Source organism: Uloborus diversus, chromosome 9 (genome assembly GCF_026930045.1).
Source record: "Uloborus diversus isolate 005 chromosome 9, Udiv.v.3.1, whole genome shotgun sequence".
Lineage (NCBI taxonomy): Eukaryota > Metazoa > Arthropoda > Arachnida > Araneae > Uloboridae > Uloborus > Uloborus diversus.
The window spans coordinates 130,087,089-130,159,177 of record NC_072739.1 but is presented as its reverse complement, the minus strand read 5'-3'; the positions used below and the strand labels follow the sequence as shown (position 1 = coordinate 130,159,177).

Genomic DNA, 72,089 nt, shown 5'->3' with positions numbered 1-72,089 from the left:
ACAACTTGAAGTTGTGACCGCTCGTTCCTTGTTAACCTCGGAAAACGTGTCTAAAATTCATTTACAAATTTAACTTTTTTAAGTTGATTTTTGTAAATACAAAAAGGTGAACTTTATACTTATCAACATCATATCATATTTTGAAGATATAATTCAATATGTTCATATGTATTTAAATGCATGGGGAATGGGGATGCTTGCACAGATTTGGATTAGCCAGACCAACTAGTTGCAATAACTAACTGTAATACGCGGGGCCTACGACTTGGGAGGGCCCCGAAAAAGGGACTCCAAAAAATTGAAGAAAATTGTTGTGGATTTCTTTCTTCAAAAATTTGGCAGGATGTCCTCCAAGCTATTATTGCCGCCGGCCGCCACGGTTCACAAAATTATTCAAAACGTTTAAAATAGTCGAGGAGAAATATCAGTGCTCTATTTAATAGTTGAGATTGAACAACAATGCAGATAGTACTATTAATCACTTCATACTCCAACCTGTTCTGAAAAATATCCCTATAGAAGCATTTCAAAATATCTAATACTATTTCAGGTACTTACTGTGATAGCTGTTGAGAGGGGGGATGTTAACATCAATACTAGGTCGACTAGTTAGCTCAACATTCTATCGCGTACATTTTGCTCAAATAAAACACGGCAACGTTGTCAGCCGATTCAAATTGATATTTACGAATTCAATGGAAACTAACTATAGTTGCTTACTGCATTACACTTTTATGCAGCGCTCTCTATGCGTAAAATAAACTTAAGAAGCTATAATTTAATCTATGGAACGGGAGACAGCCATTTTGTGATTTCTAAAATTTTTCAGCACATAAAAACGTTGAAAATAGTAAGAGGAACAAGAAGAAAAAAAATCAATGATAGTGTTACGCGTTCGGTGCAATTTCACACTTTCTTTGAATAATGACACAGTTCTTGAGAAAAACACTGGAGATTTAGTAAGTTACCGCCCTAATCCAGGGCTAAGGCAGAAGTACTTTAAATACACTTTCAGCTCAGTTATTCCATCCGAGGACTGCAGTTTCGTGCTTTCTAGCACTCATCAGCCCGGAATAGGAATCACATGAGCTGGAGCCGAAAAACCTCTTAAGGGAGCCAAGAGAGTCAAACAAATTGGTACCTAATACAGAATTAGCAAACCGGATGAGCGACCGCAGCAATGGTGCGGTTCAACTCAAAGATTGATGGCAAAGCATGGTATTTTGTAGTAAGTAACCGCCCTAAACCAGGGCTAAGGCAGAAGTACTTTAATTTAAAGTACTTCTGCGTTTTATTTCTCCCCCCCCCCAGCATAAAACTCAGCTTTTAATTTAGTTTTTCAAAAGTTAACAGTTCTGAGTTTATATTATATGTTTATGGAAGTTGATTGTTATATATATGAATGCGAAGTTCTGGATCAGCAAAGTTTTAGACACGCGAAGTTTTGTCCAAGCGAAATTTTGTGCACGTGACGTTTTGACCGCTCGAAGTTTTTTGTCCAAGCGAAGTTTTGACTGCGCGAGTTTTGACCACGCGATGTTTTGACCGCACGAAGTTTTGTCCACGCGATATTTTGACCGCGCGAAGTTTTGACCACGCGAAGTTTTGACCCCAAACCATTTATACAACTCTAGCACTTGGAAATTCGGAGTTGTTTTCAGGCTATCTGAAATTAGCTCCATCTTCCACTTTTAATGGTGTTTCATCAAATCTTGCTTTAGTAGAAGTCCCACATCACAAAAACTTTTTAAATGACGGCTTTTGTGTGAGATCCACTTGGGACCGCATTGAAGAGGCTTTATCCTGCATGTAACTCTATCTAATAATACTATTATAATCTTATGTATTTTTCCTTCTGAAAAGAAATGTACAACCGATAGGTTGCCAAAAATTATGATTATGCGACAGGTTTTTCTCCAACTTGCATTCTAAAATTAGATTCCCAAACGATTCATTTAATCTGATCACGCACCTTAATTAAAACATATTTCCCCATTTTTCCTCTCATTAATTCTTATTTTTTCTTTAATGAAATGCGCTGATTTTTGCCTTAGGGGCCGTTCAGAAATGCTGTCGCGCTTCGAGGGGGAAGTGATTCGTGAAATGTGACAGTTTGTGACAAGAAGGAGGGAGCGGGCATCTAGAAATGTGACATAACAGTTTTTTATAACAATATGTGTATGAAAAAAAAAACATGACATGGGACAAAGTGGGAAGGGGATAAGGTGAAGTGGAACACTTTGTGGCCAAGGGGGAAGAGCCGTGGCGTACATAGCACCTCCACAACAATCACGGCATGGCTGGGGGAGGGGGGCGCAAGAGGTATGAGGGAGCATGCTTTGAAAAAATAACACATTTTAGAATTATATTTAAAAAATTCTAATGGGCCGCACTTAAAATCTTTGCGAGGAGGCGCACCAAAGTCTATGTTCGCTGCTGGGGAAGAAGGTAAGATGAAGGGTGACACTTTGTGACACAGGAGAAGGTGAAGTGTGACACTTTGTGACAAAGGGGGAAGTTGAAGTGTGACACTTTGTGACAAAGGAGGAAAGGTAGGGTGGTTCAAAAATACATGTAAAAAAGTTTCTCCTAGATAACAGGACACCAATCAATATTTTTAGACTTGTAGATAGTAATATACTGGAAGAATTTTGCTCAGCCCCCTCCCCTAAATTTTATAAGTATGGGGAGGGGGGGGTTAAAAAATACATTGAACTGAAAAAACAATGTTGCATTTTATAATACGTGCATATGGTAGACCGGCCAGTGAATGAACACTTAAGCACAATTTCATTTTTAAAAAATCGTAGTAATTCTAAATACTATACTATTCAGATCGTGATAGATAAAACATTTTAATTGATCTAAATATCTAAAAAAAAAAATTGCGGGAACTAAATGGTACCTCTTCCGACTTTTTTGGGTGTTTAAAGAAAAAGTGGCACAATGGCGTAGTGAATGAACACAGATTGGTCCAGTGAATGAACATGATAAATTTTGATTTAAAAAGAAACTAAGAGTTTTTAAATCTATCTAACTATCTATATATATCTATACCTCTATCTATATCCATTCATCTATATCTATCTATATCCATTTATCTATATCTATCTATATCTCTATCTATCTATCAATATATCTATCTACATGTCTAACTATATTTCTATATGTCTATCCATCTATTTATCCATCTGTCTATCCATATCTCTATCTGTCTACCTACATATCTATCGGTCTATCTATACATCTACAGATTTGTCTATTCTACGCATCTGCATATTTGTCTATCTACACATTTATCCGTCTATTTATCTATCTATGTACTAAACTATTTTTCTAGCTATCTATCTGTCTATATAGCTACCTAACTATTTATCTATATCTATATATATATATATATAGCTGTTTGTCTAATTAACTACCTATCTATCTTTTTACCTAATCTACTAGCTACGAGTACCTATATATCCATTTTTCTACCTGTCTATGTATATATCTAGTTATCTATTTAATTATCTACCCATTTATATCTATATCTACCTGTCTATATACATTAGGGTGGGTCGAAAAAAGGAAATTTTCGAGAAGCAACTTCTAATAGCAAAAAAAAAAAAAAAATGTGTATTGCCATCCTAAACATGAGAAAAATAATAAAAAAAAATAATATTTCTGTCTTCAGATCGCGCATTGGCAGTAAAGTCTGAAAAAAAAGGTAAAAAAATTTAAACTTTTAAATATTTTTATAAAAATTCAAATGTTCAAAATTTTTGTTCTAATACCTACATGCTTCCTTTTAATACTTTCTTCATATATCTTTGAAAATATTTACATTCCTTTATAGTTTTTAGTTTGATTTGAAGCTTCGAAATATAATTGATCAATTTATTTATTTTCCTCCAATTCAGTGATGATGTGTAAAACAAGGATATTTTATCACTTCTAGAAACTATAAATTTGCTTAAGCATGCATTTTTAAAATTTCCATATCACACTCGGGCAGGTAAAAGGATTGTAGAACCTGGTCAGTGAACCTGTAGAAATTCATTTGATGTATTAGACGCTAGAGATGGATTTATCTGAAAAACTTTTTATTCGGAAAGCTCAATGCCAAAATTTAGTCGTAAGTTCAAGTTCAAATCTTGCTCAAAACATAGAAAATGTTTAAAATCATATATAGTTCTTGTCAATGTAAGTTACTTTACAAATATATAACTCCTGCACAAAACTACTCTTGGGAAAAGCAGGATGAAACACAAAGTGCAACCATCTACTTGTGGTGGGTTCTGGGTTGTTAAGGCAATAAAATACAACTGCATTTCCAGCCAAGAGCTGTTTAATGCACATTTATTGTTATATAAAAAAAAAAACATAACAGGGATCTAAAAGAAGAAATACTGCAATATGCAAAATAAGCTAAAAACATAAATGTTTGGTTAATTTTACGTAACTTTGCAGCTTATGCGCGAACTAAAACTATAAAGGCATGTAAATATTTTCAAAGATATATAAAGAAAGTATTAAAAGGAAGCATGTAAACGGTATTAGACATTGTAAGAACACTCAGTCCATGGGTACACATGGTTATGTGTCCTTGGGTACAAAGGGACGCCATTTTGGTTTTGCAAGCCAGTCACAGCGACAGGACCAGATTAAAACTCAGAAACAACATCTTCAAAGCACAGGGAATGGAAACATGATACCTACAACAAAAATGAATAATGCAATCCACGACGTACAAAAAAAAAGAAATTGTACATGCTTTTTTTAAAACTTAGATCCTACTAAAACCGGAAAATTGCGATAGAATTTTACACTTCCGTTTGATGGCGTTCAAACCTCCTGAGATACTGAAGAGGGCTGAGACACATACGTTGAACCTCTATCCGATTTTTTGCGACAATACCCGGAATTTCCCGACCAACATTCGTAGGTACAACCAGCCGTGGGTACAGCAAACTTCCCCTAACCGTCGAAAACAGTCCTTTCTAAGCGGAAAATCAAAATTGTCCTTCAGTCAAAGAGCAAGGCCCTTCCAATAAAGCTCTTTCTCATGCGAAAATAATACAATAATTTAAATATTCGATAGCAAAACTGCATCAAATCAAAAAGTTTAGCAAAATTTGGAAAGTTTTGGTTGAACTCAACTAAATGGTGGCGAGGATTTGAGAATGTCAATAAATTCGGTGTTACTCAAAACGCTTCTTAAAAGTTTCCTTTTTACCCTACTTTCTTGTAAAAGAAATGAATAAAGACATGAAAAATGCCTTGATGCATCGTTAAAAAAAAAAAAAAATCAAGCAAATATTGAAAAATTAAAAATTGGAAAATAGGGTTTTGAGATGGTTAAAATGTTTCTGTCAGTCTGTCTGTCCCCCCACCCTCCTAATAACTTTTGAGGGAATAGTCAGAGTCGAACAAACTTTCTTTTTTGTTCAAACGGTCTCAGCAAGACATCTTATTCCCATATCTCATTTTTTGATTTAAACATTTTCGTTCAATTTTAACTGTTCAAAAAAAAAAAAAACTTAACATTAGCGTCTACGGAGACATTTAATTCAAATGTGGATCCCGAACTTAAAAGCAGGTTTGCTTCTACAAAAAAAAAAAAAAAAAAAAAAAAAAAAAAAAGCTCTTCACGAAATACCTTTTCAAAAATGAACGTCCAAAATGAGCAATTCAAAAATTTTAACATTAACGTCAACAGGTAATTTTTTGGCAAATATAGATAAGTAACTTAAAGATGGAATTAATTAAAACAAACTTTGTTGAAAAAGAATTTGACGAGGAATATGTTCATAAAAGAACGTTAAAAATGAACATTTGAACGAACAATAATATAAGTGTCTGTAGGATATTCAAGTCAAATATAGGTCCAGAACCTCAAAGGCGGATTTGCTTCAAACAAACTTTGTTTTAAAAAGCAATTGACGAAAAACGTGTTCAAAAAAAAAAAAAAAAGTTCAAAACGAGCAATTAATTTTTTTTACATTTATATATTAGCTGCCTTTGATTGTATTGTGCGTTTATGAGGAGAAGAAACTTCGGAACGCCTTCCCGAAAGCAAAGCTAAGTTTAGCGCGGGGGTGATCGCTACCGCTTTCAATTGAGACAACCCTAAATTTGGCGGGCATTTAAATTTGTCTAAAATTTTAAAAATGTCTTTGTGTTCTTTCCTTTCGTTTCTAGCTTCGCATAATTGTCATCTACGGGGAATCTATACTTTTTAAACTGAAAATTTCAGAACAAAAATATTGTATTTACAAAAAAAAGTAAGGTATTTTGTTTTCCGAATGAAACATTTCTATTAAGGATAGGCTTTCTGAATTTTGAACGATATGCTTTTAAACACTAACGTCCTATATTCGAAATTGCAAGTGCGCTGATGAAAAAAAAGGGGGGGGGGGGACAGGAAAACTTCATTGCCACACAGACTGTGGCATGGAAATGCTTAAGGATTGCGTTCGTTTTGAAGACTTAATATCTCTCTCCATCTCCCTTTCCCTTTTCTTGATGGGGGGGGGGGGGGGTGACTCAGTAGCTCTTACGGGTTAGGTCTTTTTGATGCATCTGTATGGATTGTACAAAATTTCAGATTATATAGAGCGGATATACAGTCAGTAGATCTACAGTAGCAGTTATTTTTGAAAAATGATGAAAACATTATTCGAACAAAAGTTGCCCCCCTCTCCCCCCCCCCAAAAAAAAAAAAACTTGGTTGAACCAAAGGCGGGAACTGGGCAATTGTTCCAGAAAGGATTTACATGTGAGAAATAAAAGTAAATGAGAAAACAATAAAAAATCAATCTGAAATATTTAAAGCAATTGACTATTAAAATCAAGGCTATTTCTCTAAGTATTGCATGAATATTAATGTTTAGAAATATGTAATAACTTGCGATGCGTTATAAAAAGTGTCTTTGGTTTGAATACTGTTTTAAAATTATAGGTTCATCGGTTGGGTCCGGCTTAAGAGATGACGACTACCCCCAGGACGAGTATTTGCAAGGCGGGGGCGGGGGAGGTAACTAACTTCGTTTCTGGGGGGGGGAGGCAGAAACGAAGTTAGTTATAACACTTCAGTACACAGTAGCCTAACGTAAACACGGATTGTCCATAAAGGACGTTACACTTCACCTTAGCCTCTCCCCTCGTCACATCTCACACAATGTTCGATGAACATATTGCTATAACGAACGCTTTTATTTGGACCAAAATATGTGAAGTCATATTTCTTATTATCCCCTCCTTCCCCCTTGAGACTAACTGTCCGAAGTTCATAAACCCCGAACCCTCTCTCCCTACCCCTTTCAAGCGTCATTTGTGAACGACTCCTTAGGTTTGCTCTAAGTCACCAAAATCGCAGTAACAATTGTTTTAAGGGAAAAGACCGGCTCCCCCCCTCTTTCCTGGATAGCTCTAGTCACAATTTGTTTATGATCAGGTATGTTTTTAATAAAGAATCATATCGCACTCCGGCAAGGAAAGTGACACAATTCAAAATCTGGGAAAACCGTACCGGCTATTGATTTAAAATCTAAATTTAGCGCTTTTTCTCGACACAAAAACCGCAAAGTTAGCTCACCTAAATGGTGCGGGGGGGGGGGGGCGTAGAAACGATTTCATCAATAATGACACATCATTAAAATTTCATAATTTGGAAGAATATTTTTCGAGCTTAAAGTATGCATTATGTATCTATACTTCAAAAACTAATTAATAAACATCACATAATAAGTTGACTGCGCATATTGTAATGTTTGAGACTAAATCACTTAAAATTACTATTGCGTCAAACCTTAATTTTCTCCATTGCTGTTTTTTTTTTCTTGTGGTTGAGTCAGTTTCCTTGCCAGTGTGGGATATGTTGAACAACTGAATAAATAGGTTGACTATAGCAACGTTTCTTGATAAAAATAACGCATTTTACATTCAGAGCCAAGGACGGATCCAGAGACTATTGAAGGAGGGGGCGATTGATTTCACACCCTTACCCTTTTATAAATTTGCAAACCTCCCCCCCCCCTCGAAACACCATGAAAGATCGTCTCATTTCAGTTATTTTGGGAAGGGGAGGGACTTCCTTTTCTACAAAATTGCGGAGGAGTGTACCAAACCCCATCCCTTATCTTAACGCCATCAAAGGTGTCCCATTAAAGTTCCTCTTTTTTTTGGGGGGGGGACTTCAATTTTCCAAACTTTCCTGAGAAGAGCCCTTGAACTCTATAACCCTATTTAATATCATCTAAAATCTTCTAAAATTGAGTTTTTGGAACTTTGAAATACTTCCTATACAAAGTTCAGATCTCTAACAGTAATGTGTTAAGAATAAGATATGTGCTACACTTTCATTTTCCAGACAGCAAGAGTTTCGTCATACTATTGAAGATAGGCTAAAACAATTTTCAACTTCAGTATCAAAGACAGGCCGTGGAAGAGTTCTGCATCTCGATTCAAAGAAGGGGCGGTCGCCCCATCGCCCCTTCCTTGTGTCCGTCCTTGTTCGGATCTGTATTAGAATACGGGCAACAAACTTTTGCCTATTTTATGATCCCCACACGTAACGCTGTTCCGTAAAAGTACTGGAAGAACTGAATTACTTTTAGAGTAATCGAAAAAACTTGAATAAAAAAAGCATGTATATTTTTTCGTATTTATAAAAATAAATAGGTTAAAACAGTAACATAAAACGTTGTTTCAGGCACTTATTCAATTATTCTGTAGATAACCATATTGGCATGTGAAAAGCTTTAATTTTTGTTTTGTTCCTTTTTTCATTTCTGAAGAATAAAAGCCATATTGGAAAAAAAAATAATAGTACTAAAGTATTGAAATGCGTCACACAGAGTGCAACTTACCTACTGAGGCTTCCAAAATTGTTTGCAGGCATTAAATGTGTATGGTTAAAAATGAAGTGCCTAGGAATCGAAATAGTAGTTCAATACTTTTTCATACTGTCTCTACATGATTACATCAATTCAACATTTTTTTAACCGACTTCAAAAAATGAGGCGGTTATCAGTTCATACCGTATGTATGTTTTTTTTTTTTTTTGTCCGCTCACAGTGTCTCACCTAGTGAACCGATTTTGATGATTCTTTTTTTAATGGATAGGGGATGGCTCATCTTAGGTCCCATTACTTTGCTTGACCATATTTGTCCTTTAGAAAAAAAGTTATGGGCAAAAAACAACAAATTTCATGCAATTTCCCTGTTAAATGATTAAATATAAAACCCATTGTTATGAAAGTTTGGTGCCATACGACAGTAACATTAATAGTAATTGTAGTGATAATTTTGAATGAAGGCTTCTCTGAAGCAAGCATCAAATTTCTTCAGGGGGATATTTCGATAATTGGGAATCTGGCGCTGACGTCTCATTTTTGGCATAAATAACTTGATTTTGGTAATCCTGCTGATTTATAGTAAGCCTATGTGAATTATCGAAATCTTCCCTTCTTCAGTGCTATTGCGCCATAGTGGGGGTAAACCTAACCTGGAAGCGAGGTGATGCAGTGATTAGGATCTGCTTAGCCTTCACAATGCTACCATTTGGTTTGCCTCAACTACTCTGCAGTATTTTTATCGTTATCATCTACGCCAATAACAGATGATCAGGGATAAGTAAGAAAATACAGGATTGCATAACAAGCAACTTGTATGCTGTGAAATGGAAACTAGTTAGGGAAAACGTAATACTTAAATGGTTATAATTAAATTAACTACACATGAATTCCAGAGAGGAACAAAGATAAGTTTTTAGTGCCAATCGCCTAAAGTTTAATGCGTGTTTATAGTTTTTTTTTTAGTATGGAATTTTTATGAAAGAAATAAGGCGAAGTTTCGTGATGATAACTTCTTACTATTTCTGAAATACCTACATTTACACTAAAAAGAATGAAATAAAAAAATTTTGAAAAAAAATAGAACCGACCTCAAAATTTCTCTAAAGAGTGAAAAATAATTTTATTCTTTAAACACCATCGATAATGCTTTTAAACATAATTTTTGAATTCCTTTCTGGAGAATTTTGGGGGAAGAAAAAAAAAATTATTTTCCTCAAGATTCAAATTCTACATAGCAATTCAATTGATTAAATTTAATCACATTTTAAAATTTTAAATACATATTGATCGTAAATTTTTTAGAAGACAAACCAATAATGATGATTTATGATTTTTTTTTTTTGTAAAAACATTGATCTCTAATACAGTGTTGAAGAAACAAATAAAATTAAAAAACAAAGTTACCTATGTCGTACTATAAAGTTAAGAGCTGTACCAGGGTTTGGTAATAATCGTGGTGCGAGAAGTATAGATTGTGCTGGCTGAATAAGAAACAAAACGAGCTGATGTGTACCTCACATGACTTCCTTTTTACACCAATTTAATGATAATAGCACCTTAGAGTAAGCAAGGAAACACTTTAAATTCCAAACAAACTAGCCAGTTTGTTTGCCAAGAGTGCCAAACAAACTGGTAGCTAGTACAAGAATTAGCACTGACCAGACGAGTGACCGAAGCAATGGTTCGGTTCAACTCGAAGATTGAAGGCAAGGAAGGTATATTCAGTAAGTTACAGCCCTATAGCCAGGGAAAGAACCTCTCTCTATCATCCTTAAGAGGTTTTCCACCTCCAGCTCAGTCACTTTCCTATAACGGGCTGATGAGTGCTAATAAGCACGAAACTGCAGTCCTCGGCTGCAATTGACTGAGTTGGCGGTGTATTTCATGTATTTCTGCCTTAGCCCTGGCTATAGGGCTGTAACTTACTGAAAATAAACATTTGTTTGTTCCCACGAAATCTTTAAAATATAATATTAGTATAATGTTTATGAGATAGGTAAACAACAAACACAATATTAATAGTTAAACTCAAATTTGCGTAACACCTCGTAATTAAAAAAAAAAAAGTTTGAAAAATTGCAAGACACGTGGAAGTTCTGCTTTTTTCTTTTATTATTTTTATTGTACTCCGGGTAGTATTATTATAAATCATTGTTATCTTTTGAAATTCAATTGCTACAACAATAACATTTTTGCAATGTTACAATATTGACAACCCTCAAACGTAACAATGAATTTTTATTAGCCACAACAATTGAAGTCTTCTCATTATTGACAAATTCGTTTCATTTGTTTTAAAGCTGTATAGATTAAAGCTTAAAAAGATTGCTTTCTTTTGAATTGCTGTTTGAATTGTGATTTATTTTAGAACTATTAAAGTCTAGCTACCTCTAAGATGACGAGGATGGTTAGTCTATTTCTTACTCTTGCTCTTTATATCTATTTCGGAGCTAAACTCACCGACTACATTGGTTACCACGATGTGTCGGGATTCTTATACGGCGTCTCGGCCTTACTATTACTTCATGCATTGGATTGCTTGAGGAAACACCTCAACGTGCTTCTCACGAAGCCTATCATCAACAAAACAAATGTGGCTACGCAAATAAGTAGACACAAACTCCACGTTATATTTATAATTTGCAAACCCATTTACAACAAAAATACTGTGGCTACTCAAACTCCGCCACCAAAACCGCCAAGAAAACCTGCGGTTAACAAAAAAATACCTTAAAATGGATGGATATTAACTTATTGTGACTGTATATAGTGTAAATAGAATTTTGTACATATTTATTTTTAAATTAGTTGACGCCTTTGCTTATGAATTTCTTGAAAAGTGATTATTTTGAAAAATCTATGTAATTATTAATGTTGATTTGAAAAAGATGAAATGTTTGCTTACTATGAAGATAGTGACACTGTGACTGTTATGTAAATGTTTGATCGATCACCAAACTATTGACTATATGAATATTTGATTACCAAATTATTGACTATGTTCAAGTTCGATAGAGTTCAAAACTGTTTTCTATGTGAATATTTGATTGATCACCAAACTATTGACTATGTGAATGTTTGATCAATCGCAGAAACTACTGACTATGTGAATGTTTGATCCATCACCAAACTATTGACTGTGTGAATACTTGATCAATCACCAGAGGTCCAATGGGCCGTGAATACTAACAATGACTTATTACGGAACCGAATTGATGACTTTACTGACTGATAGCGACAAGGCAACTACGACGACTATTCTCTGATGTTGATAACTTCCAAGTGACGAAAATGACGATTATTCACTTGTAGTGCCTGGTGATGTTTATTCATGATGATGATTACTGCTGACTACCGGTCGAATGACTCGGAATTTGCTGCTTCTTCGCCTCTTCAAAGCTCGTTCTCTTGTCTAGTTTTCCATTTCTTGCTGCCTTTTCCACAATAAACACACGTTTCGACGACAAAAATAGATCAATTAAAATCAAGATAGACTTTTTTTTAGAACGATTTGTAGTGCATCCTATCAGAAATGTGATTGCATAACCGATAAAACTCAAAAAATGTAATACAACAAATTGCTCCAAATAAATTAGTTTTTGGTCTAAGATTTGTCTCTGTTTTTGTTATAATGTTGTAATATGTGACTTAATAACGATGAAATAAAGTTAATAACTCTGTTTTAGTGTAGAATTAGAAAGGTACATAAGAATTTCTCTTGATAATTTCGTGAAGGTTTTCAGTTCTTCAGCATGAACAGGTTAATTAATCAAGTCTCTTTTTAAACACTTGTTTTACATTTCTTTTTAATCACAAAACATTTCATATTCAAAAGTGGTTTACTTTGTTTAACTTTTATTCTGCAGAATAAACATTAACACTAATACAGTAATAAACCAGAAGTTCTTGCAAAATGCGAAGAGGCTTCTTTCCCATTCACCAACATTGAATGTGTAAAAATAGCCTTTACATGGCTCTAGTCAGTGGCCAGGAGGGGAGGGCACACGGACACGTGTCCCCCTGTTATAATTTCGCTTACAGACAAAATCACATACTTCAGCCAAAACACACACACACATACAAATTCTTGCTTTCGAGATTCTAAGTTCTCGATTTCAAGTCGATCTATCTGTTTTGGAACATTACTTTTTATCTCAAACATGTTTTGACTGCAGAACCCTATACTATTTAAGAATAGGATATGTGAATGCATTTTCTAACATCTATTCTAATGCATATTCTAGAAAATGCTATGTCTAGCATTTTCTAGTTTATTCTCATTGTGGTCAACTACAGGCAGAGCGTAAACCAATACTGTGATTCTCCAAATTACAAAAATTGAAGAAGGTTTACTGGTAGAAAAAGCTTCAAAAAATGAAAATGAAATGACAAAACTATAGTATGTTCCAAGATAAGTAACAGTAGAGGGAAGCAATGCAGTATTGACATCAATTGGCACAAAAATAAAAAAGAAAAAAGCCAAAAAATGAAAAACAGTATGTAACGTGTGAACCGATAACAATAAGAAGCAGTACCGAACAGTTTATTTACAGCATCTAATTCGCTCTTAGTTTGGGCTCATCAGTCTAGACTAGTTATATTGGAGCTGCAGGAAATAAGCTCTTATAAACGCTGAGTATGTTTTCACTAGTGTAGCTGAAATTACTTTAGAAAACCAGCGGAGGTGTCTAGGTTCGACTTCACCTCGAAAAAATAAGGATCAAAGCTACGGTTTAGACAGAAATTTGTATGACTTCTGCTAAAAGTATGAAGATGCATTCAGCGTTTATATGAGGTTAATTGCCTTCATCAAGGTTATGGCTATTGTTCCACAATGATGAGCCCCAAATAAGAACGAAACTGCAGTCTCTGGATGCTGTAACTTTAGTCGGGAAAACCTAACCTTGCTGCGCTGTGAAGGCTACGCAGATCCTGATTACACTATTACGACGTTGCAAGATTAGGTTTGCCCCCACTTTCCGCAGTTCGTAGTTGCTTCCAATTATATCTTAGCTCTGACAACGGGACAATAATTTGTAGCTTTACATAACAATAAGCATCAACTAAAATGACAATGGGGTTGTTTCCTTCAGTCAAAAGTAGTACTTTTTGTCACTGAAATTGATAGAATAAGCAAAAAAAAAAAAAAATAATAACATGGACTCAGAAAATACTTTCATTTTCCCAACAGTTATTTTTTAATTAATTTTTTAAAATGTCCGATTCTTCAAACAAGGCGTGGTCTTTATGACGTCACAAATGATGCACTAAGGCGCATCTTTCTACCGCATTTCCATGTTATGATAATCAAAAAGGGAATTATAATTGCGCTCTACGCTTGCTATCAACCATATCGTGCCAATAGACGTGAGTAGAGATGCGAATTAAATATTTTGGATCGTGAATGGCAACACTGAGTGGCATTTCATCGTTTGTGATGTCATCGGCCGAAGCGTTAAACGATGAAAGAGCGCCGATTTAAGTAATTTTTTTTAAATATTAAACTTAAAGAAATTATTTAAAAATGGTCAGATTCTGTGTTTTTAAGCATGCTCGTCCAGAAAAAAATACCTTTAAAATTTTGGAAACGACCCCATTAATAGAAAACATTTTGTGACACGTTATTCAAAACATTACGCTCCAATTTGCAATAGAAAAAAGAATGAAATAAAAAAATTTTGAAAAAAAATAGAACCGACTTCAAAATTGCTCTAAAAAGTGAAAAATAATTTTATTCTTTAAACACCAGCGATAATACTTTTAAACATAATTTTTGAAGTTGGCGCAAAAACTGATAGTGAAATCCAATGTAACCATGCTTCGTTCATATTTTTATCAGAAAATCATCCAAAGTTAGGAACGAAGCATTTATATAGTTACTCACATATGCATAATGTATGTGGTAGTGAAGAAACTGAGCCCGGTTAAATTTATAGTTGAGTTATATGGCTCGCTTTTGCGCCAACTTCAAAAATTATGTTTAAAAGTATTATCGCTGGTGTTTAAAGAATAAAATTATTTTTCACTTTTTAGAGCAATTTTGAAGTCGGTTCTATTTTTTTCCAAAATTTTTTTTTACAAAATATTGACTGTTTGAAATGGGCCAAAAATGAGGTGACAGAGAAATATTTTCAGAAAAATTCGAAATTAAAGTTATCGTCTGTCGTTTTCTTTCTTTCTTTCTTTTTTTTTTTTTTTTTGTTATTTTTTCAATGCGGTGATAGTTAAAAAATCTTTTGGCACTAATTTTTGCTTGTTCACTTTACAAATCTACGTATTATTTTAAAAATGACTCGTATTCGCAAAGTAACAACAAACACAATTCGAAAACGCATTAATTCTTCATTATATTCGAAGTAAAACAGTTCGAAATATTGCAAAAGTAGTTCATTTATCCCTAAGCACTGTGTAATATTTAATAAACGCTTTAAAGAAGAAAATCGGATCGAAAATAAGGTGAGAAATGGTTGACCAGCAAAGTTAACAATATGCGATTAGAGATTTATAATTAGAATACCTATGAAAAACCCACGTTTGAGAGCTGTGAAAGTTTCAGCAGAATAGAAGGAAAAATTTTCCTTCCAATTTCACCTGCAACTGTTCACCGTGTTTTTAGAAATTGTTTAATTAGCGTGAAAGACAGAAAGTTTATGATTTCCTTCGCAAAATCAATGATAAATTAACCCAAAACGTATAGAAATACACTGCAAATCTTAAAATACTTTTAAGTCGAACAATTGTCTTAGTAGCACACCTTTTTTTCGGGAAAGAAGGTGGGAGGTAATTTCTTAGAAAATTATAAAACACTCGTCTTCTTACAGCGCGATAACGATGGCCAATTGCAACCTTTCTCAGTGTTGGTCTGAAGCCTCATCCCCAAATGACGCATATAGAATCTTCCGATACCACGTGTTGGGGGCGCGGCCAAGTCTCAACTAGTGAAAAACGGACAATAGCTGTTGCTTTATTTATATATTTATTAATTTTTTACATATTCAGCTTTGAAATTATATCACACACTTAGTACAATACTGCCACATCTGCAAAAACTACTTTTCGAGAAAATTCAATTTAAATGTAATGCGCCCTAGCTTAAATTCTTAAAGTAACATACTGACACATGTCAAAAGGTTAAATTCTTTTTTTTCGTTTGTAGCTGTTTTGCATGTTAATAGAACTAATAAAAATGCACCAGGACATGTAAAGTATAAAGCAAAATCGACAATTTTTGACTTTTGATGGTGTTGCATTATGTGTACAATATGTTGGGATTTTTTTTTTTTTTTTTGTAATGGGATGGTTTCCTTCAGTCAAAAGTACTACTTTTAGTCATTGAAATAGATAGAATGAGCAAAAAAATAAAATAAAATAATAATAATAATAACATGGACCCAGAAAATACTTTCATTTTCCCAACAGTGTTTTTTTAATTAATTTTTTTTAGATGTCCGATTTTTCAAACAAGGCGTGGTCTTTATGACATCACAAGTGATGCACTTTGCCACATCTTTCTACTACGTTTCCACGTTATGATAATCAAGCAGCGAATTAAAATTGCGCTCTACGCTTGCTACCAACCATATCGTTGCCAATACACGTGGGTAAAGATGCGAATTAAGTATTTTGGACCGTGAATGGCCGCACTGAATGGCATATCATCATTTATGATGTCATCGGCAGAAGCGTTAAACGATGAAAGAGAACCGATTTAAGTAATTTTTTTTTAATATTAAACTTAAAGAAATTAGTTAAAAAATGGTCAGATTCTATGTTTTCAAGCATTCTCTTTCCGAAAAAAATACTTTTAAAATTTTGGAAACGACCCCATTCTGTTCTTCAATTTGCCTCTCGTAAAATTACTCGCTTAAATGTTAGATAAAATAGTGGTTTCAACAGAAATTTCAGAAATGGTGGAAATTTAATGAAAAATAAACTATCAGTGAATCACAAACTGAATGTGATGCTACACATTCTATATCGTCATTTGTTTATTTATTTATTCCTTTTTGCGTAAGAGCTACATATTTTGTTGTTTGAAATCAATTTTAGATGTTAAAAGTCATATTTGACATGGAGTAACGGCACCAGTAGCAGACATGCTACATCTATCTCATTTTAACTTAATTTTCTGAACCTTTTAATGGATTTAGACTTTTTAAACTATTTTTCCATCAGGCAACTACATCTCATCCAACGTTTGGCTGCTTCTGGAACCTCTGAATTAGTTAAATCTATTTTTATTTGCTCAATTTTGATAAAAAGCTGGATCCCCAGTGACAGACACCGACAAATCTGATGACACACAGTGACAGATAATATAAGGCAATGATGAATTATGGACTAAACTGCCTTTTTCTCTTCAAAATTTACAAAAGTTCTTCATTTGTAGAACTATAAAGCCTTATTTAATTCAAAAAAAAACATGAAACACCAGCTGATCTCATTGGTGGCTACTCACTCATAACCTTCCATCACTGCTTTGTAAATACCAACTGGCGCATAAAATTCCCTCCGATAACACTAGGTTGTTGCACCGTATTTATGAGCTACAGCAACATCAGTTTTACCCGCCAAAAATTCTTATTATTTAAATACAAGTTTATGACTGTCTGTTACTGAACCCTTGTTTGTTACTGATGCCGTTGCTCTAATGTGCAACATCAAGCAATTCAGAAAATATTGACCTTATACTAGAGAATCGATGTTGGTATGCGGGAAAGTAGGCTCGTTTAGTTCTAGAAATAACTTCGTGTTTCACTTCGCTTGTAGCGTGAAAGTCTTCTTTACTAATAATAAAGCTGAAAGTCTCTCTGTCCGGAGGATGTCTGGATGGCTGTGACGCGCATAGCGCCTAGACCGTTCCGCCGATTTTCATGAAATTTGGCAAAAAGTTAGTTTGTAGCATGGGGGTGTGCACCTCAAAGCGATTTTTCGAAAATTCGATGTGGTTTTTTTTCTATTCCAATTTTAAGAACAAAATTCTCATAAGATGGACGAGTAAATTATGAAATTATCATTACGTGGAACCGTAACATGGGCACAAGCCAATTGGCGAGATACGAAATTATCATAACGTGGAACCGTAACACGGGTACATGCCAATTGGCGAGAAAATTCAACATACATTTTTTGTAAATATACAGGCGAACCAAAAGACCTTTTCATTTTTCTATTACGGGCAAAGCCGTGCGGGTACCACTAGTTCCAAGTAAGAAGCCAGGCTCGTCATTTTGGCAATCGAGAAAGGGAGTCAATTTTTCCCAGCTACATGTACATTTTTTAATATATTTTGTTGTTTATTTTCCTGCCCTATGTATTTACTTTTGAAAAAAGGAGTATATTCTTGATTATTTTCTGAATTTCAATTTCAGAAAAATGTTCTAGCCCTTCGAGAACATTGCAAGGAACAATTCCCGTTTCCAAAGATCCTTTTAAAGGTATTAAGAGCCATTGTCTGTAAGAATCAGGCAGTTTAAAGCATTTGTGATTGTTGACATTTTTAATTTTTTTTATTTTTACATATGTTGTTCCTTATCATGAATGTAATGTAAATCCGAAATTTGAGCTTTGTCTGACTCACCGTTTTTGAGAAAACAATTTTTTTTTGTTTAGGAGGCGTGGCACATTTTTGCTGGTTTTTCAAATTTGCAGATTTTAATGTGCTTGTTGCTTGAAGCGTCCTTATAATGACATGGATTTTTTATTTCCATATTACTATATGGTCTTGTTAGATACTGTTACAGCTGTCAAATCGGTGACACTACGAGGGCGACGCCCACAAACTCCGTTTAAAAATGACCAAAAATGAATTTTTTTCTATATTCAAGGCCAATTTTCTCGAAGCACCTTCATGATTACACCAACAATTTTAGATCATTTTCTAGCCACATTTACATACATCAAAAATATGTATCAAAATCGGTGTCACTATAAGGGTGCCAGAAGATATTGGAACTTTTATTCGATAAACTTAACAGAAACACAAATATTTAGAATCTAATTACAACTGTCGCCCTCATAGCAGATGATATCTGATACTACATTAGGTTGATAACCAACATGTTTGTCTAACATTTGCACAAAAAAAATCGGTGTCACTCCTATTATTTTTGGAAATATAATCGTTCCAAGTTAGTACATTATGGCGTTTTTTTATATTTATTTATTTAATATTTTCACACCCAGATTTTTTTTTTTTTTGAACATATTTATTTTTAATTTAATACAAAGAAGCGTACCTTATAACATAAACAGCTTTGGGCAGCAAGAGAGTCTTTTTCTTGAATAGAAAATGCCCGTTTTGATATAGGTACCAGGTGGATCTATTGTGCATAACATGTCTAGACTATTATACCAATACTCGTCTTGTTTTTCCGGCCAAACAAATTTATTTAGTATTCCAATTGTTCTTGACATGCATTTGACCTAAACTTGCAAATTGTCAACTTCTACTATTTTTCTGGGATACCATGTTTTCCCATGCTTTACTGCTACAAAATTAGCAGTTTTCAATAAGAGATGACCGTTTTTCTGAAATTGGTTGATTTGATTCTTAATGTTATCTTCGTTTTGGTCTACGTTATCCTCTAATTCAGTTTCAGATTCTGAATGTTCTCTTTCTTCAATATTCTCATTTGATGTACTGAGAATGCATTCGTTTTTTTGTTTCTTCCATCGAAAAAAAAGGGATAGGATTTGGTTCATAGTACAATACTCTGAAGCAACGAGCATTTTTTCCCCCGTTAGGAACTGCATTTCTCATCAGTGTGCAACTTGACAGGGATGTTTTTTCCCAGTATTTTCACCAATCGTAAATTGTTCTTATAAATACTGCTTCTGCTTTGAAGTGAACTTGAACTGAGCTCGTAAAGATAGGGTCCATCCAATTTCATTAAATTGAACTTGTGGCAATGCAGGGGTATTTATTAGTTGAAAATTTGAAGCATTTATATAAGATGTTTGTAAGAGCTTCTCTCTATACATCTTTCGTATAAAATCCATTTGCAAGTTGAGGTCAAATGTATGTCAAGAACAATTGGAATAAATAGATTCGTTTGGCCGAAAAAACAAGATGAGTATTGGTATGATAATCTAGACATGTTATGCACAATACATCCTCCTGTACCTATATTAAAACGGGCATTTTCTATTCAAAAAAAAGACGCTCTTACTGCCCAAAGCTGTTTATGTTAAAAGATACACTTTTTTGTATTAAATTAAAAATAAATATGTTCAAAAAACTATCTGGGGGTGAAAAGATTAAATAAATAAGTATAAAAAAAACGCCATAACGTACTAACTTCGAACGATTATATTTCCAAAAATAATAGGAGTGACACCGATTTTTTTTTTGTGCAAATGTTAGACAAACATGTTGGTTATCAACCTAATTTACTATCAGATCTCTGCTATGAGGGCGACAGTTGTAGTTAGATTTTAAATATTTGTGTTTTTGTGAAATTTATCGAATAAAAGTTCCAATATCTTCTGGCGCCCTTATAGTGACACCGATTTTGATACATATTTTTGATGTATGTAAGTGTGGCTAGAAAATGATCTAAAAATGTTGGTGTCATCATGAAGGCGCTTTGAGAAAATTGGCCTTGAATATAGAAAAAAAATCATTTTCGGTCATTTTTAAACGGAGTTTGTGGGCGTCGCCCTCGTAGTGTCACCGATTTGACAGCTGTAACAGTATCTAACAAGACCATATAGTAATACGGAATTAAAAAATCCATGTCATTATAAAGGCGCTTCAAGCAACAAGCACATTAAAATCTGCAAATTTGAAAAACCAGCAAAAATGTGCCACGCCCCCTAAACAAAAAAAAATTGTTTTCTCAAAAACGGTGAGTCAGACAAAGCTCAAATTTCGGATTTACATTACATTCATGATGAGAAACAACCTATGTGAAAATAAAGAAAATTAAAAATCCCAACAATCACAACCTGCCTGATCCTTACAGACAATGGCTCTTAATCTCGACTCACATCTCTAAAAGAAATAGTATAGAATTCCTAGAATTTATGACGATTCGTATGAGACTTAACTAAAAATAACAGCAAATAATTTTTTATTATTAATAGAACATTTTTATTGACTAAAACTAATGTAACCCCCTCCCCCCACAAAACAAAAATAAAGGCTGTTCATTAAAAATATTGTTTGTATTCTTATTGAAAGTTTGCTTAAAGCCAACGTAGATAGTTTCACTATAAACTAAAGAGACAATAAATCTATACAAGCTATAAGGGATATTCAACGTAAAAAAACAGATATTTTGTCCCCCACGTGACAGCTCATATATTTCATTAAAAATAATAATTTGAAAGGGTAATGAACAAGAGTTTGTTGCTTAATAAATCACAAACGTATGTAATTCCACTAAGCAAAACATTTTGTTCGTTATTTATTAAAATTATTGTTTTTAATGAAATATATAAGCTGTTACGTGCGGAACAAAATGGCGACTATTTGGTAGAACGGCTAAACAGTTACTCGAAGAAATTTAGTGAGTGGTGACAATGGAGAATATCTGTAAAGGCTATTAAATATATCTGTTATTCATTGAAAATGTTGCTTGCAAACGAAATTATTGGGATGCGCCTCAAAAAGAGTTAATTTGTTTTACCTCCAATGTGCTTACGCATTTTCACTATTAAAATCCACTAGATGATCAGCACGTCCTTTCACCCTTAACAAAAAAGAAAATGGCTGGCATTAATGTCACTCTTCTAAACCAAACCAGACGGAAACAATAAATTCCAGTTCTGTGTTTCTATAAACACAAGACACCCTAGCAATATATCTTCCCGTAAATAACACTTTTCACGCAGACAAAAAGAACGTATTCTTTGTTTCGAGTTTCTTTCCTTACGCAAGAAATGACGGTTTTTGAAATCCGGAATTCGAGTGGGAACTCCAAATTGCTTCTCTCTCAGTTTCTCCATCCAATTATGCGTATGAGGAAATTCACTGTTGGAAATTAGACCAACATAGCTCCACTATCTATCCTACTTTTGGAAAAGAAAAAAAAAACACTTCCACTTTTACTCAGTATTTCCTTCTTTTCTTCCCTTTTCTTTCCCCACATCTTATGCAACGCAAATTCCGATGCTCATGTTTGAAGACATTTTAATGTGAACTAATCACGCGTATTTTCTGAAGTGATGTTTTCCAAAATTCATCTATAAAGTTATTAATAGCTTTCAATAACTATTTGCAGTTCAGGAATAGTTCTAAAACATATTTCAACAGATTTGTAATGCTATTTGTTACGCTAAGGGGCTGTCGTCCAATGTCCACAGATGATGTCACTTTTTTGAAGAGAAACTTTTTATGCGAGGGCTTTGAAATTTTGCTCCGCAAGCTTCTTGTGCGACGGTGGTTTTAAATTGTTGCCAAAAACAGTGAAAAATAAAAGTAATTATGTTAGTTGCGTTGTTAATAAATTTAACAAATTAATTTTAGAGCTAAACTTAGCACGAATACATTTGTGAACTTCGGGCACACCTTTGCAGATAATGCAGATTTTTGAAGATTTCTTTGGTTCAAGTAAAGTGATCAGTTTAAACACACAATCTACATTGCTTAAGGGGACGGTGGACTTTTTTGTTACTTTTTTTTTTTAGTTTTCACACTAGAGACTTAAGGTTTTGTCTGCATATGTATTTAAGTCCAAACATATAGAGTGTCACACACACTAAAAAAGAAAAAAAAAACAACTCTTACTTATTTTAAAGTTTACATATTTTTTGAAAAGTTTAAAATGCTACATATGCGAGTTAAATTTTTAAATTTTTTTTAATTTTCTCATTTTATTACATAATAAATCATACAAAGAATAATTGGTATTAATTAGTAAATTCCTTCGAAATAAAATTTGTGAGAATTTTTTTAAAATACTTCAATAAAAATTCCCCAAAATTTCTGCTGCTAGTAAATTTTAGTCAATTTTTTAAAACTTTCCTGAAGTTAGATTCTATAATGCATACCAAGTTTTATTATTTGGTAAAACATGAGGCTAAATTTTGAATTTTGTGTCCTTTGAGCGAAAATTGTGTCGCATGGAGCATTTTGTAGGTATGAAAATCGAGAAAATTTCGTTTCGAGTAAAATGCAATTAAAGTATAATTTTGCCTTTACCTTAAAATTTACTTTGCGAAACCTCTTTTTCAGTATTTTTATTTGTCATTGAAGCATGTTTTATTACAATAACAAGATTTATAATAATATTTTAATTAAAATGATAGGAGAGATTATTAAAATTTAACTTTTCCTCGCTTGTTTACATCTGAACAGCCAAGTTTGACAAGAGTATCCCATGAAAAATTGTTTTGTGTGCAAACTTTAAGTAATCGTAACTGTTTTTTTTTTTTTTTAATGTTCAATCGCAATGAGGTTTTTTGCGTTAGGAAGAGAAATGTTTGAAGTACAACAAAACACAAAAATCAAAATTTTGATTTTTTAGTCAATTTTCGCCGAATTCAAAGTCCACCGTCCCCTTCTTTAAGTTAAACCTTGAAATTAGTTTATTAACAAATTAATTTTATAATTACTGTGATTTTTCATTGTTTTTGGCAGCAGTTAAAAAGTGAACTTCAAGTATTGTTTAGTTTTTCTCGTTGCTTAAAATTTATTTTATTCATTAAAATGTACAATTTTATAGTAAATATGCCTAAATCAGGCGTGGAGTGAGAAAAAACGGGCAGGTGAAGTGATAGTTAAGTATTAAAATAAAGAAAGAAAAAAGATAAAAGTTTCGATTCTATCGCATATTTTTATGACACACATTTTTTTTTCATCATATTTGACCCCGCTCTCCTTTGTCAAAAAGTGTCACACTTCACTTTACCCCCTCCCCTTCTCTTGTCACATGTCACGCTATATTACGTAAGCATATAAGTTTAAAAAAATACAACTTTTGTGGATGACTTTTAAAGAATACTGTTGTGATATTTTTATGCGTAAAAGGGTTCCTAATTTTTGGGACTTTTTTCAAAACTTATTAACAGCTACGTAAGAATATAAATTTTCCATTTTTAAACATTATCACGAAAAGGGAATTTTTGGTATTTGTATGTAAATTCGTCTTCCGATTCCGAAAAATAAATAAATAAAATAAATAGATAAAAACATTTTATTTTATTTTCAAATGCTCCGCTTTAATTAACAAGTTAAATGTTTCGTTTAAAATGTGCGCACATAGGGTTACGTATAAGAATACTATCTCAAGTAATGAGTAGTCATTCAATTTCTCGCTTGAATGGAGAGGCGAACGTATTGTGAGTAACAACGCGGAAAGCAAGTTGGAGGGAGAGGGGGGTCTTTTCTGAATTTTACTGAAAAGTTTTGAAAAACTAGCTTTAAAATATGACTAGGAATAAATGATGAAAAGAATTAAAATGAAATGCAAAACTTTCAATCATCAAAAATTTTTCAGTTAGTTAGCTATAGAATATTAAATTGTTATTATAAAACCAATTCCTCGTTTTCGAAAAAGTAATAAATTAATCTTTATTTAAACTTCAAATCTGTATCAATTTATTACTTCATTAACTTGATATACTTAAATTCATTTAGGATTTACACAATTAACTTGCAATCAAGTAATTCATTATGAAAAATTAAGTTCTTTATATAGAGTGTGTCTAATGCGTTCCTGGGAATCATTAAACGATAACACCCCACCCCTCAAAAAAAAGATACATTTTTACTTTTTAGCTAAGTTTATATGATATGTTTATTGAAGTTCATTGCTATGAATGCGCGAAGTTTTACCCATGTAAAGTTCTGGATAGGCGAAGTCACGAAGTTGTGAATCAGCGAAGTTGACCGCGCGAAGTTTTGTCCACGAGAAATTTTGGCCGCGCGAAGTTTTGTCCACGCGAAGTTTTGGCCGCGCGAAGTTTTGTCCACGCGAAGTTTTGTCCACGCGAAGTTTTGTCCACGCAAAGTTTTGTCCACGCAAAGTTTTGTCCACGCAAAGTTTTGTCCACGCAAAGTTTTGTCCACGCAAAGTTTTGTCCACGCAAAGTTTTGTCCACGTAAAGTTTTGTCCACGCAAAGTTTTGGTCGCGAAGTTTCATCCAGCGAAGTTTGGGCCACGAAGTTTTGACCCCAAACTAGCCTTATGATTTTGTTATTAGTAAAGATGCGTTGATAATTACATAACAGGAATATTTTTTATTCTCTGCACTGTTGCTCCCTCCCCTCCCCATGACTACGAAGCATTCCTCCTCCAACAGCGAGACCCCCAAAATGAAAAAAATACTCCTAAAACAACCTCCTATTAATGACGCAGTTAACGCCTTCCCCCACTCCATCAAAAAAACATTAAAAGTTCCATTAAAATTTAAAACAATCCACCAAATAAATAAAACAAATAATCTTTTAGGTTCTAGCGCATCACCGTAACTCAGCCTCCAAGAGTAAATAACAATTATCTCGAATTTTTCGCACCCAAAATAATATTCGCTCAAATTACTAAGAAATCTACATTGATAAATCTTTTTCAGGCCACTACATGGTATTTCAATTTATTTTTAAGCTTAAACAATAAATTCATTGCAAAAACATTCTTATTCAACTTCTAAGTCCATGAGATATCGTTAGTTCTTTGAACAATGCTTTTAACCCTTCATTCATATCCTGTTTTGTAATGTTCCGGTTCAATTTTTGACTGGTCGATAATAATCCTTTCCGAATGTTCCTCATCTTGAATGACTATAGGAAATCGCAAAAAGAGGTTTTTGGTTCATTTGAACTTGCATTCAATTTAATTCAAGTTAGCAATTTGTTTTCGCGTGTACTTTATAAACAAAAAGTATACATAATTTGTGCTTAAAAAGTGTTAGTGAATCAGCTACGATATTTTAAACAGTTTTAAAAAACAGCATGCATTGAACGTTATGACTATTTCAGAATGTTGCCTAAACAAACGAAAAAATCTTACTTAAGGATGATTTGGATCAAATATTTCCATCACAGCGTTTTTACTTCCTTTTACAAAAAAGTAAGTATTGTATTCGCAAAAAAATTTTCCCTCAAAAATCGGCCTGAATTTCCATTTTTCTCACCCCCGAATGAATGTTGAGTTTTTTTGTTTTTTTTTCGACCCAATGACACGTGGATATATGCCTAGGAACGTACAGACACCAGAAATATCCATTTTGACGATCCCTGAGTTAATTACAACGAATTTTCTTGGGACGTCCGTATGTACGTATGTATGTGCGTGGTGTATGCATCTCGCATAACTCAAAAACGGTATGTCCTAGAAAGTTGAAATTTGGTACGTAGACTCCTAGTGAGATCTAGTTGTGCACCTTCCCCTTTGGTTGCATTCAGATGTTCTTAAGGGGGTCTTTTGCCCCTTTTTTGGGGGAAATCATTGTTAATTTTGATGTAAACTCAAGTTGTGTTATAATTTGTAGGACCCTTGGCGATATATCGCAAGTCTTTTGGTCGCCAAGTTTTGTCTTCAGCGGCGACAAATTTGGCGATTTTTTTTCTTTTTTTTTTAAATTTGGTTTCAATTTGTCCACTGTTGGTGATATTTAGAGAGTAAACAATTGAATCACATTAAATTACCAATAATGGGGAAATGACATTAAATTGGAGTAAAAGGAAGTCATGTGATGCGCACATCAGCTCGTTTAACTTGTGTTCCGCGGAAGCCCAGCTAGGGGCGCCCTGCATTTTCATTTTTGGGAGGACAGAAATTCTCAATTTGCCGAATGGAACGCTTTAAGTCCCTTTAATTACACATAAGGTAACTCAATTAAAATGCTTTTGAAATTTGTTTCATAGAGGTTCGCTTTAACATAGTTTTCAATTAAGATAGTTTTTATTTAAATTATTAAAATGATTTTTTTTCTTCCGGGAAATATTTAAAATGTAGTTAGAAGGCTTTTTTGAATGGTTTCCTACTTTCTAGAAGGTTTTCAATGACAGTTTTGTCTCGAAAATATTTAAAAGTATCAAAAGCCGTTTCGTTAGTGAATGCTACACCCAAATAAACAATACACCATGACTATTTGGATCAATTCAGTAAGCACAGATAGTGCAAACAAAACAAAACTTCGAAATTATTATTGAGAATGTTTTTCCAGAAAAGCTCCCCAAATATATTCCTCTTCCAGTGAAATCCATTTCATCATCAAGCCTGCTTGCGATCAAATAACCTGATTTCGGTTTCATTCTCAAAACAGAACATCTTCAAATTCTATCGAAAAAACAGCACCCACGATTATGCAAGCTCTCCCATCCCGAAGTATATAAATAAGCATCGCCTCAACAGGTGGTTGAACTCCAGACTAAACCACCTGTAACCACCTAGATGCAAGAAACTGTGACATATTTTTCTATCTCTTCGCAGACGATTTCAGAATGGTGGAGGAAAGAAAAGCCCTTTTCATAACGCCATAAAAAGATTTACACGTGATTTGGAATCGGGGCCCTTACCGTTCCACGCCAATCCTAGTGCAAAAAGGAAGAAAAAAAAAGAACGGGGAAAAAAAGTGGTCAAAATAACGTTAGAACAAGGAGAGATTTTCCATTGCGCTCAGTTCGTGTTCCCAATTCGAGACGAGTGGAGGCAACTTCTCCTTCTGTTCCAACCGTGGAAAAGGTTTTGTAATTTATCGTCTGCCGGACTTTAAAATTCGAAATGATGGAAAAATCCAAAGTTGCTGTCGACGAAAGTGCTAATGTGGATTACAGAAATGATTCCAATAGTATTGTTAGTTTACCACCGGTAAGTTTGTTCCCGAATTTTACTTATTTATTTATTTCATGATTTATTTCGTTAATACTTAAAAAAGGGGAGAATTTCCATAGGTGGGGGGAGGGTGGGACACTTCTCTGAAATTTACCACCGGTAAGTTTTTGTCTCTGCATTTTACTTAATATTTATTTAGTTTATTTCATTATTATTATCTTTTTAAAGGGTAGAATTTCCGTTCAAGGGATACAACATCCCTAAGAAGTTGGAAATCAATTTGAAAAATTTATCCTACTGAAATATTGGTATACTTAAATGTATGATATATTAAAAGCAGTAAATGAGCTTAGAATGCACTATTCTCATACTCAGTGCCCAATTACCACTAGGGCAAATGGGACAGCTGACCCCCCCCCTACGAAAAAAAAGTCCCATGACTTAAATATAAATTGAAAAAAATTAAATTGTTTAAACCTTGAAAACAAAAAATGAAAGGTATTTAATCATTTCTTGAAATATTATATACATAGCTTTGCCAAATTCACGAAGTAGAGTCGAAGATATTATAACCATATGGTACCAAGATTCTTTACCTAAAAACGCATAAGGGAAGTCCATAAATGATGTCACACTTTTTTCCCAACATTTTTGCCCACCCCCCTCCTCATGCAATTTAAAGGTAAGAATGAAATTCAAAGAAATGGACGGTTAAGTAAACTACTTCGGACACTTTTGTTTTCAATAACAATCATTAAAGCCGCCTATAAAAAGCATCAGTAAACAATATTGGTTACCAAATGTCATGAACCTTTAGACGACCTGAGATTGTATTGCGTAGGGCTATTCAACCTTTTACACTTTGGAGTACCCTTTAAAGTTACCGTTTTCTTCAAAGATTCTCTTGATTAAAGAATAGAAAAAATGGATATCAAAACTTTATCCTGGTCAAATTTACAAATTAATTATTTTATCACAACACAAACATATTACTAAGATAAAAAGTGGAAAGACAAGTTTTAGTCTTCTAAAATGTATTCCACATATAATAAACAAAAGCAACAATATTTTAAATTATAAAAAGTTAATGATATACAATTTTTAAAAAATGCCGAGTGTGTTTATTGCAAAGTATTTTTACGACAAGATTTTTTTCAATCCATAAATCATAATTACTACATTTTAAATAAATCGTATAATTTTATGTTTAATTTTACAAGCAAACCGCTTTTAAGAATTCGGTCATGCATAAAATTAAAATTTTTCTAAGGTTTTCTTGCTGTGATTGGGCAATAGGGTCACTTACTGAACCCCTGTCAAAGTTCCAGGATACATAGTTTATTGAGCAATTTTGTTCCATGGAAGTCCAGCCTTTGAACTGAACATCTGTCCCTCTGGCGGATATGTTTAAGGGTTAACTGTTTTAATTGGTGCACTCTGTATAAGTTTAGTCGGCCTGAATATACAACCCAAATTCAAAATATAATAGAATATCAGAACTGTTTGAACAAAACTTGTCCTGAAGCGGGAAAAATTAAAAAGATTAAAACTCGTTATTCATGAATGGGTAAATTAATTCAAACAACTTTTCAGATATTATTTCAAAAAATTATGGATCATTAATACATTGGAAAAATAAATAGTTTTTTATATGGGTCAAAAAACTAGAATAATCTATTCATTCAATGTGAATTTTAAAAAGTAGCGAAAATAATTGCATCCCTATTAACCTATAGTTTGTCACAAGTATGGAGCTTGGCTCTCGGATAATTTTACGATCTTTTGAAAGCCTTTTATTGCTCAAAATGGGTCGTCCAGGGGATAAATTGGAAAAAACGAAGTTACATATTGTATCATTTCTTAAAGTTAGAATAAAAACTATTCAACTCAATTGAAATGAACATTTTACAATCCATGGAATGTAAGATTTTAAAGGAATGTAGAAGGACTGGCGAGGTAGAAAAATTGTAACACCTGGCAGAGATGAACCCAAATTAAAGTAAATTGTCCAAAATAATAGTTGAAAAATGCTTCTTACGTCCCTAAGTGTTGGACAGAATGTATAGTTATCTTAACCACGCCAACTACACTTGGACGGTTGCATAAACTGCAGTTTTAATTGCGGATCTACGTAGTAAGACCAAAGATAAACATGAAGCAGAAACGTGCACGACTCTCCTGGAGCAAAGAGAATCTCATACAGGGGCAACAAGGTTGGAAAAGTATTATATTCAGTGATGAATCTTTTTTGAAATAGCTGTGAACAAAAAAATGTATTCGTGTTGGACGTTTAAAAAGAAAAGCGTGAGAGAAATCTTGTGTAATGCGTTCTCTCCACTTAGATACATCCTTCTTGGTTTGTTGGTGCTTGAGGGCTGTTGGAATCGGGAACTTATATCTATCTTAAAATAAAACAATGTGTGACATCCGCTGTTTATCAATAATACTGCATGATACATTCATCTGAGGCACAGCAGTTACACATTTAGTGACACATTTTATCTTTTAGCAAGATTCTACTCCGTGTCACATCTCTAAATCGACTCATAGATTTTAAACAGAAAGAGGAATTTCGGTATTAAACTGGTCAAGCAACTCTACCAATCTCAATACGATCAAGAATTTGTGGTACCTTCAAATCTAAAGAAATCGGTTCAAGACCTGGTGCCCGCCAACAAAATTGAGCTCGTTACCGCATTGAAGAGGGTATGGAAACTGTCAGAAACGATTAATGTAAAGAGGTGGTAGAATCCGTATGAGAAAGGATTGAAGCATTGAATTCAGCAAAAAATGACGCATTCTAGCATTGATATTGTTTTTTTAAGTGTTTTTTTCCCTCTTTAATTTGAATATTCTAATTTTTTGACTCATTGGAAATCATCATCACTAAAAACTTTTGGATTATTCTGTCTAAGATTATTTTTAATTGAGTATATTTGAAATGAAATGCACACTTTAAGGTCTAAGAAAGGTGGCACGTTTATTTAAGTATCTAATTTGCACTTATAATTGGTTAGAATAAACTTTTTTCCAAAAAGTAGGGAGTATTCTATTATTTTGAATTTGGGTTGTAGTATAAGGTCATGATAAGTTGAGCTATAACCTCCACAATGTTAACCTCTGTTTTGGATATAAGGGATGGGTAATTGATTCTAAGTTGAGTTGGATTATCTTCATAGCAGTTTTGCAAAACCATTCCAATTCGAACACTAGCCAATATCGCACCCTCTTTTCACTTAACTCACCTAAAAGAGGTAAACGTTGTCAAGGTCATAGCTCAACTTACCAGAGCCGCACTATACTTCAAGCATAATGTCAAAGTGTAAATAAGAATATTTTCTTTACAGTGAGGTAAAACCACCAGTAGACACCTACACTAGTAATTAACGCTTATAAAGTAAAAATAAAAAAACAAAAGAAATTATAAAATTGTACAAATGTGACAACACTATACTGCCGTGGGAAGATAAAGATTAGTAACTAAAAAATTGTCTCTTTTTTATCTTTTTTGTTATCTATTGTAGTTTAGCTTCATTGTACAAGTTTGTTTATTTGGTTTCCACAGAAAAAAAAAGCTCGAAAAAATATCTTATTCCAACATTCCCCTATTGTTAGTATTGAATCCAAAACGCGTTTGATCAAACATCTCGAAAACTCATTTCTTGCAGATAGTGCCATTTACCTGACCACGAGAGTGTAAAATGATGCTGAAGTTTGCTTACCTTTCAACTTATTCTTTGCTGATCTTCTGGCGCATGCCTTTCTTTTGTCAATTTTTGCTTTCTTTATAAGTGTCAACTACTAGTGCTGGGGTCTACTAATTTAACTCAAACAAAACTACCTGAAAATAAATGAACCAGCATGAGAAGAATGAAAAATGCAAAGGAAAAGAGAGAGTGTAACTCTAAAAATAAGCAGCTTTCATCCAAAGAGTTAAGAACCTCGTTTTTATTTGTATTTGTATCTGGATTTCCCATTAATGCCCTCTCTCTCTAACTATATCAGTTTTGACTATACCCATCAGTGTGTTTTCGCACTGCATATTACATGTAAAACTTCATGTATTGGCTTTGGCAATGTCAATCTGAGACGATCGTTCTTTTTTCCCCTTACAATGAACTCTTTCAATTAGAAGTAGGGTATTTGAACACCTTCTTTCATTTAAAAACAATATTTATACTTAAAAAAAAATTTTTTTTAATAATTATCTGCACATAATAAAATATAAAGTAATTGAACTATAAATAATTAAAAACAAGCTGATATGTGCATCACATGACTTCCTTTTACTCTAATTTAATGTCATTTCCACATTACTGGCACTTTTAATGTGATTCAATAGTTTACTCTCTAAATATCACCAACAGTGGCCAAATTAAAATTAGATTTAAAAAAAAAATAGCCAAATTTGTCGCGAAAATGGCGATAAAACTTGGTGACCAAAATACTGGCGATATATCGCCAAATGTCCGCCAAACTATAACACCACTTGAATTTACATCGGAATTAACAATGATTTGCCCCTAAATAGGAGCAAAAGACCCCTTTAGAAACACCCGAATGCGACCAAAAGGGAGGTGCATAACTAGACCCCACTAGGAGTCTACGTACCAAATTTCAACTTTCTAGGACAGATCGTTTTTGAGTTATGCGAGATAACTACATACGAACATACACACATACATACGTACACAGACGTCACGAGAAAACTCGTTGTAATTAATTCGGGGATCGTCAAAATGGATATTTCGGGTGTATATATGATTTTAGGCATATATCCACGTGTGGTCCGAGTCGAAAAAAACTCAACATTCATTCGGGGGTGAGTAAAATGGAAATTAAGGTCGATTTTTGAGTGAAAATTTTTTCGCGAAAACAATACTTCTTTTTTTGTAGAAGGAAGTAATAATAAAGGTTGATTCATTAACTTACCGCCCGGCGAAAATAATATGGCGACAAAAAACTGAAGAGAAAATGATGCCGAATGCTTTATCTACATAAATAAAACAAAGAATATAACGTATGTATATGTGTAATGTGTATATTCCTTATACAAATCCACAGTTTACGTCGGATCTCTAACAAATTTGGCAGAGAGGTACTTGGGCAATGGGCAGCCGAGAAGGAACGTAGGAGGGTTTTTAAAAGCCAAAAAAGTACCAAACCGTTCGAATTTTAATTTTATGACCTGAAAATGGCATTTAATGCCTCTTTCTACCCGAAATAATTATCCGATTTTCTTGATTCAAGTCCCATTTAAAAACCCGCGAGAAATACCCCTGAATTTGATCTACTTTTTTCGAGTTTTAAATAAACCAAGGCTGTAAAAATCAACGGAAAAACGTTTATAAGCATTTTGATGCCCAATGGAACGTCCATATCAAATCGGAAATTTATCGTTTTCCAACAAACTCAGTTTAAATTAACGCGAATTTATTTTTGATCTGTTGCCATATTTTTTTCTCGACTGTGAAAACAAATCAAAATTCTTAAAAATGTCCCCTTTTGATTACTTTTGGCTACCTCTTTTGTATGTGTGTGTGTGTGTGTACTGTCAGCAGATGATAATCAAGGATTTTAGTTGTAACTATGGAGGGTTCCGTTTAATTATTCGGGACTTGAAGATTTGCCGTTACCTAAGTTTAAGAATAATTATTTTGACGGGATATTTTACAGTATTTGTTTTTTGCTGTTATTTAAGGCAATTGTTGAACACGCGTCACTTGACATAAATTTTATTTTCGAGATGGACCGTGCAAAGCTAGGCGACACAGCTGGTTATAAAATAGAAAAGATAAATAAAACTAGCAATACGTTTTCTTGTGTAGCAGAGCTTAAAGACTAATTAAATGCAAAAATGAACAAACGATCGAACTGAGCAATTCCAGTGAAAATGTTCTAAATCGTTCCCCGTTAGAAAGAACGAACAAAGAGTGGCAGTAGTACTATCAGTACACACACATCTCATGTACAACTTTCCAAAATTCCTAATAGTTCGACGTTCAAAAGAACAGTCGTTCACTTTTTAGGAGATCGTACAGCACCGTTCATTTTCATGAGTCAATCTTTTAGATCCTTTCATTTTAGAACGACATTCCTATTTTGATAACAAAAATTTAAACCAATACCAAAAACGCAGTCAAACGCACAAAATCCAAGTTTGCTCCTTAGACCTTCTTCTAAAGCCCTTGAAAACAAGTAACAAAGATTTAAATTTTTATGTTTCAAGAATTAATCTACTACTAATTATTTAAAATTTATAGCATAGTAAATGGTGGATAGTTTCAATAGCTTAATTTGAAAACGATTTTTTTTTAAACAGAGTCTTCAAATACTCTTGTTTGAATATAAATAGATTCTTTTTTTTTTCAAGTGCATATTATTGTTTTTTCGTAATTATTTGTCCATTTACTGACAGTGTTAAGTTCCATTAGAAATTCACCTAATGAAAAGAAACGCGTTCATTATGGTAGCTCTTAGTTGATTATGTCACAATTGTAAGCTGTTATTAATGAAAATAAATTGAGGCGTCTTACTGAAATCTATTGGCTCCATTTGGCCCATTAATTTATCAAGCTTTATCTCCAAATGTGATAGATTGCCATACTAATCGGATTAAGGTTCGGCACTGAGGAGAGAATAGAAAACGACTTTTATTTTTATCTTCTTATGTGATTTAAAACAACCATGTATGTGTAAGTAATTGAAGCAACACTATAAATCACAGAAAAAAACATCGAAAATTGAAAAAAAAAAAAAAAAGATAATAATTAGTGGTGTGACAGATTAAGTGTTTTCAGATAGTGAAGACTTATTTTTCTAACTATTCCAGACTTTATCTAGACTTTCTAACTATTTTAAAGAATGTTTTCAGCTGTTTTTTGATTCTGGTGGGATTTTTTAAAACTCAGTGATTTCTGACATCAGATGATAATTTTAATATGAAAGAATATTTGCAGACTTTGATCGGTATTTTTTCACGTTACGTTTTTAGACTTACATATACGATGTTTTTTGAATTCCATACAATATTTTCAAGCAACGGAAACTTCTTTTAAATTTCAGATAACTTTATTGCTATAGGGCGATAAATTTGAATATTCGGATAATAACATTCACTCAAGTGTGTGAAGACCTGTGCTACAGTTGTAAAAAAAACAGTCACAGTTTAGGAAACAGTGGCACATTGTAAAAATTTAAAAAATCTCCCTATAATAAAATTACTCAGTTCACTTGTAAAAAAACAACTCTTTTCCATCAGATAAGTACGATATATAAAATCTATTTTTAAAGAAGCAATCACGATTGCTTATTGTTTTCACTTGACCGTTGAATGGCGTCCAATCTTTTTTGAGGCCCACCGGCCTCTGCGCGAGGGTACTTCTCCTGGACCGTGACTCCTCCGGCCCCTCGTCCTGTCCCTATCCAGCACATATTTAGCACTTAGTCCCGACATTAATGTTAAGTGACAGCTTGAATTCACATTATATTTTTCGCAATTATAATTGCAATATGAGCAGGGTTCGCCGATATATATCAGTTGATGTATATCATGATATATATCACGATGTACATCCGATATTTATTTTGAAAAATGTCATGATATTTTGAATATTTATTTTTTCAATTACGGTATTTTCAATGTAAAAATTATATTAACATAGTAATATTGTTCATTTATTATTAAAAATATTCAAAAGTTATGTATGTAACGCATTTTTATGAGGTATTAATACATCATTTAAAAAAAAAAACAAAGCTATATAATATTCCTTTTTTATTTTGTATTTATAAAATAATTAGTAATTTAGCAATTTTAATTCATATTAAAAGTGCCTGATTTGGTTTTAAACATTGGTTAGAAAAAAAAGAAAATGTCATGACTGTACAGAGACTAATGCATTTTTTTTATTTCTGAATTACACAACTGTGTAAAAGTAGCTAACAGAAGAAAAATTAGTAAAACATGATAGCTTATGTTAAATTAACTCCATTAAAGTTGATAAAAGTGTAAAATAAAATGTTAGGTATAAATAATGAAAGAAAACTTAATTTTTTTAAAAAGTTTACATATTGAGTCATTCCACGTCAACTGACCTAATTTTTCAACGATTTAAAAGTAATTTTTAAATCGTTTTTATTGACATGGGAAAACGTTAAAAGGAATGAAAATTACTAAACGAAGAATTACAAGCATAGCATATACTGACACCCTGGCTGCGAAATGCCTTTTTTCTTCTTCTTTTTTCCCCTTTTCCTTTTTTTTCCGATGTCATAAAAACTCTTGAACCTGTGAAGTATTATGGTGCAAACCGCAAATTCATACGACAATTTGTTGGTTTTCTATAAATTTTTTAAATGTGTCAAGGACTTTTCGGACACCCTGCATATCAAAATATCGGATCTTTTCGATATTTTCGAAACTATAATGATATTTTCGAACCCTGAATAGGAGCCATTTGTAGATACAAGAAATCCAACTAGTAAGATTCTATCGCAATTCGCAATTGCAAAAAACAAACAAACAAAAAAACATAATTTGAATATAAGACATTAAAATCCAAATGAATGCCAGGGGTTAGATGTTCTGCGTGTGGATTTTTTCTTTTTGTATTGATAAACAACAGAATAGCTTTATTTGCCCATCGTTTAGAAATTAAATGTTGAATAATAACTTAAAATACATTGATGTCAAACCATCAAAATTTTAAGGAAGAAAACAGTTACAAACGTATTCTGAAAACGCAAATGTAAAACACGGCGGAGGATGAGAAAAAAAATAAAGTTAGAAATGTGTTCCTAAAAGACCTTGAGCAAGCACTCCCCTATTATGGAATTTTTTTTTAAATAATGCACTGAAAAAAGGTGCCAAAACAAAGAATTTATAACTCAAGTTGTAAGAACATGAAAATTTTTTAAAAAGTAACTAATTATTAAACTATTTTGCTGTTTTCTTGGCTCATTTCGAATGTTTTTACTAATAACATTAATTACTTCCTTGATGCAGCTACTGATTTATTTATTACATTTTAAGACAAATGTTGTCAATTTAGAAAGATAAAAAAAAAATTCCTCACTTAATGAAATATCCCGCTTTATTGAATAATATTTCTTGAAATCGACCATATTCGATTAAGCGGTACCAAAGACAGTATTAATTTTGTTTTTGGAAATTCCAACTTACATTTGTTAAACACATTATTCTTTAACGTTCTAAGCGTATAAATATTTTTTTCTACGAGAAATAGTGATTTGGACAGTAGAAGGTTAATAGCTGCGTGCACACATTTTTAATTCTTTATTTAATGAAATTCCTAAGTAAAGTTTTTGCTTTGATCATCGGAAAAGAAAAACACACACCAGAGTCTAGAAGAAAGAAACATCTTTCGACATTTTCTTGAAAGTTATGTGAAAGATAAATCACTTCTTTCAGCGGTTTGGGTACACAATGTACGCGGAACGAAACAACATCTTGACAAGTACATGACGGAAATCACGTTCCAAACGTTTAAAGCTATTGTTTCGCAAAGTAACAAGCCCTTGTTTTTGCTTCGAATCCGTTAAACATAAACCTTTTTATTTCTCTTTCCAGGCATACGATAAGCCGGTGTCCACGACTCTGAAAGTGGCTCGCATCTTGTCGCTGACGCTTGTGGCCGTGACGACCATTGTTGGAATTATGGTTCTCGTTGGCATCTACATCCACCAGGGAAAACAATGCAGTTGTGGAGAGGTCGATGCAGTAAGTGTATTGCTCAGTTCAAAAGTGCAACGCAGTTAGGGGCAAGGGAAGTGTTTTATTGTCAACCCCCTGCCTCAAAGACTCTTGACCTTATGCGATGTTTCAAATCCCTGCCATAGTCATACACAATTTCATAATCATACACAATTACACATAAAGATTCCTATGAACGCCGCCCACGTTGTCTAGTGGTCAGAAGTCTGACTGCTATTGGGAGAACGCAGGTTCGAATCCCGGCTCGGGCATGGTTGTATTTTCTATCTTATGTCCATGTCCTTTCTTTGTGTGAATGTCTTGCCGTACTGTGAGTGGTTGCCTACCCTGTAAACGGGTTCTAATGGCATGTGTGTACTGTAGAAGTCGGACTTCACACCAAATTACGGTACAGTTGGAAAAGTGAAGCAGCGCACACCGAACTTTCAGCCCAGCTGGCACACGACAACAACATCAACATTCATATGAACCAATTCTTCCCGATCCATAAAAATGGTTGGATCATTTGAAATAAAAAGATAAAAAAGCTTCAAGAATGAGGTATCAGTCGATGGCATAGTATGGCGCTGACAAAAAGACGTCTGACCTTGAACAAAGTTATTTCTGCTTCGGAAGAATAGGAGGAATGTGTTCTCTGGCGCAAAGCTAATAACCGTTGTTCGCAAACCAACCGTTATTCGTTTCACTCATCCCTATTTCAACAAATGGAATCATTTAAGTCTAACTTATTAGAGCCAAACTATAACTTTAGGAAATCGCTTAGTCTCGTAAAAATCTGATGGATTTTTTTGCGTTTTGGTTTCTTATTGGGATTTTTGCCAATGATTGAGTGTTTCATTTACTATGAACCTTTGGCCTAGATGGAGGCAAATTCACTAGGAAAGAAGTATGATGAGTGGAAAGAACGCCATTAGAATTTCAACTTATAGTTTATGGATGAGTTAAATCGAGGTCGCTTATCTTAAATACACAAAATACTTTTAAACGAAAGTACGTTTAAGATATGTAAATTATTCCAAACTTCAAAAGTAAAACATTTACGTTTGGGAAAGAAATCAACGATAGGCACCGCGTTTTTTCAAAGCACAGAATTGCAAAAATAATGCACACACTTGTTTTGGGCTTTCAAGCCATAGATGTAGCATAACTAAATACACAACTCCGTAGCAACAGCCACTGGCCGCCATTGAACGGGCGAAACGTGAAGTAAACGGTCAAAAGCGTAACCTACGAGGATGCAACGTTGTTTGCATACTATCAGGCTTGAACTTGAAAGCAGCAGTCACAAAGATAGAAAAAGGTGTATTTTGTAACGTTCAACGCAGTAATTTTGTAGTTTTGTCCTTCATGAGTGACAATTTTTGTAATAATAATTATTTTTAGCTGCTAACATGTCTGTCACATAACAATTCATAAACTTTTTGATTTTTTTTTCTTGCTCGAAAATTGATAGTTAGTTCAGACAATTATTTATTTCACGTCCCCCAAACAACGAGTAAATTTTGATGTAATGATTCTAAAATAAAAATTATGAAAACTAAATAAAATTTTAAAATTTCAAGAAAATTCACTCTAAATTTCCTGAGTAATGACTAGAAGTTACAACTTTGGAATAACAATGAGGAATTTTTGCTCGAACTAAGAAAAAATTCATCATTACTGAATTTCTAACACTTCTTGTCCTTGATTTCTAATTAATCAAAGGAAAAAGGGGTTGAAATACAAAATAGTTTTAAATACTTAACTTTTAAGTATTAAGATTAGTTTATATGAGAAAATCAGAAAGTTCAGTACTTGGCAGGCAGTGGTGGGGAAAAAAACATCAATAAAAATGGAATATGCAATGATACACGACGATACATGCAATCAAAAGTAATGTAAGGAACTTAGTTCCTACCACTGAAAAAAAAAACAGACAGACAAACAAAGCAGTTACGCATAAACTGCTAAATATCTGTTTAAAAAAAAAGCGTTGTCAAAAATATTCTATCATCCATCTCAAAATTTGCATAGCTTAGAACCAAAAGCTCAGAACAATGGGGTCGTTTCCTTCAGTCAAAAGTGCTACTTTTAGTCACTGAAATTGATAGAAAAAGCAAAAATAACATGGACCCAGAAAATACTTACATTTTCCCAACAGTTATTTTTTAATTAATTTTTTAAAATGTCCGATTTTTCAAACATGGCATGGTCTTTATGACGTCACAAATGATGCACTTAGGCGCATCTGTCTGCTGCGATTCCACGTTATGATAATCACGAAGCGAATAAAATATTGCGCTCTACGCTTGCTATCAACCATATCGTTGCCAGTACGCATGAGTAAAGAAGCAAATTAAATATTACGTTCTGCTAATGGCAACAGTGAATGGTATTTCATCATTTGTGATGTCATCGGCTGAAGTGTATACAATAAAAGCGCACCGATTTAAGTAATTTTTAAAAAACATTAAACTTAGTCAAATTATTTTAAAAATGGTCAGATCCTATGTTTTTAAGCATGCTCTTTCAGAAAAAAAAATACATACTTTTAAAATTTTTTGGAGACGACCCCATTCCCTGATAACACAGTTTCACCTTTAGGTTATTGTACTAATAAAACTAGTAGTTTTAATTTATTATCAAGAAAATTACTTCGAACCTTAGTAATTGCTCCCTTTGAAAATTGTTTAATTTTAAAGTTCAATGATAAGCCGAGTTTTCAGTGATATTAATAACATTTTGTCATCTAAATTCTGGGAGCTTGAACGCAGTTTTCGACCTCCTGATACATTTGAAATAAACCATTTAGCATTATTATGCAAAATGGCGATGCCACCGTAACGTGTGTGATTTTTTTACCCTAGTTTTTTTTCTAAGCTCTTTTTTTTTATTAGCAGAGCATAAAAAAAAAATAGCATTGGTTAACATCATCGTATTATACATAATCTTTTATAATATTTACATGCACAATGTAACTATTCTCATTCATTACAAATAATTATTAATTTTCTAATACTTATAACGTGTGTGAGAACTAAAATCCCAAACTGTCACACACGTTACAAGTTTTATAAAATTAATAATTAATTATAAAAACAGAAAAATTGTATTGCGCATGTAATTGTATGAAAGTATGTAAAATAAGATAATATTAACCGATGCTTGGTTTATTTTGATGCTAAGTTAATGAAAAAGAACTTTCAAAAGAAAAATAGTGTAAAAATGTCACACGTTATGGTAGAATCGCTCCAAAACATTCAGTTTCTACTATGTAACTTCTGTTTAATAAACATGCTGAAATCTTCTTAGAAAATAGCACTGCCTATGTTCATGTTACTTTTTTTTAAACGTATTCTCATAAGTACGAAACCTCATTCATTTTTTTGAGCAATCACGATTGCTTATTGTTCTCATTTGACTGCTTTTGGCGTGCTATCATTTTATTTTCCCACCGTCACCCTCCGCAGCATCACCGTCGACCGGGTCCTCACGATGCTGCTCCTATAGCGAAAGCCGTCTCCAGGTTGCATCCATGTCCTACACACACGCGCATACATACACAAATACACACGCACACACACACAAACACATACATACACAAACACACATACACACAACTACCCACACATTCATGCCTGCACACAGACACAAACACATATGCCTACACACACATACACATACCCCCCCCCACACACACATATTCATACACAACTACCCACACACTTATGCCAGCACACAGACACAAACACACATAAGATAAATAAATACCTTTGTGCTGAACAGTAAAGTAAGACAAAAAAAGTTAGAAAAAGCACAAATTTGCCAATTACACAGACACGTGTTTCGGCGTTACAGGGAACGCCTTTTTCGGATGTCTTTTTAGGCTTCTTTTAGGCTTTTGTCGGATGTCTTTTCATCCATAAGCTCATTATTTTTTGCATTGAAAAAGGCGTTCCCTGTAACGCCGAAACACGTGTCTGCTGTAATTGGCAAATTTGTGCTTTTTCTAACGTTGTTTGTCTTACTTTACAAACACACATGCCTGCCCACACATACACGTACCCCCTACACACAAACACACATACCCCAAACACACAAACACACATACCCCAAACACACAAACACACACGTCTACATACACACACTCGTGATTGCGAAAAACATAATTTGAATTCAAGATGTCAAAACTCAAATTAATTATTTTTTTTTTCTTTTTTTTCCGAAATCAAAAAATACTGTTTTCTTCTGGTCCATTTCCTGCAACAAAGCCCATAACTAGTAATTTTCTCCATCAGTCATGTTTTGCCGCTGTAACCGTGCTTGACAAAACACGAGCGAAACAACCCACTTGTAAAACAACAAAATGGAACGTTCTTGATGTCAAACGACCGTGTCTTCCCCTTTAGTTACGACGACTTAATCACAATATTTAAGGCTCTTTTCTTTCCCTCCGTCTCTCAGAATGTTCTGCGAGAGAAAGAAGTTTCGCTCTAGATGCTAATCAGATTCACAGTAAGCTTTTATAATGACGAGGTAAATGATGGGTAATTAGTATTTTTCGATCCTCAATTGCGGAATTAAATGGTCTTAAAGCGCAAAGATGCGCTTTAGGTGGTTTTATTATTCTCAACCATCTTACTGAAGCTATTTTACTCTTTTCCAATTAATGTGTTTCTTCTATGAAACAAAGCCTCTTAAAAAAACATCATTATTATTTGCCATTTGCGGAAGCTTTCCGTGAAAAGCTTAACTTACGCACTTACGGCAATTGATTCTTTTATTCCACATTTTCAAAATTTTTAAAAACAATATTCTTCTTTACTTTGAGAATGAAATAAAATTCTTCTATTTTACATTAAAAAAAGACTTTTTAATTACAAAATTACTAATGATATAAATAATGTTCTCCATCAACAACAGACGAGAAAAACAACAGTCACATAGCATTGCCATTCCAAAAAAAAAAAAAAATCAGTAACGCAGACGATAATTAAAGAACAGTAAAAAAATAAAAATTACTTCACAATAATAAATTGATAGAAAATAAACCTATGTCGTCCATTACCATAGTCTGCACAGCAGACGATTGATTTTCAAATAGTAGTAACAATAGTGATTTGGATCTTTTTTATTTATACTTCAATGCTCCTTAGAACTTAGTAACACAACTTTATATAGAATATTACACACACACAGTGAAGTCACAAATTAACATCAAAGAAGCTGTACGGAAACTCTTGATTTGGACCAAAGAATGTTGAGTACTCAAATTAGAGTCGAACAGGAGTAGGAATCAAAGGAAGCTTCGAAGTACTAATAAAGCCACTAAAACAGTAGAAGCCACCTTAAGGAAGTATTGTGTGAATAATTCAGATAATGATGTTTTCATGGAAGCGTGCTGCATGAAAATTCAAAGTTTCCCTTGTATGTCCTTTATGTCATTGAGGTTCTGATGTTATTGAAAATCCATTGTTTGAATTCCATATAAACTACCATAAATTCAAAGATATGTCCTAAAGCAAATCTTGAAGGATTTAATATATTATATGTATTAGAATGCCTCCTATGATTTTGATAGATGTTTGTTTTCGTTTTCCAGTATTGGTTTTGGGAGATAGAAAATGGTAGAAAATGTATCTCTAACTCAGCCCACACGAATTAACACACGTGAACGAATTAAAAGTTGTACTTCATCCTAATTACATCATATATGGTAGCTTATGCCTGGTCACCCCCCCCCCCCCGAATTAGTAACAGTTCACCGTTCTATGAAAAGTAAAGCAAAATGTAAATAAATAAAACAATAAATAAATCTAACTTCAAAATGAATTGGAAATTGTTCTTGTATTCTAAAACCCATTATAAATAGCAGCTTTTGAAAGTTTGTTCTAAAACAGGGGTTCTCAAACTTACGGGCTCTACGCCCCCACCCCCTGACATGAGGTCACGCATCTCCCTCTCCCCAAATGAGATTAATACAAAAGCTGCACAATACGAAACTGAACCTATTAGAATAATTAAAACTAGGTCTTAAATAAAAATCTAGATAATTTCACTCACAAAATTTAACACTACACAAAAAAACTTTACGTTCAACATATTATTACTAAAAAGTACAAAAATTCAAAAAGCAAAAAAAATTCTTTTCTTTTTTGAGGTAATCTGGGATTTAGATGAAGCTATCGTTTCCCGACATTGCTATTTATTATTCCCAAGTGACCGCAAAACTGGGTAAATTATTGTTTGTGCTACTTTTTATTTTATCTTTTATGCACTCACGTCCCCCTTGAAATTCTTTTAAGCGCTCCTAGGGGGCGTGCCACCTAGGTTGAGAACCGCTGTTCTAAATGTTTCAGTTTACCACCTCCAAAGAAAGTTCATTTCAGTTGCAAAAGAATAGAGTGTTGTCTTTATATCAACATATTGTATAAATGGCAACTTGTATATTTTTATTCAAAATGTAGAAGTTCGACACTTTGCTAAAAATAGTGCATCAAATACCGCAGTGATTTAAATTGTCTTTTATCGTAAATACAACGTACATTGCAACTTGTGTCCCTCCCTTCAAATGGTTACAATTAATACTCTGCTAAGAAATGCATAAAATTTCAACATGAGTCGTTGACATGAAAGTTGATCGCTTATTCTTAAGACAGCATAAACGACTGATTGTATAAGTTTACTCAAAGTGTTTCAATTAACACTCTACAAGAAAATGCATCTAACCTTCTTCTTGAGTTGAAAAATTTCCTCTTTTATCCTAAACATACTTCCTCCGGAAACTTCCTGAAAAAATTCTAGATGTAATGAACCATTATCTTAAATCAAAATCTCCAATTTAAAAGAAGAAAAGAAAGATATTTATTCCAAACAGAGGTAATAAAGTAGTTTATGATAAGTCACAGTTCCTGTTTCCAAACTTCTCGCTCTGTTTATTTGCGAGTTCTTTCCTTTCCGGTTTATTTATACAAATCTTATTGTTCGAGTTATTAAAATATTTTTGTGGGATTAAAATAAATAATGTAGTTTAATACCAGTTTTCGGTACGTTTATTACTATTCAACAAAGTGGTTTTTATTGCTTAATTAATAACAGAATTTTTTAGGCACCTCAAAGCAATAATACAACACAATGCGAAATTTGTCAAATTAGTGTAAGGAAATTTCGCACAGAAGAATAATCTTCCATTTCTTTATATCGCTAATTCTAATTGGCTGATACAAATCCTGTTTTCGGTGTTCTAAGTTTTATTGAATTAAATTTGAATGTCTTGTAAAAAGGAAGAAGTATAGTGTCAAAAAGATTAACCGGAAGTAAGTACGGTAAATGAGAATGAAGAATAATGACGCTCACTGAAGGAAAAACATGAATAACTAGTCAAAGTCACACAGGAAAACAACGTTTTTTGAACAAAGCAACTCCAATAAACTCTAGGGGGCGCTGCAGCCAGTCTAATGGCGAATGAAAAAGGTAAAACAAACACACGCCGTAACTTATAACTTGCTTTGACGCTTAGTGAATGACAGTAATTTTTCATCGTGTTTGTGGGAAGCTTTCTTTTCTATTCTTCTGAATTACATTACACCACAAACTGTCTGCAGCCCGTAATTTACCCCAAAGAAACACGTGGAATGAAATGTTTTACATTTTTCTTTAGTATCATTAATCACCGCAAGGTAGCGTATTCGAGCTCTGGAGTTGCGAGTAACTGCAAAGCTGGAGGAACGGTTTGAAATCAACCAATTTACTATCAAGGTTTTCAAAACATAAAAATTAATATTATCAAAGAAGGGCAGACCGGGGCACGTTTACTAGGATTTGTTTCAATGAATTTTCTTTTTAACTTAGGAAATTTTAGACATTGCGGTTTTATGAAGCAGTTAATGGAGTCAAAATTGGTATATTCAGTTATTGCTCAGCTTGAGCTTTTAACCGTTAAAAAAATATTTTTGAGTCCAAGTCGGTTGCGTAAACTTGCCCCGGACCCGTGGCACGTGTACGCATACTTATTTTGACACCTAAAGTGGTTCTGTTAGTGTTTTGAACATAATGTCTTACCATCGCTAAAATAAAGCAAATGTATTACAGACTTAATAGTGTATAAATATGAAGCGGAAGAGGCATGAAGACAGCACTATATGATTGTAAATTATAAGATACGAATGTGTAACTTAATTAAAAATTAAATGGTAATTTTCAAAACTAAATAGCCGGAAAATACTAAGAATGTTTGAGACAGTTTGGAGCAAAAAAAGGGTCAGGGGTACGTTTAAGTAAGACACAGAAAGAACGATCGTAAAATTGCTCCGACGTTGAACGCGTAAACTTGCCGCGTCGCCAAGTTAGGATTTATTTTCAACGTGCAAAAAAATTTAATAACGTTTTAGTTCATACAAATAAAATTCTGATAAAAGGATAAAATTCTGATAAGTTTTATATATTTGTTTTTTCTTAACAAAGTATTATTTATTTGCAATAAAATAAACTTCAAAAGTTCAGCACAAAATTTACTCAACTTGAAAGAAAACAGATTATTCTTTCTGTATGCTGGACCGAAGCTCGACTAATGCTCAAAAACTTGTGAGAATATTTGCTAGGAAGTAGCATCGATCTGCTATGACTGTTGGCTCTCCAGTTATAATTCGCTTTGAAAAAAAGGCACTGCGTAAACGCGCCTACAGTGTTTTAGTGCGTATACGGGTAAAAATAGGAAAAATAAAACTAATTTTGTCCGCATTTCTTCCCAATTTAATTTTAAATTGAATATTTTGAAATTACCTCTTGGAGTTGAACCCTTGAATAGACCACCTAATCGGAATATCTGACCTGCACCCCAGTCCTTGGTCACAGAAACTGACATGGGCACTGTAGACCTTGCCGCCCTTGGGCTATTGCGTCATTGGATTAGTTTATTTTGAAATTGCATTGGTTTGTTTCATAAATACAGTGAAATATCGTTACAACGAACTTCAAGGGACCGCAAATTTTGTTATTTGTAACAGAAACTTTGTTGTAATGAAGTTTTAGCAATGTTATGGAAATTATCTTGGGACTGAAAATATTTCCTTGAAACTGATATTTCGTTGTATTTCTTTTCGTTGTAACGGAGTTTTAATGTAGAAACATGTTGTTTTACATTGCAGTAGTTAGTTAAAAAATATTAATAAGTTACACAAAATGATGCCAAAATCATCCTTGAAAAAATACTTGGATAAAATTTATTACATTCTGAAATGTAATTCACCAATCAATGCATTTTACTTCGCAATATTTATAATAAGGAAAGCTTTATGGATCACCAGTTGTACCATAGTTTATTTGTACTTCTACAAAGCAGAAACACCAAGCTAATGACTTAAATGTTTAGAATGTTCAGGATCCACGATAATTATTTAATTATAAGTATTAAATTACCTAACTACAATATTATTTACTGTAAATTTCCCCTCAACAGCAATGATAACAATAGACACCTCCACAGAAACCTCCAGGTGTTGTTTATTCCCTATTACTTCATAGACCCATCAACAAATCATGGTACAGTAACAGAAGTAATTTCTAATATAGGAATGAATGACAGCCAATCAATAAGTACGTAGCTGAATTAATTCAGGTATGCAAAACCAATGACTTTTCGCTGTAAGTTTGCTAAAAATAATTTGTGTCCATCGCGTTTGAAATCAGCATTACAGTTGGTACAAAATTTTACATTAATGCTGAATAGGTTTTTCAAGTTCACTTTTTAATTTCAGCTGACAAATTTTTTACATAATAACAGAACTAATGTAAAATTATTTAATATTATATTTGATTCAGGAAGTTTTATTTCAGTCGTACATTTACTTACGTGTGCTTAAAATATCATATTTCGATTGAACAAATTAATTTAAGAAAGTGCAAAGAAAGCAAAAGCCGACTCATAATTATCTTCATATTTATGTAACCATGACAGAATTTCGAAATTAAATCTTTGGTTTAATCTGAAAATCTAAACTTAGCACTAAATAAATTGCCTTCTGACGTCACAGCTAGCCTTTTAGTGATTTCAATTTCACTTAAAGCAATCGAGTTAAATTTTGCGAATACGTTATTTGCCCATCGATTGTTTGTAGTCCAAGTGCTATTTTCAGATGCAGAAGGAAAATCAAATAACGCCATTGGAATCTTTTTTTAGCTTTGCGGGCGAAGTTTAAAAATAGCATCGGCAACTTGTTAGCTACGTCAGAGAAGTTTTCTTTTCTTTCGAGAAAGGAGTGTGCGCTTTCTGTTTTATTCTGAAGGGAAATGGATTTGAGAGAAATAAGGATTTATTTATTTAATTTGAATAAAACTTGTTTTTGACAAGGATTTGGATTTCTATAATGGCATTCTTAAGATAGTCAAAATTCGTAAGGGTTAAAATTATTTATGTAAGAAAGCTAAGTATTGTGGTATTGTTGAAAAAATAGCAGTTTACTTCACACATGAAAAAAAAGTTTAACTTCTAGGTATGAAAAATGTTATTTCATCGGTATTTTTTAAAAACTAATACATCTTGAATCCTGGTATGTTTTACACTTTCAATGAAAATTAATTCTACTTTTTGTAAAAATTGCTATCTAAATAAATTTTAACGAAAATAAATTAAAGGATTGACGACTTGTACGGCTTAAATAATTAATTCTACAACTCTACGATTCTACTTACTTAACATTAATGTAACTTTAATTTTTGTAGTTTTTATACTTTTAATGAAAATTAATTCTACTTTTAGTAAAAATTGATACCTAATTAAATTTTAAAAAAATTGTGGAATCAAATGTTTTTGATCATTTAAACTTGTAAATACGATTTAAAATTTTATAACAAAAAATTACGCATTTTGAGTTGCTTTTTTATTTAAATGTAATGAATAACAATATGCATGGATATCAATAAAAAAAAAGAAATTTGACTAGCTATAAATTTAACTGTGAGTTTTCGTTAGAAACGGCTTAGTAATACATATGTTATTTTTATTGTTTTAGTAATTTAATTTTCATTTTTGAGTTGTTTGAATTTGAAAGGTTTGATTTTGTTGCATAAGTTACATCTCAACGGTAGATTATTTTTATTAATATCACGATCATTCAATTTATATTTGATTTTCGACTTGGCGAATCAAAAGTGTCTCAAAATTAAATGTGTGAACTGTGTTATTTTTGTCTCTCTTCTCCGTAATTATTTATGATATAATTTTGAGAACTTAGCACGTCAAAACAATAAATTCAAAAATTATGTTCTTTAGTTTTCTCATTGGACTCGACTTACTAGATATTTTAGTTTTGAACATACTAGATATTTCATTTTGATGTAAACCATATTCTGCTATGACTCAGACAGAAATCTTGAAACTCAATATTTCCTTTTATTTAAGAAGTTTAAATCTTTGTAAACAAATTTAACTCATGCTTTTTTAAACGACCTTCAAAACATCGACAAAAGTTATTTACATTTATATTACTTATTATCCACTATAGCTCTCTCAATTCGCATCGATATTCAGAAACTTGTTTTGTTGCTGTTGACTTACCCAATGCATAAATTTATGTTGACAACGAGGGAAATAATTAAGTTTTCAACTAGTAAAACTTGGAGCAAAAATATTAATTTCGTGTAAAACAATCGAAATACATATGAATAATACCAAAGAGAAATATAAAAAATATTTAATTAATTCCAATAAAGTTAGCAAGCACCTCATAAAAAATGGAAAATAGCTGTGTACTGAATATTAATTAATGTTTTCGTTTTAACTGGTTTGCTCCAAAGTATCGCTAAAAGTAAACGTTCTAAGCAAAATGCTTCTTTATTTATGAAGATGTAAACATATTTCTTTAAAGTCATTTGAAAACAAATGCAAATAAATATTAATCAACATTTAAAGAAAAAGTTTTCTTTATTAATTAATCTTCGAAAATAAAAATACGTATACATTTTAATACCGTTTTCAACACGATCATATTAACCTCGCATCAAGAATAATAACACGAGCATATTTATTTGTTATGACTGTCAAAAACCTTTGGGGAAAGAAAATCTATTCTAAAACAATATGACCTTTTGCCCGGGGTCAAACTGTTGACAACATGTAACGGAAGGTTTGTTCCATAACGGTTCAAGTTGGAGAAAAAAGTAAAATACGTTTTCCAATTTCGCAATGGTTCAGCTGCTATTTTATACGACTTTTCCCATGCTTCGTTGAGCCAGTTCATTCACTGACTTCCTGTTGCTTTCGGTCATTTATTTACTTATTTATTTGCTGTAAACAAATAAATATGCGCCATTAAAAAAAAAAAAAAGAAGAAAGAAAATATCGGAAAAAAATTACGCGTAAAAAAAGAGGAATGTTTAAATATCGAATGGAAAATATCGTCCACTCTACGCTTTTTTTTTCCTCTCACAATATGAGCCGTCATAGATATATTTCTTGCTTTTTTCCTTTTTTTCTGTCACATTATTTAAGCATTTCTCATTATCGGGACTAATTCTATTGGTCATGGCTATATGATCATGATTGCTTTCTATTTAATACAAGATTACCTTTTTAATGAAATAATTTTTAATTTCGATTGAGTGCTTTATTCCCCTCTTACAATATAAGCGTTACAAGTCCATTTCTTTCTCTTCTTTTCATTTTTGTCATCATTTCAACATTTCTCATTTCTATGATTAATTCTATTAGTTTCGGCTGCATGACTACGATTGCATTCTATTTAATACATAATTTCCTTTTTAATGAAATAATTTTCAATTTTGAATGAACTTCGTACATAGGGTGAAAATTATAAGGATCATTTTCCCTAAACAGCGTAATTTGAACAAGGCAAGGAATGACATTCACTGTGATAGGGGAATGGCACTTAGAGGAAATAATGCATTTTACTGACGGTATTATATTTTCTGTGGGAAAGAAAACACCATTTTTGTGAAATTTCAAAAGATCCAATGTGGTGGTGTGCAAAAAGTAGTTATTGTGGTCATTTGTTTCCCTTACATGCGACAGGGGAGTGACAAAAATTAAAGTTAACTTATATATTGTCATAATTACAAACAGCAAAAATCAATGTCACATAAAATAAGGTGGAAACATTCTATACAAACAAGAGTCAATCACTCATTGAGTTATTATTAAAAAATTAAATTAATTATCAGAGACAGGGTAGTGACAGAAATTAAAAATATTTAACAAGATTTAACTTGAGGTCATCCAATTATACTTGACTCCCTGTACTTTTGCAAAAAGAACCAATTAAGATTATTTCTATAATGAGGCCCCGATCCAAAGACTAAATCATGGGTTAATACAACTATTTCCAGATGTGAGAAGCATTTATTCCATTCGTTGATAGGGGAATGGCAAAACATCAAAGGATATTTTTTGCTTTAAAAAAAAAAATAGTGCAAACCTTGAAAAGTCATCATTTTTCTATTTTACAACATTGCATAACAGTTGTTAATAGGCTAAACAACAATTTCTTTACAAATACGCAAGGCTTCCTGAATCTTTAGAGCTAATTTTGCTTCAAGGTGGAGGTAGGGACACACAGGGGAATGACATTTATCATGTAAAAAAACATATAAATGTATTATAATAATAATGGAGTTTGTTTTAGCTTGGTTTAAAACATAAAAACATGTTGTTAAGGCATTCTAGTGCTAGTTTAATTTCTATACAACTTAATTTGTAATTTTTGGAGCGAGGACACGAATTTAGCAGTTTAGAGAAAATGATCCATAAACGTTGCTAAAATCGGGAAATGATTCAGTCGATACGAAGGAAAATCCCAGTAAAAATAAGAAATAATTCTCAGCGAAGTGGAAAAAACAAATGAAATATGTTTTCAACAGAACAAAACAATAAAAATAAATGAAGTTTGCTCTATTAAGAAAGTAATTAAGAACTCATTACTGCAACCTAAACGTCACAAAAAAAGACATCGAAGCACACGTTCGTTTAAATTCGAATCTGAAGTCTTCTGAGTATTTGATGGGACATGACTTTAAGTTTCAGTAGTATCCGTCACATAGTTTTCTTTTTAACATTAAATGAAGCAAAATGTCGTTTAATCAGAAAAGGGGGGGGGGGGGGGTGCACTCCGTGCGCGGATTAAACCGAAAGAGTGTAAATCCTGTAATGACCCTGTATTTCTGAGTATTTGCAATCGAGTAAATGCGCTGTTGAAGATATTTAAAAGGGTAGAAAACCGTTTCTGAAGCAAACTTTTCATTTTACACCTATTCTATATGAAGAGCAACCCCGTCATTTGGGCCATCAAGAGGGGGTCAATTGATCCCCCATAGGTTTAAAAAGCATAATGTAATTTTGCATTTTGCTTGTATTTTGTTTTTGTTTTTCCTGTAAAATGCATTAAGTATATACTTTTTTCTCCCCTCTCCCCCTCCCTCCCTGAAAAACTTGGAAATTACGAGTCTGCTCGTATTATTCAGAGAATGGAAAGATGTCAGTTGAAATCAAGATTTCATAAACAAACAAAAGTTAAAAAATGTTCATGTAGAAAATCAACTAGTCCGTAGTCTTAAAAATATCCAATGCGGTTGGATTTGTTTTTTACTGGCAATAAAAAGAATCATCTATAAAAAATTGATTTGTGAATCAGTATGCTCACATTGAAATAGTTACATTCAGGGCAGTGGAGTCTGAAGGCTCCGACTCCGGGAATTTCAGAGTCTTTGACTCCGACTCTGCAACCTTGGCAGAGTCGTGGACAAGAAGGGAAAAGTATCAACTCCAACTCTGACTCTCAGAATTTTAAACAATTTGAGTCTCGACATCGACTCTGACTCTAGTATCTCAGAATGAGTCCGACTCCGTTGTGATGGTGACATTTAAAACTAATTGCGATTGTCACTCGAAATTCTTTCCTTTGTTATTTTAATTTACTCTTATGACAAAAGACAGTTTTGACAAAGTTACTTTTCTACTATCAGAAAATAAATTAAACTTATTCCAAACAACCTCCATGCTTGGAGTTGAAAGAAAGGCCATGAGAACTATTTGTTTATGCAAGTCGATGTTTCGAAAATTACGCCTAGAAAATTTTTGGTTTTTACTCGACTGTTTTTACACTGTAGTTTCTGATTGCTTGAAGATTTACATAACTTCAGATTGACATTTAATAACGCAGCTTTAATCTATTGTTTTATAAACCAGGTTTAGAAACACGTTTGAAATATGCTGAGTTTTTTTTTTTAAATCCAGTTAAGTAAGTAGATTAAAATGGACGATACTTGATGGGCTGCACAGATGGTAAAACCAGATTCCGGTGTTATAAGATTTCCAACAAGTTAATCTTGAAATTAGGAAAAATAACTACTTCAACGCAGTTTTTGGCATTTGGAATAGTTTACCGAACGTTGTTACTTGCAATGAGGTAAGAAGTTTTAACAGAGCTCTTGATCTTCGTTGACGATTGATAAATGGACAAGGACCAGCCTAGCTGACCCACAGTATGTTGCTAGTCGTCATTTTTGTAGTGTATTGTACTTTGTAAATTGTATTATTCGAAACATACTTCCGAGTTTGTCGCGATGTTCCACAAGATATTTTGTTATGTTGATGAATTTACTGTGCTTGTTTACATCAATGAATTAAGATGAATTTACTGTGCTTGTTTACATCAGTGAATTAAGATGAATTTATAGTGCTTGTTTACATCAGTGAATTAATATGAGTTGTCTGTCTTTAGGCATCATCAATGAGCCAACAGCCTCTGTCTTCCGCTCGCATTGATCGCATGGACCACGGACCTACTTACACAACCGGGGACCAAGAACAAGGGGGTGAGAAGGTTACAGTTAACAAGAACTTGCCTCGCCCTCTGAAACTCGAACTCGATGCAGCTCTCGGGGTAAGTACTTCATCAGAAGAAAGTTTTGAGATTTTTGTCATTTTTTTTTTGTAGTTAATAACTATTGCTTACAACATCACAACAGCTGTTTCTTTGGCAACGCAACTCTGCCGTTTTAATGCATAGCGAAATATTAATATAATGAGGTTGTTTCCTTCAGTCAAAAGTAGTCCTTTTTTTCACTGAAATTGATGGAATACGCCAAAAAATAACATGGACTCAGAAAATACTTTCATTTTCCCAACAGTTATTTTTTAACTAACTTTTTAAAATGTCCGATTCTTCAAACAAGGCGCGGTTTTTATGGCGTCACAAATGATGCCCTATGACGCATCTTTCTACCTCATTTCCACGTTATGATAATCAAGAAGCGAATTACAATTGCGCTCTACGCTTGCTATCAACCATATTGTTGCCAATACACTTGAGTAAAGATGCGAAATAAATATTTTGGACCGTGAATGGCAACACTGAATGGCATTTCATCATTTGTGATGTCATCGGCAGAAGCGTTAAACGATGAAAGAGCACAGATTTAAGTATTTTTTAAAAAATATTAAACTTAAAGAAATTATTTAAAAAATAGCCAGAATCTATGTTTTTAAACATGCTCCTTCAGAAAAAAATAATTTTAAAATTTTGGAAACTACCCCATTAGATGTAATAATAATTGCGTTGTTGTTGATGATGATAACAGCATTACCACCAATAATAATGATCATAGTAATAATAACGACAAAATAATGACAATGATGGTAATGACATCGACTGGGGGGTGCCGTGGTCATCCGTTGGTTTCGTACGTCTTTGGTTGTGGGCTCTGAAACAAAAGTCCAAGAGGTCAGTCGATGTATTTTCGAGATGCAGAAATTCATCATCGACCATGCCGCAGGATTATGAGTCATGTTTAGGATCTCTTTAGTGCGTATTTCGCTCAGGCACTCTCTGCCAAATTATTCCTAGTGCAGTTTGGCATCGCAAGAGCATATGATGGGAAACTCGACATCAAAATTCTCTGTGCCATTGACATCCGTGCTTCAATGGTTACATATGAAAGACTGGATGTTATGTCGTGGGATAGCACTAGGTCTGCCAAAAGCTAAAGCCTCTTACGCTACCCCATTGAAAAAGAGAAATAATTATGATAATGGTGGTGGACGTTCTCAATAATGATGATAATAAATAATAACGACGATGATGATAACAGTAATAATAATGCGGGTTTGGAAAGAAGGGCTAAAAATCATAGGTCATTCCTTCAAATGTTTGATGGTAAGACAATCTAATTTCCCTTTCCAAACTTGCCTTGCCAATAGGAACAATGCGGGTGAAAATGTTGAAAAATACCAATAATCTAAGAGTTAATAAAGTTTGTTTATTTAATTTGCCAATTCGTGCAATAAACGCGAATGTTTTTTTCCTTTATTGATTTATGTTATGAAAAAAGTTATTAATGTTTGCTTTCAGACTATCTTGAAAGACCCAAAGAACAAGAAGGCCGAGGTGAACTGCGTGGCAGAGACACGAAAAGCTAGCCAAGTCATCACACAGGATCCAAAAATGGTACTTATTATTATTATTACGTTTTTATGAACCATGCAAAACAGCTGAACTGGTTCGATGCCCGAGGAGTATCCTAACTCGATTCTTGCAAACGCTTCTTTGAACCCTTTTGCTTTTGAAATCCGTGAAAAAAATGCTAAACGAAATTAATCGCTTAATATAATCCCTAATTAAAAACACAACGTAAAACGGATAATTAGCCACACTGCATAGTTATATTTAAAATTATTAAACAGCAATATGTATGTGTGCAAAGAAGCCAAGTTTGTTCGTCATTTGTTCATGAACATAAATGCCGATTGTAGCCACTTTCAATACCAACGTAAATTTACGGTTTATGTCATGTAAATTGTAGTAGCAACCCTAATAGCAATGACTGAAAAGGGACCCTTATGTGAGAGTCGCGTCGGTGATATAAGGGTGTCCGTCCCCTAATGGGTCACGAAACGTCTCTATAAAGTCACCAACAGGTTGCAACAATTTACGAATGTCAGTCCACTGCGAGGTCACAAGATGACACTGCAGTGACGTCTTCGTAATGTCACAAAGTAATCGAATTGCTGTAGAGATGTCGGAGTGTAGTGTCAAGAGTAATGTCTGCTAAACGAATGTCAGTCCGTGGCTACGTCACAAAATGAACCTTGTGACGTCTTCATAATGTCCTAAATTGATCGAATTGCTGTAGAGATGTCGGAGGGAACAGTCCGACCACCGATTAGACGGAAAGGAAAACTTCTGGTTTACAGGCAGAAATGGACGCATCTATTAATTTTCAGGAATATTAATTTTTGCAGATATATGTTAGCCTCTAAATTAAGCAGATTCACATTCAAGTGAGCGGAATACGCATATCAAATTTTTACTTTTCCTCCTATTCTATATAATCCGTGGTCAGGCTATAGTGTCATGAGTTATGTCTGCTTTACAAATGTCAGTCAGCGGCTACATCACAAAATGACATTACAGTGAAGTCTTCGTTACATCACAACGTGATCGAATTGTTGTAGCGACACTGCAGTGAAGTGTCACGAGTTGTGTCTCAAATGTGTCACAGCGTAACTCCAGCGATACGTCACAATTCAGTCCATTTTTGACTGTGACTATTGTGATTCGCAGTGACGTCCATGTAACTTTTTCATGACATGCTGTGAGAGAAATACTGTAATCTAAAACTTTCAATAAAAATCCCCAACCCAAATGTTTTTATCACTTTCGTTCATCCCCTTCTGACTGACCATGCCCATTTGGCCACATTCAGTTTGCGCAAGGGTATTCTTTTGAACAAGGGACAGGAAAGCCCTGTCCCAGACACTGAATGGGGAAAAACAAAACAAAACACAGCTGTTTCATCCCTCCAAGACAATGCTCTGTGACCCACTTCTAAACCTGTTGCTTTCCGTGTTGCGGTCATGCATCGCTGCCTCCTCCACAAGCCTCTTTCGCCTCTCGAATGCTCGTCAAGGATGGCCCAAATAAGACACTCGTGGGGCGGCGGGGGGGGGGGGAGAAAGTGCAATGCTCCCCTCCGGGTTATTTATTAGATCAGAAATGTAAAGAGTGGGTAAACTCAGCGGCATCACAAACACACTGGTGCCCTAGCACGCACCCAGTTTGGTACTGCTACTTTGCATTCCTTTTTTTTTTTTGAAGCTTTTACTCTTAAAAGTAAGTTAACTGTCATTTTAATACTTTTCGCGGAGTTAAGCAACGAGCTAAAATCTATGTATGTAGAACTGGGGCGTGACGAAACGGTGCAGCGTCTTGAAGCAAAACTTTGTAATATATTCTCTTTGCAAGATTTTTGTTGGCTGTTAAACATATCGGCGAGTTTAAAACAATGTCACATTAGCATAAGAGAAAATAAAGTAAAATGAGAGACTGTCGAAAAAACAACGATAATGGAATTGCATGAGCATAAAAAATTTCAAATACATTCTGAGGTAATCCACATACACTCGCATAAAAAAGAAAAAAAAAAACCTTGCTTTGGGAAGGGAATGAATTGAATTGAGCTTCTTAAAGATTTTTTGACTGAAAAAAAAAATCTATACATTAGCAAATTATTTAACACACCTTGACAGAAAATTCGACTTTTTGGAAAATAATTTCCCTTCCATCAATTACTTTAAAATTCTTTTGATGTACACATAAAAGGGAAAGGAACAGTATTCTTACCCTCCTGAACTTTTATAACTACTTATATTTAATAGCTATCAGTATGCATCGTGCATCCTTGCACACCAAATCGCGCTGGATTTCTTGATTAGCGTAAGAGTCATTTTTCTTATTCACCTTTATTATCTCTTCAAATCTGAAACATTTATTCAAAGGATTAAGTATGAAAATCTTTTAGAGTTGATGTAGAATAAGGATTAATTAGATAATCGAATGAAGAGAAAACGACCGTTAATTACATAATTCAACAAAAATCACCGAGTTTCTTTCGTTTTAATTTGCAACCAGTCGGAATCTTTAGCCATGAATACAAGACGGTTCCAACCGAAGAGTTAACATAATGAAATGTCTCACGTAAAAATACTGTAAAACGAAGGCGCAATCAGCTTTTAGGCTTTCAAATATTTTATTACCGTAGAAAATTTTAACAATAACAAGAATAAAATTATGCTTCAAATTTTATATGTTTTTCTTGCCAATCTTTCACCAATACTAATTTTCCAATTGTGGCAGCAAAAATGAAAACTAATAAATAAATAAAAGGTTAGCAGAACTAACCGTTCTGTTCTAATTTCAGGACATTTTACGACTAAAAAGAGGGCAATAGAACAATCAAAACGTGTGCATCAAAGTTGAAGTGAATGTTTTAATTTCTCCTTTTCATCATGATGAAAAACAATGAGATGGATTAGCCATAATTTAAATGCCATATTAAAACGCTTGAGTTAACTTTTCAAGAAAAACTTCCTGACTAACAGCATAAAATGTTTTTCAAAAATTTTAATGAAAAACATTAAGCAGAAAACGATTAAAATGTGTTTACAAAGAAGCTGCTTATAGTTAAAAACAACATCACCTAATTAGTGAAGTAGTATTAGAAAAGAATGATAAGAAAATAAAAATAGCTTGCGCTACTTAAAAGCTAATCTTTCAATCGTATTGTCTAGCAGCTATTGTTTAGTTTTACAGAAGTTCCTTCGTAAATAGCAGAGATTTAGGCCTATTGTACGCACAATCTTGTGAATTAATTTACTTTTAATATAGCTTCGTATGTTAGCCAAATTTGCTGTTGACTAAAATCAGAGGCGGATAGAAAAAAATCAAAAAATCATTTTAGAGGAGGAGGGGGGAGGGTCACGCTGAAGAATGATCACCTCGCCCGTTAACCAATTTACAATATTAGATACGAAAAATTTCTGAAACTGCTTGAGGGTCAATAAAAAGCACCAAATCGACCAGAAATAAGATACCTAATTGGGGATAACCGCTACAAATTAATTTCATAAGCAATAAAACGAAGTAGTAGTTCAAATATTTACTTTCAAAAAATAATGAATTGAATAGATACTGTAATCGTTTACTTTATGCATAAAGTGTTGGAACACAGTGTGAACGGATACTGTTGTCGACGGTTTAGGGGAGGGGTCATGACATGACCCCCCATAACCATCCCCTTGTATCCGCCACTGACTGGAATATGGTCAATATTTAGAGATATGAAAATCGTAGAATTATAACGCAGAAATTAGTCTATTTCAAATCGTGTAGTCTCAATTTTTTCATTCATGTTAGTTTGTGCAAAATTAGGATGGATAAAAACATACCTTTCTGAAGCTTTGTCTCATTGCTACAGAACTAAAATCCCTGTAACTCCGAAATACTAGAAAAACATTTCCATTTCATTCTTCGTGAAGTTTGTAGTCAAAGAAAATAGCAATATTTACGTTTGCTGTCATACTCATGTGTTCTTCCACATGCTAAATGCAAAAAAAAAAAAAAAAACCTACTAAGTTTGATTTTAGTTTTCTCGAAATCACTGCAGGCATCTACATGGCGGGATTATTGAACTAAGACTAATTAGATGACAGCAGTATAAGGGAATCACGATGAATTTCAATTTCGATTCCGAGTCACAATTGACTACAATTGTATTTATGTTGAGGACTGCATACTAAGTGCCTTGCCTCCATTATTTTTTTATACCGATAGATGGCAGCATCATCACCGGATCGAACAGTTAACGAGAATTTAGAACTAGACCAGGAGCTAATAGCTACCTGGTGCTAGCACCCCCAAGCGGTATCGTTTCACTTGGAGGACATTGAGACCACGAGCATATTTAACGTCGCCCAGTCCCCTTTAATGACGACGGTGGATTTTCGACCATCGAGGTTCGAACTCAGGACCCTCCGGCCCCGACTCCGACACTCTACCGATCGGGCTACCACGGCCCCAATCACGATGTAAAAATACGTAACCCTTAAATTCATCGTGTTGCCATTTGGCTAAACATACCCAATTTAATCTTCTAAAATACTATTCCTATTCCTATTCAGAGTCACAACTGACTTCAACTGTATTTATGTCGAGGACTGCATACTAAGTGCCTTGCCTCCATTATTTTATATACCGATAGATGGCAGCACCATCACCGGATCGAACAGTTAATGAGAATTTAGAACTAGTCCAAGAGATTCTAAAATACTATAAAAACAAATTGAAACTCTGTAATTGCCCATAACCAAGAAAATAATCCTTGCAGATGCTATTAAATCAATTCTAAACTTTTAAATGCACCAATCAGATGTCAATGCCTTTTTTGGCATTCGCGAATGAAGAACTTTTTTTTTAGTTGAGTGGGCTTGAAAATGACTACTTCAAGACAAATAAAGCTTTACTACTGCTTAAATAGTAAAACATTTTTTACATTTTTTATCTATGTTTTGGAATATTTGATGGTAAATTATTTGTTATTTTTACAGTTGAAGTCCGATGTTGCAAAATTTAACCATCAAGCATACCTAAATTTAGCTATGATTTTTCACAGTATTTTTCTCACGATTTGAACAGTAGTTAAAAAACAAATTTAATTTTTTTTTTAAATCATGCATTTAAGGCATAATACTTTGAAAAATGGTATTGTTTAGCTTCTGTATTATGTGTTTATCCTTCTTATAATCATGATATATTTACTGACATTGCAGTATTTGGATTTCAGCTAACGCTAAAACGGAATTTTCCCTATAGAAAAAGTTGAAGCATTTTCATGCAGAAAAAAAAATATGTAAAGTAAGAAAATAAAACCAAAAATATGACGGATAGCTTAAGTGAAATTGAACATTATTAGGTGCTTGTAAGTAAAAAAATTTAATAAGAATTTAATTGTTTTACTTGCGGAGAAAGAGTAAAATGTTTACAAAACATCGGAGCACTAATGATTTTTTAAATGTTTTACTGATACATTAACTTTTAACTGGTGAGCTGGGCGGTCATTCCAAGCTCGTCAGCTTGCAAGATCGAGATTCTCGCTCACGTGATCGGTTGTGACGTAGAAATGTCGCAAAGTAGCATTCTGATCTACTCGAACCTAACCGCAAGATTAGTTCGAGTAGATTAGAATGCTACTTTGCGACATTTCTACGTCACAACCGATCACGTGAGCGAGAATCTCGATCTCGCAAGCTGAGCTTGGAATGGCCGCTCAGGTGGGGTCTCTCAACCCCAGAAGAAAAGAATGTTTGCATTGAAACGTTTTGTAATGTTTACATGTACAGTAAAACACCATTAATACGTTTCTCTTTTATACGTTTTTATCTATAATACAACTTTAAAATTAGTCTCTGCAGAGTTTAATGCATATTAACGTATATCTATTATGCGTTTTTTCTTTATATGTTTTTCTTTTATACAGTCCCTTCGAAACGTATTAACGGTGTTTCACTGTATATGTATGTCACTTACGGTAGTTTCAGTTGTGTTTATATAAATGTAATTATATAAATACAAAAACCATTGGAGCAGTTCACTGAAAGAGTGGTGTAGTGATTAGAAGCTGATTTCTTATGCTCAAAGGTGCAGGTTCAAACATGGATCTAGTTTGTGGATTTTCATGATGTAGAAAATCAACAGCGTCCATGTCGTATGATTATGTGGTATGTAAAAGACCCCTCGAACAACCGTTTGGCTTTAAGTGCTCTTGCAAAATTAAATTCTAGTGCAGTTTCGCGTCGAATAGAAACTAGGTACCTCCACCTGGTGGGGAAATTGGGCGAAATTATCATGGTAGTTTCATCCGCCGATAGAAGTGCTACAGGAAGGAATGGATGCTTTCTGGGGGGATCGCACTAGGCCCGCAAAAGGTAGTGCCTCTAACCAGTGGCGTCACTACGGGGGGGGGGGGCAACCCGTCCCGGGTGGCAACCAAAGTGAATTGCAAGTTCTTAAAAAATGTAGATGCTTCAATTCAGAAAATTTCCCCCCAAACTTTCCTCAATGCTCAGGATTTGATTTATATCGTCAGTGCTTTGACCTTAGACAGTACTTTAGCCCTCTTAAACAAAGAAACAAAAAGAACAAAAACTTAAACCTATTATCTTTCCCTGTGTAATTGGTACGTTTGAGATAACTAAGGGGCCATCAATTTCATACACCCCCTTTATTTTTTGATCGCGCAACAGGCCTGCACGTATGCGTCTAGGGCAAGTTATAGAATAAGCGTTAGCAGTTTTCATTTGAGGCAGTGAGAAGCAAAAGGGATGAAAGTGGACATTCTCAAGTTTTGAGTAAAATGCTTTTAAAGATAACATCCTAGGTAGGCTTTCATTGAAATTTTTTTCTAAATCATGCTGTACAGCAGCACCTACCAGGGCTACTAGTACAATCTCTTACCCCAAGATAGAGGAGAGGTTCACCTACCATGTGTACTGGTTATCTCCAAATTTTTAGTTTTGCTACTTACATCCCTTTGCTTCTCACTGACTCATTTGGCCTTTTTTCATTAGCCAAATTAAAATTTCGCTAAAACACAAAAGTAGATGTTTCTGAAAATTTTATGAATTTCATGTTTACAACGAACATTAAAATCTTTTTTTTTTAGTTTTGAGGGGCGGAGGTAGCACTACAAATTACGCACCAGCGATTGTCACAAGCGATAAGGAATGCCATTGCCTCTAACGCAGCCCCATTAGAAAAAAAACTATTTTGCCAAATTTTGTGGAGATCAGAAGAAGTATAATGTCCGTGTTACATACACCCAACTTCACCACTTACGTTTCAAAAAAATCACTTCACAAGTAATGGTGTATTGGAATAGACATTTTATGGCAAAAAAATATTCGAGGATGGTTTAGAAGCATACTGAGTGCTGTGGAAATCACAATTGAAGGGCTGAGTACATAAAGATGTCAGCAATAGTTTTTTTTTTCGATAAACGCGTTTGAAAATTTTTCTATAAGATCAAACAGTTGTATAATATGTTTTGAAAAGGAGAGGAAGGACATAAAAAATTTACAAATGTTGGTGTAGATATTTTGAACGGTCTAGATTCTGATAACGAAAAAACAACTGACCAAATGTTGCGTCTGCCCTTCGTATTTGCATCGCCTCAATTGTCTTATGAGCTAGAACTACTCCTCTTAAGTTCCTGGCGGTCATTTACGACGCTTCAGCAACCAAAAGTTTGAACCTCCACCTAGGTTAAGAGCCCTTGTATAGGCTGGCTGTGTCGCATAGTCTTGCTTGAAAATAATAAATATTTGGTCAGAAAAAAAAAGTACTTCTAGAAGCATCAGAAAAACTCGAGAGCAATAGCTATTCCAACGAGATTGATTCGGAAGAGAAATAGATTTACGTTTTTTACGGTAGAAGCTTTTCTTTCATTTCTGTTCTCCCAAACGAATCGCTTGGCATTTCAGGTTACCTGGGCATGAAATCATTTCCGTTTGCTTGCATTGTCTGTTGGGCGGAGCATTCTCTTTTTCTGACAACTCATTTAAAAGAAAAGAAACTTCAACATTAACTGTTTTCCAAGCTTATTTGAAGAAAAAAAAAAGATGAAAAAGACTCTAGATTTATTTTTTCTTGTCATGTCCTCAGATAAGATTCGCCAACTGAACCAGATTACGATTCAGGAAGCAGGGTCCATTCTGGTGGTTTATCTAAATGTCATCTTAGTCTTTAGTTGACATCATTTCTGCTCCAGGTGTTAGCAGTTGGCACTACTTCATAGCGCTTCAGATCTGAAATTTTTTAGTTACGCTTTCACAAAACTGCTAGCTATTAAGTCTGGCAATACCTTTTTTTACTTCCTTTTACAAAAAAGGAAGTATTGTATTCGCGAAAAAAATTTCACTCAAAAATCGGCCTTAATTTCCATTTTGTTCACCCCCAAATGAATGTTGAGTTTTTTTTTTCGACCCAACCACACGTACATATGTACTTATGAACGTATAGATGCCCGAAATATCCATTTTGAAGTTTCCCGAGTTAATTACAACAATTTTTCTCGTGACGTCTGTATGTATGTATATGCATATGTATGTATGTATATGCGTATGGGTGTATATGTATGTCGCATAACTCAAGAACGTTATGTCCTAGAAAGTTGAAATTTGGTACGTAGACTCCTAGTGAAGTCTAGTTGTGCACCTCCTTTTTTGGTTGCCTTCGGATGTTTCTAAAGTTGTCTTTTGCACCTTTTTGGGGGGGGGGGATTCATTGTTAATTTCGATGCAAACTCAAGTGGTGTTATAATTTTGCGGACACTTGGCGATATATCGCCAGTCTTTTGGTCACCAAGTTTTGTCGCCAACTTGGCGACAAATTTGGCGATTTTTTTTTTTTAAATCTGGTTTTAATGTGGCCATTGTTGGTGATATTTAGAAAGTTGGAGAGAGAATCACTTGCAATAATAGGGAAATAACATTAAATTGGTGTAAAAGGAAGTCATGTGATGCACACCATCAGCTCGTTTTATAACGAATCTTTAGACTGCTATAATGAGAGAGGACTGCGATGCCTTCATGCCTTGCCTCTTGCCATATCTTACCTACTAGTGTTTGGGAAAGTATGTATGACCTAGTTTACTCATACGTCATAGTAGAAAACAAAAATGAGAACTTCCAAACATTTTTCAAAACTTTTACGGGATCTGTTTAAGATGCGTTATTTTTTAAATCAGTTCACAATATCCAGATGCACAAAGGTGCTGGAGAACGTCGGATAATTTTAAACGTTCCAAACTTTTGAAAATAGAGCGATTTCTAAGGAGTGTTTAAATTAAACAGCTCCTGGTTTTTTAGATGTAGTATTAACTAAATACATAACGAGAAATCGGTACCGTGAGCAAACGACACCTTCTGGCAGACGGGCAAACGCCCGAAAAGCGCATGCGCGTTGGCTGAGTACATGCGCGCAAACAACTTTTGCCGCTGCTGATAGGATGCAAACAGATTTTCAACCTCGTAAGCTACGCCTTCGCCCGTTTACTTCAAGATTCGCACGTTCGATGGCGACCTGAGGGTGGCCGCTACGGAGTTGTGTATCTAGTTATACTACATCTATACGTGCTTGAAAAAGAGAACTAGAGCTTAACCATTAAATGAATCATGTTGCCATTTGGCAACATACCCAACTTATTCTAAAATACTTTAGGAACTAACTAATTGGAGCTCTGTAGTTGACAATAACCAAGTAAATGCTCACTGAAGATGCTATTAAATCAATTTTAAACTTGTAAACGCACTAATCTGGTGGAAAACAAATATAGACTCCTTTTTTCTGCATTCGTAAATGTAGTGTTTTTTTATGGATTAGTTCGCTTGAAAATGCCTGCTTCGAATTCTATAAAGCTTTTCTATAAATAGTAAGGCAATTTCACATTTTTTATCAGTGTTTTGGGGCATTTGATGGTAAATTATTCGTTGTTTTTTCAGTTAAGCACCATGTTGCCAAGTGGATATCTTTACTAATAATAAAGCTGAAAGTCTCTCGGTCCAGAAGATGTCTGGATCTCTGTGACGCGCATAGCGCCTAGACCGTTCGGCCGATTTTCATGAAATTTGGCACAAAGTTAGTTTGTAGCATGGGGGATGTGCAACTCGAAGCGATGTTTTGAAAATTCGATGTGGTTCTTTTTCTATTCCAATTTTAAGAACAAATTTCTCATAAGATGGACGAGTAAATTACGAAATTATCATAACGTGGACCCGTAACATGGTCACAAGCCAATTGGCGAGATACGAAATTATCAAATGTGGAACTGTAACATAGGTACAAGCCAATTGGCGAGAAAATTCACCATACATTATTTTTAAATATACAGGCGAACCAAAAGACCTTTTAATTTTTCTATTAAGGGCAAAACCATGCGGGTACCACTAATTTAACCATAAACCATACCTAAATTAAACCTTGATATTTTTAAAAGTATTTTTCTTAGAATTTGCATAGAATTTTAAAGCCAGAGAAAATATCTTAAAGTTTTTTTTTTCAACCGTGCATTTAAGGATTAATATTTGAAAAATTTTAACCAGATAATTATTGTTCATGTCTTTCCATTATATCATTAAATTTATATGTATCTTTTCAGCTGATGACACCTTTCGGAAACTTCAGCACTGACCCCAAAACGGTGCATTTGATGGGTGAAAGAATGGTCCTGTCTTGTATTTCAGCCGTCAAGCCCTCCAAGAAAAGTTCAAAGACAAAGAAAGCTGCAGCTAAGCGTGAGTATTGTATTCCATGCAATCCGCCGCGACTTTGTTGTGATTAAGCACACAGAAAAAGTATGCTACACAATTTATAAGATAACACAAAAGAAGATACTGTCATAACTCAAAAGCAGACAATTATGGAACAAATAGCAGGATTTAATTGGGTAAAAGCTATAAATTGTAATCTACTTTAAATTTCAATGTTCAGTTAAAAGTTAGGGATGAACTTTTCGGCTAAGATGTATTTATAATGTTCTTAGAATAAATAATTATCTTTCATTTGTTCGTTAAGGCTTCCTGAATGTTTAAATTTATGACAGAGTTGGGTCGATATTCTTTTAGAGGTGCCAAGTATGATAATTTAGCTTATATTAAGCTTTGATACTTAACATTCATCATTTTTATTGCGCAATTAAAATATTTACATTATCAAGAAATAAAATAATAGTTTAAAAAACTAAAAAAACACGCTTTCGTAGCAAAATGAACTAAAAAGTGAAAAATAATCTTTGGATGATAGTAGTTGACCAATCACTTAATTTTAATGTAATACAAAAAAGCGTGGGGTGCTGTCTATTTACATTTTTGCTTGGACAACAAATGGAAGAAATTCAAGATAACTGATAAGAAGCCTCCCACGCTTTTTTGTATTACATTAAAATTAAGTGATTGTTCAACTACTCTCATCCAAAGATTATTTTTCACTTTTTAGTTCATTTTGCTGCGAAAGCGTGTTTTTTTAGTTTTTTAAACTATTATTTTATTTTTCTGTTTTTTAGTCTTATGTTGGAGAATTATCAGGCGACGAAATTATTTATAAAACGAGTGCGAGATAATATCTTAAAGTTAAGACAAGGGCACCACGATGGGAAGCTACTGTGAGTCATCGATGTATGTTTGCGGAAATCATAGTTATATTACTTTGAAAATTTGAGATGCATTTGAATAAAAGTTTTGTTCCACAATGGTCTAATCAGCAATGAATTTCCAATTGAAGACTCACCTACATTTTGACATGAAATTAGTTAAAAACAATTATATTTCATGTTCTAATTACCTTGGAACATTGGGACAAATTTTGTCTGATGCAGAAAAATTAAAGATTTTTGTAGATATTTCTAAATAATTTTTACGAGCATTTATTAATGTATTTTTTTTAATTTTCCTATTTCACATTGTTGGACTTATGACAAAATATTGACTAAAATTGGAGGAAACCAACAATTAAAAGAGTTAATTCATTAATTTGATTATAGAATATTGCATTGTCATCGGATCTGAGCTCGCGTGTCAAATTTCAAAGGAATCCGATCGCAGGAAGTGGGTGAAATTTGAGCTGCAAAATTCCGTTACAAGATACATACATACATACATACATACATACATACATACATACATACATACATACATACATACAAACATACATACATACATACAGGTGAAGCTAATAAAAGCGTGTTAAAAAGAATAGATTTCGAAAAAAAAAAATATCGATTGTTTTGGATATTCATCAGGGTATCGAAGAGAATCCATGCGCTGTAAAGTAAAGAAGCGTAGTTCTGCCGTGTGCAGGTAAACGGCAGTACCTGCAGAAATGAATTTTCAAGATATTTGAAGAAACGCGTTTTGGATCCAATACTAACAAAAGGTAAATGTTGGAATTGGACGCTTTTTTCGCCCCTTTTTTTACAGCGGAAACCAAATAAGCAAGCTTGTACAAGAAAGCTAATATGCAACAGATGACAAAAATGCAAAAAAAATTGAAACACATTGCAATGGGGTTGTTTCCTTCAGTCAAAAGTAGTACTTTTTGTCACTGAAATTGATAGAATAAGCAAAAAAATAAAATAAAATAAAATAAAAAAATAAAATAAATTAAATTGAATTCTGAAATTTTGAATTCAAATTATGTTTCTCGCAATCACGAGTTGCGACAGGGCCCTACTCATTGGAGGCTATTGTCTCTAGAAACAGCTCCTGTCCCCCCAAGCCTACCCCTCCTCCTAGGCGGTTACGTGTGTATAGTTGTGTGCGTGCAGGCGTGTGTGTATATGTAGGCACGCGTGCGTGCATGTGTACGCTTGTGTGTGTGCATAGACCTGTTTGTATGCACGCAGGCGTGTGTGTATGTGTGTAAAGGCTTGTGTGTATGAGCGTGTGTGTGTGTGTGTGTAAGCGCGCATGTGTGTAGGACATGGACGCTTCCGACCAGGAGAAGCGTATAGCTCAGGACCAGAGCAGTCGCGCCGCCTGCAGAGGGCAGTGGTGCTGGTGTCCCTGGTCACAGCTGAAAAAGGAACCAGACGCCAAGGATGGTCAAATGAAAGCAATAAGCAATCGTGATTGCTCAAAAAAATGACATGGATTCAGAAATTACTTTCATTTTTCCTACAGTTATTATTTAATAATTTTTTTAAGTGTCTGATTTTTGAAACAAGGCGTGGTCTTTATGACGTCACAAATGATGCACTGTGGCGCATCTTTCTTCCGCATTTCCCACGTTATGATAATCAAGAAGCGAATTACAATTGCGCTCTACGCTTGCTATCAACCATATCGTTGCCAATACACGTGAGCACAGATGCGAATTAACTATTTTGGACCGTGAATGGCAACACTGAATGGCGTTTCATCATTTGTGATGTCATCGGCAGAAGCGTTAAACGATGAAAGAGCACCGATTTAAGTAATTTTTTTTAAATATTAAACTTGAAGAAATTATTTAAAAAATGGTCAAATCCTATGTTTTTAAGCATGCTCTTTCAGAAAGAAATACTTTTTTAAAATTTTGGAAACGACCCCATTACTGCCCTTTAGCTGCCCACGGCAGTATTGCTGTGTCCTTTTTAACACTGAGCGAAAGTGCAGTGAACAAAATTTATTGTAATAATGCTTTTTAAGTATCATTGCCAGTTATTGACAATACAGAGAGTCAAAAGTCGCACATCTACATACATCTGAAAAAAAAATAGGCAGGGAAGGTTACTGAGTTTTTGGGGTTTTAAAGACGAAATAATTCTGCAGATTGTAATTAAGTAATTATTACGGATATTAATTATACATATTAGAGCTAAGAGAGGCTTCAGTGATAACGTTAAAATTTCATTAAATAATTTTATTAAAAAATTTAAAAAAAGTATACACCCAAACCTCTTTTTGTGTGGTAGATAGAGGGACCGCATAAAAAAATCGCATAAAAAAGTTTGTTTGTTTTATTAATAACTTCGTTCATTTTATAAATACTATCGCCAATTGAGTCCCTATCTGATTGAAATTTTCATACACCACACAAAAAAAGTCTCACACACACACAAAAAAAAATGGCACAAAAAGAGATCGCACAAAAATAGGTTTGGGAGAACTTCAAAAAATTGTAAAAAAATGCATTACCTTGAGTTGTCTAACACATATTTTCAATTGTACCGTTTTATTTCAGTTTCCACCATGCTGCCTCGTCCAAGACGATCAACCAAGGAAATGTGCTCCTGCAACTGCGACTGTTAGTTCTAGAATGTAGTCAATTCCAGAAAAGTCATTCCAGATGAAAGAACAGACGCACATCCATGATCTAAAAGCGTCTTAATACTGACATTCATAAAACCTTTACTGAAAAGAAATATTAATTTTCTTTTGCACAAGTTTTATTTTTCCATTTCGCTATATCTTATATTTTATTTCATTTTAGTATCAATCTAATGAGAACAAGAGGAGCGCATTCAGGATGCTTTTCAGTCATTACTCTTAAAACTCTAATTATATTTGCGAACCTTAAATCAGGAACTATTATCTGGAGGAAGCAAGTCAAATCAATGGCTTAGAAAACGATGAGGCAGAGATCTCAAGTCACATGGTTCAACAACGACGCATGGTAGATACGTTTTACGTGTAAGAAAGCTGATTTCTTCCAATACTTTACTTTTAAATAAATCACGTGGCATGATATCCTTGCTTCAATATTTAAAAGCTTCACAATCTCAACCTTTTATCCCTTCTCAATGAGGCAAACTATTCGCATTGAATCAAGAATTCGCATCCAGTTCATAATTTATGTAAAAATTTTCCTATTTTTATGAACGGTCCGAATTACAAGCATCCTAAATGCGCCACGATACGTATTTTTCTTTCCTGATTTTATAATTTCTAGTGTAGATAGATAGATATATGAAAACATTTTTTCATTAGTAACTTAAAAGAGCTGAAAAATGGTGCGCGAAATGATTGCATTCCCAGTTGATGGAAATGATTTGCTGTAAATATTGCATTTTTTTCGTTTTAATTTTTCATATGTGTATTTATGGAAACTATGGTTATGAACCACTGTAGAGAGAACCATGATCAAAGTGATCTTTGTATATTTTTCGGTGAAATAATAAAGATGTTAATTCCTATTTGCTCTTTTTAATAAAAAAATAAAAATAATAATCTGATAATGGTATTTTTCACACACAGACACAGACACGGAAGAGCCCGAAAAATGGGTGGGAAAGACGTAAAATAAAACAATATGGTACGCACAGTATGTAGTAATAATAAAATGCTGCACCATAATAGTACTGTACAGTCAGATACAGTAATAATATTTATGAGTTAAGAAGTGAAGATGATGATTCCACCAAAGATAAGGATCTTCCACTGCACTGATCTTTTGTGTACAGAACTACCCTGTTGTACCATCGATCCACTCTTTATCCGGTCACATGGTTCAACTACGACGACAGAATACACGTTTTGCGTGAACCTTCCAGTACTTTACTTTAAAATATATCACGGATTCAAAACCATGCTTGCTACAACTTAATTACAAACAAAAAATTTGATCAAAATCGGTCCAGCCGTTTAAAAGCCTTATGGTGACAAACGTCCGCACAGAAGATTTTTATATAATAAGACTAATTAATGGCGTCTAAATTTCCCTGGTTTCATTAAAAATAACAATTTCAGTAAAACCCCAATTTTACCTTTCTCAAGGGACTGTGTTTTTAAAAAACGTAAAATACGAGAAATACATAGAAAACAAAAATCAAGCAAAAAAAAAAAAAAAAAAACTCAAAAGTAGAAAAGAACATCATTTTAGACCATTCTAAAACATTTTAGTTGTGAATTCGGACGTTTTGATTGAAAGAAGTCCGTAACAGAGGGTTATTTTTTTAGTCATTAAGATCAAAGTAAATGCAGCATCTTACAGGATTGAAATACTTTGCAAGTTTTTCCCTAGTCTTAATGAAAAGCAAAAGTTTTTACCTATTTGTAAGCTCTTAAACGCAATATTGAAAGAAGGGACGGGCTGTGCTTTTGGGTTCTCTTTGTTCATCTTCATTGGCGGACGAAAAGTTCATAAAGACGGATATAGATGGAGGGGTAGTATTTTGTTTTCATAGATTAACTTTCAAAAACATGGATCCTCGATTAACTAGTTTTGATCTGTCCAAGTCCATGGTGACAGCTGGTGTTGACATTGCACCTTCAACAGTGAGATACAGGGTTTTAGAACGTGAGCGGAGAGCATGTCGACCGTACAAGAAGCAGCTTCTCACGCCTCGTATGAAGAAAAAAAAGGTTAGAATGGGCACGGAAATATAAAACATAGGACTGGAGGAGGACTGGGAAAAGGTTTTATTTTCTGTGGTTCAGGGATTTAGGTCCAGGTTCGTATGAAGGATCAAAGGAGAACCTTTTCGTCCGCACCACATTTATCAGGCACCTAAGTATCCACCCAAAAAGATGTTTTGGGGTTGTTTCTGCGTTTCAGGGACATAATCCCTTGTTCCCGTTGAAGGAATGATAAACAGTGGATCGATATGGACCCAAAATGTGCTTCCAAACATGTCTAAACTTTGGCCGAATGGCGATTACGTTTTTCAATAAGACGGCGCGATGTCACACATTGAAGCAATTTTTTAATTTCTGCTCTAAAAACAAACTTACTGTACTGGGTTAGCCTGGGAACTCCCCGGACCTAAATCCGATTGAAAATTTGTGGGCTATCGTTAAAAAACGTCTTTATAAATTTGACAGTACTACGATGGAAAAGCTAATTTCGTCTGTTTTTGACATATGGTATAATGACGTTGAAATTAAAACTATATGTGCCAGTCTAGTACATTCTATGCCAAAACGTGTCTGTGATGTTTTTAAGTCTCGAGGATGTCATATTAATTATTAGTTTCAAATGTATTCATGAAAAACTTGAATAAAACTGATTTTTTTGAAAAAAATGCATTTCCCAATTAATTGCCACAATACTGTAACCGCTATAGGCAACTAGCTGGTGTCTTTATTTATCGAACTTTCACTTTCTATAATAGTTACTTCCGCCGACCGGCTAATTTGCTTGTTTTTGACTCTGTTTAACTAATAGCAACTGTCAGCAAACGGTTTTGTTGCCTAACATTTACAGTAATCAGTTTCAATTCAATCTCAGTTACAAAATAGTATCCCTTGAGAAGGTCGGGACCCGTAGTCTGGGAAGAAACTTCTGAGGTTGCTTGGTGAATTCAAATAAGTGTTGGCGCGAAAGCACGAATCCAAAAGATACGATAAAATACGAATATCAGTTTTATAAATCAAAAGACGATATCTATAAGCTTGGTTCGCACAAAAAGGTATAAAATAAAAAAGATTTCTTGGTCACAAAACTCAATAATTGCAGTTAATCTTAAAATTTTCAGATTAAGGTTAATTTTAAA

At 33.7% G+C, this 72,089-nt stretch overlaps 1 protein-coding gene across 1 annotated transcript; it reads left to right on the top strand.

The window, feature by feature from the left end:
• Window positions 1-27,426: 27,426 nt before the first annotated feature.
• LOC129229902 (uncharacterized) lies at window positions 27,427-69,791 on the top strand. The gene is made up of 6 exons (XM_054864282.1): window positions 27,427-27,601; window positions 37,158-37,307; window positions 53,012-53,173; window positions 54,641-54,736; window positions 65,280-65,415; window positions 68,840-69,791. The coding sequence occupies exons 1-6, from the start codon at window positions 27,515-27,517 to the stop codon at window positions 68,905-68,907; spliced, it is 699 nt and encodes a 232-aa protein (XP_054720257.1). The 5' UTR covers window positions 27,427-27,514; the 3' UTR covers window positions 68,908-69,791.
• Window positions 69,792-72,089: the final 2,298 nt, after the last annotated feature.

Coding starts and splice junctions, on each gene's coding strand:
- LOC129229902 (XM_054864282.1), top strand. CDS start 27,515: ATGATGGAAAAATCCAAAGTTGCTGTCGACGAAAGTGCTAATGTGGAT. Junction 27,602..37,157: donor GTATTGTTAGTTTACCACCG/GTAAGTTTGTTC, acceptor TTCTCTTTCCAG/GCATACGATAAGCCGGTGTC. Junction 65,416..68,839: donor AAAGAAAGCTGCAGCTAAGC/GTGAGTATTGTA, acceptor GTTTTATTTCAG/TTTCCACCATGCTGCCTCGT.